General features: G+C 38.3%; 6 protein-coding genes across 21 annotated transcripts; 4 read left to right on the top strand and 2 right to left on the bottom strand.

Moving 5' to 3' along the window:
* Window positions 1–1,969: 1,969 nt before the first annotated feature.
* On the bottom strand, window positions 1,970–2,588 carry LOC121725388 (probable small nuclear ribonucleoprotein Sm D1). Its single transcript, XM_042112298.1, has one exon. It carries the CDS (start codon window positions 2,506–2,508, stop codon window positions 2,131–2,133), a length of 378 nt encoding a protein of 125 aa, XP_041968232.1. The 5' UTR covers window positions 2,509–2,588; the 3' UTR covers window positions 1,970–2,130.
* A 7,285-nt stretch (window positions 2,589–9,873) lies between these two features.
* LOC121725386 (caltractin-like) lies at window positions 9,874–18,496 on the top strand. 4 transcript variants are annotated; one of them, XM_042112295.1, is made up of 6 exons: window positions 9,874–9,931; window positions 10,576–10,658; window positions 13,118–13,211; window positions 13,565–13,738; window positions 18,183–18,295; window positions 18,418–18,496. In XM_042112295.1, exons 2-6 carry the CDS (start codon window positions 10,590–10,592, stop codon window positions 18,475–18,477), a joined length of 510 nt encoding a protein of 169 aa, XP_041968229.1. In that variant the 5' UTR covers window positions 9,874–9,931; window positions 10,576–10,589; the 3' UTR covers window positions 18,478–18,496. The 4 variants fall into 4 exon arrangements, with proteins under 4 accessions (XP_041968229.1, XP_041968227.1, XP_041968226.1 ...); XM_042112293.1 differs by lacking the exon at window positions 9,874–9,931 and adding an exon at window positions 10,173–10,267 and having other exon boundaries at window positions 10,465–10,658; XM_042112292.1 differs by lacking the exon at window positions 9,874–9,931 and having other exon boundaries at window positions 10,277–10,658.
* A 5,884-nt stretch (window positions 18,497–24,380) lies between these two features.
* Window positions 24,381–25,877, top strand: LOC121725387. Its single transcript, XM_042112296.1, has 2 exons — window positions 24,381–24,512; window positions 25,471–25,877. Exons 1-2 carry the CDS (start codon window positions 24,509–24,511, stop codon window positions 25,857–25,859), a joined length of 393 nt encoding a protein of 130 aa, XP_041968230.1. The 5' UTR covers window positions 24,381–24,508; the 3' UTR covers window positions 25,860–25,877.
* Window positions 25,878–27,250: 1,373 nt separating this feature from the next.
* LOC121725354 (eukaryotic translation initiation factor eIF1) lies at window positions 27,251–28,144 on the top strand. The gene has a single exon (XM_042112244.1). It carries the CDS (start codon window positions 27,442–27,444, stop codon window positions 27,772–27,774), a length of 333 nt encoding a protein of 110 aa, XP_041968178.1. The 5' UTR covers window positions 27,251–27,441; the 3' UTR covers window positions 27,775–28,144.
* Window positions 28,145–31,519: 3,375 nt separating this feature from the next.
* Window positions 31,520–33,145, bottom strand: LOC121725319 (ejaculatory bulb-specific protein 3-like). The gene is made up of 3 exons (XM_042112210.1): window positions 32,975–33,145; window positions 32,506–32,683; window positions 31,520–31,979 (listed from the first exon to the last, which is right to left on the bottom strand). The coding sequence occupies exons 2-3, from the start codon at window positions 32,675–32,677 to the stop codon at window positions 31,654–31,656; spliced, it is 498 nt and encodes a 165-aa protein (XP_041968144.1). The 5' UTR covers window positions 32,678–32,683; window positions 32,975–33,145; the 3' UTR covers window positions 31,520–31,653.
* A 6,884-nt stretch (window positions 33,146–40,029) lies between these two features.
* Window positions 40,030–64,971, top strand: LOC121740496 (dynactin subunit 1). Of its 13 annotated transcripts, none has more exons than XM_042133198.1 (33): window positions 40,030–40,199; window positions 40,284–40,479; window positions 40,589–40,719; window positions 41,310–41,342; window positions 43,344–43,397; window positions 46,438–46,546; window positions 46,733–46,849; window positions 47,655–47,852; window positions 48,460–48,670; window positions 49,540–49,548; window positions 50,634–50,779; window positions 51,736–51,915; window positions 52,214–52,348; window positions 52,970–53,102; window positions 53,510–53,716; window positions 53,947–54,031; window positions 54,186–54,291; window positions 54,579–54,741; window positions 55,224–55,393; window positions 55,707–55,847; window positions 56,568–56,759; window positions 57,181–57,312; window positions 57,526–57,648; window positions 57,962–58,101; window positions 58,671–58,792; window positions 59,921–59,953; window positions 60,469–60,504; window positions 61,899–61,983; window positions 62,356–62,518; window positions 62,821–62,940; window positions 63,703–63,813; window positions 63,963–64,063; window positions 64,790–64,971. In XM_042133198.1, exons 2-33 carry the CDS (start codon window positions 40,303–40,305, stop codon window positions 64,872–64,874), a joined length of 3,948 nt encoding a protein of 1,315 aa, XP_041989132.1. In that variant the 5' UTR covers window positions 40,030–40,199; window positions 40,284–40,302; the 3' UTR covers window positions 64,875–64,971. The 13 variants fall into 13 exon arrangements, with proteins under 13 accessions (XP_041989132.1, XP_041989134.1, XP_041989131.1 ...); XM_042133200.1 differs by having other exon boundaries at window positions 40,030–40,203; window positions 50,649–50,779; XM_042133197.1 differs by having other exon boundaries at window positions 40,030–40,203.
* The last annotated feature ends 2,540 nt before the right edge of the window (window positions 64,972–67,511 follow it).

The following is a 67,511-nucleotide window of genomic DNA, read 5'->3' as shown; positions in this document are numbered from 1 at the left end:
TTGACACAAATTTTGTTGACATCGCGGGCTATAAACTGAAGTCCACGCGGACGAAGTCGCGGGCAACAGCTAGTGGTACAATAAAGTAAGAAATAAAACGCCATCTGTTGAATCGTATTAGAACTAAAATGTTCATTGCGTCGATATATTTCTGGATTTTTTATAATATTATACATAAAATATTTTTAAGATTTTTGAAATTTTATTTTAATACACATCCAAGACCCAGGAACATTGAAAACTTTTTGTTCCGCCTGCGGGACTCGAACCCAGGACCCCCGGGATGAGCGCTGGCCACACGCAATGCGAATTCATTTTCATCGATATTTTCATGGAAATAAGATATTTTCGCACATCAAAATGTAGCCTATGTCCTTTCTCAGACTCTAGAATAACTGTGTACAAAATTTCATTGCAATCGGTTCAGTAGTTTTGGCGTGAAAGCAAGACAGACAGACAGACAGACAGACAGAGATACTTTCGCATTTATAATATTAGTATGGATTAGTAGTACCAACAGAATTCCCACTCGTGAAACCCGTTTAAATAAATAACAACTCATGCTACGATACTATAAAGTTCAAATTCCGATCGCGCAGTGCTAGGTGCCTACAATAATTATATTTGCCTACATGTGCGCTCTCTTTCTATCGCGTAAGAGGTACCCTTTCTGACGAAATCAAGATTGTCACCTTTTAGAAAATAAAATTATCTTCTTTTGATTACTATAGCTACTAATCTAGTGATTATATTCTCTTTGCTACTAATAGCAAACTTTTTTATAGTAATAATCAAATTTTAGTAACCCAACATATATTTTATAATAGTTTTTATTCGAATATAGTGTAGGAGGTCAGGAATTTTTTACAACTTAAACATAGTTACTTGTGTTTATTTATGTGTAGTATGCGGTTCGTTTGTAACAAATTGTTTTATTGGCTATGTTTGTGTATGTTTTTTATCTTTTTTTGTATTTTAAAGTCTTAAATTACTTTATTGAAATATTTCTTTGACTTTTTTCAATTGTTCATAAATATCAGATTAATAACGATTATGTCACAGCGGTTAAATCAGTAGGTAGATATTATATGCGACGAAAAAATCTTGCGCGCGCGTCACCGCTCGCTTGTGAGTCCCTTGTGATCTGCCCCTTAAAAGGGGTACTTACAGTTCGATACTAAACGCGCGAGTGGGACAGGCCTGGCGGGGGGGACACACATTTTACCACTTTGGAAGTCGCTCTCGCAAACTATTCAGGTTAGAAAAAAATTATATTGAGGTTTCCTCAATATGATTTTTGAAGACCTATCCTTAGATACCCCACACGCATAGGTTAGACGAAAAAAAATAATATTTGTTTCAGTTGTACCTATGTGGACCCCTAAAATTTTTGATATTTTTTCCATTTTTGTATCAAAATCTTAATGCGGTTTACAGACTACATCTACTTACCAAGTTTCAATAGTATAGCTCTTATATTTTCGGAAAAAAGTGGCTGTGACATTCGGACAGACACAGAGACAGACATGACAAATCTATACTTAAACGTTCCGTTTTTTGCCATTTGGCTACAGAACCCTAAAAAGCTAAAGTTTGTGGCGATTACTGGGCAATTAAAGTAACCATAGAAATAAGAGTTTGGAGTTTCAAGAGCCGAATGTAGCTCAACACTATTTACACATTTCTATAAGCAGCAGCAGCAGCTCCCTCTTTCCATAATCTTATGTCAACAAATTTCTTGGTTCATCGGCAATTCATAATAATTATTTTGACACAAAAAAACAATGCTTAATATGGTATGTGCAGCTATAACGCTACTAATTTCAATGTAATGTACATGAACCATGCAATGAAGAAAATAATAGTTATAAGTTAGTGTTAACAACTCATGGTATATAAATGCTATATTATTATGCCTCTATGTTCATAATATTGTGGATTGTGGTATAAAAATAAAAGATTTTGCTTATTTTTACAAATGTATTAAGATATTATAATGTTACCTTAGATCTAACAAACTTACAGTTAACTTTGAAGATGGAATAGCTAGCGGTAGCTTACGAAAAAACACTCGGTTGACTGAGACGTATGAGTAATCACAAAATGCATTTCACGAAACTTTTCTCTCGTTTATCGACGGCCTCTTCCGCGGCCCCCGCGTCCTCCTCTGGGCCCACCGCGACCTCCACGGCCCCTTCCTCTGCCGCCCCTACTGCCACCCCTCGGGAAACCTTCCCGCTTGCCCTTGCCTTTAGGAGCATCGTCAATCAACAGGGTCTCTAAGGGCAAACTGTCGGGTAGCAAGTAATATCTTATGTTATTACCACGTATACTCAGAGTCTCCAACTGCAACTCCTCTTTGTTTTTGAGCGTCACTTTTACAGCTTTTAGATGCGTGTTCATCGCAACATCGACACCGGTAATCGTGCCGTGGACTACGCTACCGTTTTTCAATTCGATTGTCACAGTCTCATGACTTAGCTTCATCAAAAAGCGAACCAATTTCATTTTTATAATTTAGTTATAACACTTAATTTAAGTAAAAATAGTTGAAGCGTCTTTTCTATTTTTATAACCTACAATTTTTTGACAGTCGACAGATAATATGGCGGACATACACGGACATAATATGTCATATCAATGGCGGAATCTGACTTTGACATTACTGTCGTCTGTCAGTGCCTACGCTACTCTATTATCTATGGTGTTTATAAATACTGGCAACAAACAACGAAAACGTTTTCGTTCTATGAAATCCACGTACATTAAACCATAGACTTAATATATACTAAAAACTATATATAATTTTTATAAATAGAAATAAGCTATTAAGCTTGTCACACACAGCAGGTAATGTAAAGATGTATATTATAACACGATACATCTCAATACATCTTTCTATAGAAATCGTCAGGAAACCACACACAGCAGTTATAATGTATATTTTTACATCTTCGTATCTTAAGAGACCGAGCTATATTAAAATATACATTTATATTTTGATACATCTAAATACATCTCAATATATTTCTGTATATTACGATACATCTCTTCTCTTCATAGTCTGTTCAAAAATTTCTGTGATTATATTATATGTGTATGAATTATGATCACTGACCTCCATTATACAAGTACGCTGGACTGATGATACCCTTTGAAATGACAGCTATTTTTGTGCCTATTTGAAGCGGAATCAGCTCCCCCATTATTAGGGATAGAAACTAAATTTGATGTAAAAATGACGTTTGAAAGTCGCCATCATGTCGCTATATTGGCGCTGATAGCAGTAGTCGGAGTATTTGGAACTAATACTAGTGATGTACAACTGTCTTTTCTATTATCGATGAAATGTTTCCAGATTCAGATAATGTCGACCATTAGGACAAAAATATTAAATTGAATAATACAAACGCTACATATTTGTATTAAAGATTACAGACTTCCTCTCCGTAATTTAGATCCATACTAATTTTATAAATGCGAAAGTGTGTCTGTCTGTCTATCTGTCTGTCTGTTTGTTACTTCTTTACGCCCAAACCGCTGGAGCGATTTTGCTGAAATTTGGCATGAAAATACCTTGAGTCTCGGGAAAGGACATAGGATACTTTTTATCTGGGAAAAATATATGGTTCCCGCGCGATAAACGAATTTTGGCGCAACGAAGTTGCGGGCATCATCTAGTAGGCGTAATAAATTAACAACGATTTCATACGTAGGTAACGTGAAGTAGCAGTACCTATCTATAATCCATTTATTTTTACCAGTTAGCAGTTAGCACTACGAAAAACTAAAAACTAAACTGAAGATGAGCTTCTAACGAAAACTTTGTTGTATTGTATTTTCTAATATTATCAAAGCAGTGCTACAGTGTATCGTATTAAAGCTGAACAAAGCTGAATAAGTGTTCTGTGTGATAAGACCCTTACTAATCTCATCATATCCAATGTTCCACAGGCCCGGCCCCAGTGCCGATCCCTGTGGAACTCCGCAATCAACATCCTGCTCCTCCCAACCGTCTTGGGAACTGCACTGAGCGTTCCGAGAGGTAACTGCCTATGGTTTTGTGCAAATATCTCGGAACGCCGTGCCGCCTAAGTCCCTCCTTGATGACTTCCCAGGGAAGGGAATTAAAGGCATTGGAAATATCCAACGACACTGCCACTACTACCCCGCCCTGGGACACCTCCTCCTCCACTATATCGCGCAATTGCGCTACCGCGCCTATAGTAGATCGGCCTGAGCGGAAACCAAACTGATTTTCGCTCAGGTTGGGCCCGACGTTATCCAGGTGCTTAGTGAGGCGCGCCGCAATAATCCTTTTAAGCAACTTGCTTATTTCGTCGAGCAGTACTATAGGGCGGTACGCCGACGGCTGGTCTTCCGGTCTATTGGCCTTCCGCAGTAGGACCAGCTTTCCTGTTTTCCAGCGCCGCGGTACCCTACCCTGGACCAAGCAGTTGGTCAAAACGGTGAGTACGCGCGGCTCTAGCACCTTCATAGCAAGAGCCCGTGCGCGGCCCGGGATTCCATCTAGACCGGGTGCCGTGTTTTTGCTGCCCATCTTTTTGACCGCTACCGCCAGCTCTGCCGAGGTGACGTGCGGTATTTCCTCCTCACTATCCGGAGAGTCTTCTTCCCGTTGAGCCATCGTTGGTAGCGTCCACTCAGCCCCAGATGGAAAGAGGGCTGCGATGACTCTATTGCGAAGATCCGGGTCGATTGTCTGTGTCAGTGGTGGGGCAGCCGGGCGCAGTTTTTCTCTTACCCACTTGTACGGCTTGCCCCACGGGTCGTCTTCAAGTGTATGTATCCACTCCTTCCACGCATCGGCCTTCGCCTGTATTATGGCCTCGCGTAGAGTGGCACAAGCTGACAGGTACTCGTCGTACAAGCGATCCTCTTCTGGCTGGTGCCTTATGCGTCGCCTGCGGTATCACTTGTAACGGCGCCGTGCCGCAGTACATTCCCGCTTCAGTTGGTGTAGCTCGGGACGCCACCAATACGTTTGTCGCCGAGGTTTCCACGGGCCTGCTCGAGGCATCGAAACGTCGCACACGTTGCGCATCACTTCATTGAGCCATTCCGCGCCAGCCTCGACGTCATCCGACGGTAGTAACACCCAAGATGCCACCGCAGCAGCCTCCTTGAGAAGCTCACAGTCCATTCGTTTCAAGGCCCATCTAGGGCCGCCACTAGACGGAATTGTGCGGCCAAGCTCTGACGCGCGAGCTGAGATGTCGAAACGAATGTACTTGTGATCGGAAAGAGTCTCCGTGTCCTCCTCGACCCGCCAGTTGGTGATGTGGCGGGCTGCCCACGAACTGATCAGGGTCAAGTCCACGATGGACTCGCCCTGTCGGCGGACGCAAGTGCTTACTGCGCCTCGGTTTGCCAGCACAAGGTCAGTGGACGCCATCCATACCTGGACTGCTCGGCCTCTTGCACTTGTCGCCGGGGAGCCCCATAGCATTGACTTCGCATTGAAGTCCCCGGCAACGATCACAGGGCCGGCCGCTCCGCTAATAAAGCTGGTCAACCGTAGCAGGAAGGCTTCAAACTCTGCCAGCGGCCTGTTTGGGGGAAAATATACCCCAACCACTGTCAGGGACCCCAGTTTGACTACCGCGAAACCTTGACCTTAAGTCGTGTCTCTGGCGTTCGGTGGCACGATTTTAGGCCCTAATATCAACGCGACCAGCGAGTCGGTGTCCCCAATCCAGTAGTTTCTAGGGAGGACCCGATACGGCTCCGACACTAGCGCGATGTCTATCGACCACTGCGCCATGCACTGAACCAGTAAATCCTGCGCCCGGGCGCAGTGGTTCAGGTTACACTGTATTATTCGATGGGAAGCCGTTGTTGAGCTTGTATCGGGGCCTCTCCAGATCCAGGGTCCGCCGAAGGTGTGCTGGCGGGCTTCTGGGACGCTTTACTCTTTCTAGAGCCTTTCTTCTTCGGTGCCGGTTTTCCGCAGGACCTGCTGCCGACACTGTGGTCCGCCGGTTTGCCGCTCGCTTCGCAGAGTGCGCAGTGTGGTGCATTTTTGCACTGCGCAGCTGCGTGGTCCGGCAGACCACAGCGGAAGCAGAGTCTGCTGCGGTCGTTCTCGCTGGTACAGGTCGCGCGGGTGTGCCCGGTCTCCTGGCACTGGTAACAACGCATGGGACGCGTGTCAAGGAGCACCATGCGCACCACCGTCCAACCCACGTATACTCGCGTGTTAGGCGACGTCACCTTTTTGGCGGCCTCAACCGGGCATTTCACCCAGGCCGAGCCGCATAACGGATGCGGCTCGGCCTGGGTGAAATGCCCGGTTGCTTTCACAACGGATTTCTCCAACCTTAATGTCTGTCGCGGAGCAGTCACCATGTCTAGCGATGGCTTCGGCAATTTCCTGGGCTGTCGCCGTATCATCCAGCCCCTTGATGCGCAGTTCTGCGCATTTCTGGGGCCTGGAGATCCGTACGTCCAGGTCTCCGAGGACCACCCTCAGTTTGATGGCGAGGGCATCCGCCTTTTCTTTGCAGGCTGCGCCGGATATCTCGTACATGCGAGCACCGGTCACGCGGCCTCAACGGCGGCAGCGGTCTTCTTGACCTTCTTTTTCTTCCCTTGTGCCGGGCCGGGATTCAACGGTGGCATTAGCGTTGTCACCACTGGTTCCGGTTCCAGCATATCTATCTGGTGTGACGGTGCTGCGGATGGCGATGCAGGCACCTCCCGTCTCTTTTGTTTCAGGTCCGCTGCAAGTGGAGGGCGGAGATGCGGCGCCGGAAGCAGCCGAGCCTCCAGGCCTTCCAAATGCGCGTCCAGCCGGGCACTTGATAGGGCCACTGCCTCTCGGACTGCTCGCTCCAGCATTTCCTCCATGGTGTACGAGGAGACCGTGGTGGCGGCCTGTGGTCTCAAGTTATTGAGCTCCTGCTTGACAGCGGCGAGCCCTGACCGCATTTCTGCGAGCTCTCTGGTGAGGCGTTTACTCACCGCTTCCAGGGCCCGAGTTTCCGTGGAGGCTGACCTGTATATGAGCGCTGCGCACGCGCTGTTGATAGCGGCGACAGCATCCTTTAATGACTTCAAGTTTCCTCCTTTGAGGTTCTTCGAAGAGATGGTCGCTCCGAGTGCGGCTGAAGTCACCTCATTGTCATCTGCCATTGTCACGTCCGAGGAATGGTAGGATGCTTCCGACAGCCGGTGGGACCGTTACTCTGGTAACGGTCGCACCGGCTGTCGTAACTTTTTATACGTGGGAGAGCCATGCTTCGGCACGAATGGGCCGGCTCGACCGGAGAAATACCACGTTCTCACAGAAAACCGGCGTGAAACAGCGCTTGCGCTGTGTTTCGCCGAGTGAGTGAGTTTACCGGAGGCCCAATCCCCTACCCTATTCCCTTCCCTACCCTACCCTATTCCCTTCCCTACCCTCCCCTATTCCCTTCCCTTCCCATCCTTACCTTCCCCTATTACCCTGTTCCCTCTTAAAAGGCCGGCAACGCACTTGCAGCTCTTCTGATGCTGCGAGTGTCCATGGGCGACGGAAGTTGCTTTCCATCAGGTGACCCGTTAGCTCGTTTGCCCCCTTATTTCATAAAAAAAAAAAACCTCCTTGTGATCGCCTGGATTTGTTGCTTTGCATCTTCCTCCTGGGACTTCCGCTCAGTGGCGGCAAGATCCTTTCTGGTTTGATGCAGGCCCACGTATTGAACGGTGGTGGGCGGCCGTCCCCTTCCGCGCTTGTTGCACTTCGGTTTGGCGGCACCCTTTTCTTTGTCCGAGTCGTCGTTGTCGACTTCGCTCCCACGTCTCTTGCGGAAGCGACGACGCATTGCCTCTCTCTCGTTCACGTGACGTTGGGAGACGTTGGTCTCATTTCCGCTCTCAAAGTCATCCGAAGTTCCTTCCAAGCTGAAGAACTTGCTGTTCTCTTTCTACGGATACAGGTGTTTCACCCCATAATCCGTTTTCCACATTCGTCATCCTTTCCAGTTGCACAATCGGCTCCTGAGTCGTGTGCCTAGGGTCGTCGTTTTTAGGGGCAGGGGTGCCCCCGGTGATCGTCACTGCAATGTCCGCCACCGGCGCGGTTAGATGCGCTGGTTCCGAACATTCGCGCGAAGTCGCGCCACCATTTCCACTCGCCGCCACTGCAGCCTCCTTACCCTCCAACGCATTTTGTGACGGCCCCGTATACAACCGGCAGACCTCCTCTTTCGAGGAGGTGTGGGATTCTCCGGTGTCCACCGGACAACCAGAACCCACCCGGGGAGTACTTTTCAGAATGCGCTCTTCCATCATGTTGGTCCCCATTTAAGGCTGGGTCGACCCTGTGCCCTAACGGTCTGGACTCACCGAGTGACCATGCAGCCTATCGCCGGGCACAAAACTTAGGCTTCGGGGCCCACGGGCCCATCCATCATCAAACACAGACAGACTTATACGATACAGACATACAAATGTGTAGAGAAGGATATAAATACAAGGAGATAAATACAAGGAAAGACAGAGAAGAAAAGATGGCGAAAGACAGAATATATAACTAAAATATGATGTGCAAAACAAGAAAGCTAATATACAGAAAGTAAGATAGAAGAAATACCGGCGTTCAGCCAACCTGAGTACCTCACCCCATGTAGAGGGCGGAGTGGCGTACCCAGGCGCCCAGGGACACGAACGTGGACGGACCGGTATCGCCCCCCGACCGGTATCGCCCCCCGGCAACGCACCTGCAGCTCTTCTGATGCTGCGAGTGTCCATGGGTGACGGAAGTTGCTTTCCATCAGGTGACCCGTTTGCTCGTTTGCCCCCTTATTTCATAGAAAAAAAAAGTCTGTTTTCCAGAGCCACTGATCTCCATTATACAATGGAGGTCAGTGTCCAGAGCCTATATTTTCAATCAAATATTATCTTCACCACATCATTCTGTTTTTGGCACAATATGTAACAATACGCGCATCAAAATTACAATCCGAATCATCTTCTGATGAACTATCTAGTGAATCTAATAGCAAGTAACTCGGAAGGCCATAGTATTACAACATTAAAAATAAGAACAGCCTGCAGTATAACACTTTAGCAGCTGAAATGTGCGTCAAGCGGGGCGTTTAGCATTGAAATGTAGGGAAAGATACATTACATTACCTGTTGTGTGTGTGATACATTAATATAATGTAAAGATATACATCCCGGGATGTAATGTATATTAATATACATCACCTGCTCTGTCTGTGACAGCCTTTAGTGGACAGTGGCGCAAATACACATAGTTTTATATTTCAAACAAAATACTAAATTTTAGAGTAAGACGCCCATTTTGGGCGCTTGACAGACGAGCTAAACCGTAGTGATTATTTTCTCTCTCTCGAAATAATATTAATAATTATTAATAAATTTATTAATAAAAATATTTTAATAATTATTAAAAACAGAAAAGTTTCATTTGGTATACTGTAATGCTGGGGCCGCACATGCGTAGTGCTTCGTGCTTGAGACGATACTATTGGACAATCTGCGTGTATCGTCCAATGGTATCGTCTCATAGCACGTAGCTTCGTGCCCACAAAGTTCATGCCGATAGACGCAAGTGCGGCCGCGGCATAATAGTAGGCGGTTACATGCAGCCCCAGATTTATAAATAGAAAGAAAGAAAGAAAAATAAATTTACTTATATAGCATCTTACAAAAATAATTCTTAACTACAAATACTATCCCATGTAATACCAAATTGGTTCCCATTGAGCAATGTTGCGAACGGATCCGCAACGCTGATTTTCAATGGGCACCTTACTTTTACTTAAAAACAAAATTTATAAAAATCCTAAATTATAAATAGGCTGCGGCATAGAGGCGACAGCGTCCATAGAGGGCCGACAGGTTCCGTATTTCGTACAATGGGCGCAGCGGAAATAAAGCAAAAAATATAAATCCGGCACATGTAGGTAGACATCAAGTAGGTAGACGTAATTTTGTATTATTTATTTATTTATTTATTTATTGGCACATCAACAGTTTATAGGAACATTCATTTATATTTAAACTAATTACAATAAAATGTCACATTCTGTCCTACTTACTAATAATAGATGTGAAACATTATATTATAAAAGCGCAAAAAAGGCTTTGTCCTGAAAGTGGAATCATCGTAGAGCCTAAACCACTGATCGTATCTGGACTTGAAACTTGGGGGGGGAGTGTTCTCCTTATGACAACGTAGCTTACACGATCAGTTTTTCATCAATCTGATCCACCAAACTGAAACGGAAAACTGATGGTTAGTTATTAAAAAAATGTCCATCAATCCGTGGGTTGACGATCAGTTTTCCGTCAATATTTACCAGATTGATGGATCCAAGATGGATCAGATTAATAAACAACTGATCGTGTAACCTACGTCAACGGGCCAAAATTTTGACCATGGTCAAATATAAAAATAAATGAAAAATATTGACAAATTGGTGAATTGCAAAGAGGAAAGTGCACGTTTCTATACGATTATAAGATTTATTATTTGTTGTGGAATATTCGTGATTTTTGAAAGTGTAGTTACAATGATAACTGATATTTCCATAAATTTACCAGATGTTTCAGCATCAATGCTTGAAACGGATTCAACCGAGAAAGAAAAAAACGTTGTTGCCCGACTGACTCTTACAAAGGAACAAGTATGTATAAAATATGTAAATTATGATAACAGTTTGTATAATAATATGCAGTATTCACGGACGTAAAAAAAGTACGGACGTAACCTTCTCTAATCACGAGTGAAGCCTAGTTATGGCCGCCCGTGTAGGACGTGTGCGTGATATGAGGGTTGCCATATAAATCATAAATTTCCCTACTTTTTAAATTTTGTAAACTCAGACAAGTTAAATGTATTTTTTATACTTAAACATATTTTTATGTTTTTTTCGCTTTAGAAATGTAAGCGGTTGTTAAAGATGTCATAATGAAAATATTATTTTTATGACACTATAGATAGAAAAAAAACACATATTACGTACAGAGAAGTATATTATTTACATAACATTATTAGTAATAATGATTATGTACAAACATTTACAATAATAAAATTATTACTAGCTATTTGACCGAGCTTTGCTCGGTATTCGATAAAACACGAATAAAATGACATTTTCTAAAAATAATTCCTAGCTAGACAGATTCATCGCCCCCGAAACCTATATAAGAAACCTGTATACGAAAAGATATAAGATACTTAAGTCCCGTAACCCGTTTCATCAAACAATCAAGTAATGTAAAATAAATAATGGCTTGTTAAATCAGTTAACGGCCTGTTAGAGCTATCGAGAGTTCTACCATGCGCTAACGTCAAATCAAATCACCTAACATGGTGTTAAATTTATTCCTGGTCTAGAGGTCCATTCAATATTTTCATTCCTACTAGGTCTCAATGACGCTCGGGTGACTACACCAATAGCACCTTCCCTCCCCTACTACTGAAGGAAATCTAAGACAACAATTTTATCTATGGACGCTTCACACCACGTCAGTCTGACCCCGTGCTAAGTACCTGAAGGACTTGTGTTACGGGTACCAGACAACGGAAATATATTTAATACTGTTATACTATACATATATTTAAGATTTTTATTATATGATACACATATTTAATACACACCCATGACCCAGGAACTTTGAAAACTTTTTGTTCCGTCGGCAGGATTCGAACCCGCGACCCCCGGCTTGAGCTACCGACAGCCCACCCACTGAGCCACAGAGGTCGTCAAACAACAATTATATCCACTTTTGTAAATTAAGAAATTAATAGGGGTGTAGACTATTTTTAGGAAATATATTTATTTTACAGATGTACCAGCAAGGAATTTATGTACCAGGAAGGATTCCTATGCAATTTACAGACCAACGTTATTTGGTCGAATACTTATGTCAATTCAATGTTAATTGTGATCTGTCGGCTGGGTTTGACGTAACGCAACCAAACTACTTAGGTCCCCGATTTGCATAGGAATCAACTTCTCTGATAGTACATAAGTATTTTGTTACACCTAAAAATATGTATAAAAAATAAATACACTCTTATTTCAATTTAAAAAATCACTTATTAAATATAAAAAAATATTATAAAGTTATTAAGTAAAATATGTCCATTTTCGGTAATTCTATAATACAAACTCTCAAAAAAACAATAATTTGTATTAGATTTCGTTTACTGTCTACACCCCTATTATTGTATTCCTGCCTAATTACTGGTCAATAGTATGCTAAATACTTACATGACACTAATAAAAGACAATAAAATTAATTATTTGATTATTTAAAAATAATTTAAAATTTTCCCCGGTTTGGGGAAAATTTCCCCACTTTGTTATGGACATTACTGACCTGTTGAAGTTGAATTAATATTTACATTATTTTATCAAAATACTTTAAAAATATGTTATCTTACCTATGAAATATTATTCCTTGATGTTTTTTGTGTAAGGTTGTATTGTTCTTGGACCATTTTACAACACAAGATGGCATATTTATTTTTATTTATGAATGACAAAGACGTGTCACCGCGATGCAGTCTATTTGCGTAATGGCGGTACGATCGGCTTATTACAGTGCGAGTGCGTGTGCAAGATGTGTACGTATGATCGCCTGGGCTTATTAAGATTTAAGGGTGCTTCACTCATTTCTTAATGGCGATCCGTCCGTATTTTTTTTACGTCCGTGGCAGTATTATATTGCTCTATGATACATGATTGTTGTCTTACTGCTAAGCTACGCTTGTGACCCCACCTATCAACCAATATTATTTGGTCGATATTATATTGATGTTACGAGGCAACTTCGAGAATTGGTTAAACTGCACAATGGCAAATAAGAAAGGCTTAAAAAATGAGAGCAATTTAAGTATCAAAGATTCATTTCATGCCCATTTCAATTTAGCTGATCACCAGGTACGGAAGATCAGCTAAATTGAAATGGGCTATACCACCTAAACCCATTCCTTAATTTAAAATATGAGGTGAGGGATGCCTGAAAACTATGGCATTGTCCAACAAATGTTAAAATTATAACATTGCCCAATAAATTTTATATTATAATTTAGATGTTTCATGTTTGACTGAATTCTCATGTTATTTATTTTCAGAAAAGCGAACTTCGTAAAGCTTTCAACTTGCTCGACTTTGCCGGCGAGGGAAAAATCAAAGCGGAAGATTTTCGAGTGGCTGTAAAAGCTCTAGGTGAACCTTTATTTTCTAATTTACTTTATTTATTGCCTTTCTTACTAGTTTTATCTACGAATAATAAAAACTATGTATACAGTATATAGTAACTATTCGCTGTACCTCCTTGAACGAATTTGACTAATAGCCTAGTAAACGAATGCCCTAAATGGGAGTCTGCTTGGAAAAGTCGAAAGCAGAAATTTTAGCTCACCTCGGAGGGGTCAGGAATTTTTGTATGTTTATCTCCTAACTAGTCTAAACAACTAGTTTTATTCCAATTACCCCGGTATTACTAGAGTCAATTTATATTCTCACTTTTTGCCATCAGATTCTGGTAGACATATAATTTATTGTATCGCGTTTTACAGGTTATGAACCAACCAAAGAAGAATTATTATCAATGATTAATTCCGTTGATAAAGGCAAAACAGGCGCACTAAGTTACGAAAACTTCGAAACAGCCATCATGCGCAAGATAATGTCTTTAGACAGTGACGACGATATTATGAAAAGTTTTCACCTTTTCGATACCGATAATACAGGTTATTCTAAGTTATTCCTTGCAGATTATTATTAATTACTATAGGGATTAAGGGGGCGACCTATGACAGAAAAAAATCGGTTTTCACCCGCGCACTTCATACCCCTCGTACTCGCCCAACGCATTCAAAATGTCACCGCGGCTATAAATTTGTGTAATTATTATTCTCGTAACCACTTTTTGTACGAACGTAGTATAAACAAATATATCAGATAAAATATTGAGAAGTTCGAGTCACATTTTCCATCTGTACTTTGAGAATCAAATTAATACTTTTTGCCTTATACACTAGTATTACTTTATGATAATATGTTTATTTATCGAAATCGAATAGGCTCTGACACTACTGGATCGATTCTGCTGTAGTTGTTACAAAAATATTATAATTTTATTTAATATAATCCACTAGCCATTAGCCATGTCTTTGTCCACGTCCGAATTTGGTTAGTTTTTGTGTGTATTTGCGTAAAATATTGTCTGATCTGACATTTGTCAGATTAAAATATACAAAATTCTTATGTCACAATGTTTGTAAGCGAACTGCTCAACCGATTCAATGAAATTTTGCATACATACATTCGTTAGGCTTGAGGATAATTTTTTATCTGCTTTTTGACATATATTTATATTATTTATACTAGAAATAATTTATTTGGCAAACTACCGTTTGCCGGGTCTTCTAGTCAAATATCCAGAAGAATCCATACACTGCCACTGTGTTGGCAAAGGTGCATTGATTGCACGGATTGCACTTTGAATAACAGAAATAAGTAAGTTCGAAATAATCAGCCAAGTGTGAGTCAGACTCGCGCACAAAGGGTTCTGTACCGTTATAGAGCTAAAAATAGCCCAAAAATTGTAATTTTTGAATGGGAGCTCTCTTCAATATTAATTTTACTATCCATTATTAAAGTACAAATATAATTAAGGATTTTGTAAAAATTTCAAGTGCCTAGCAATAGTAATTATCGATATCAAGCAAAAAATAGCAAAAAATCAGGTTTGTTGTATTGCCCCCCTTAAATATTTATTTTATTTTGTTTTTAGTATTTGTTACAGATATACATATTCAGTGAAAATTTCAGAAGTCTAGCTATAGCCGTTCTTGAGATACAGCCTGGAGACAGACAGACATTGAAGTCTTAGTAATAGAGTCCCGTTTTTACCCTTTGGTTACTAAAAAGAACATTTAAAAAAAAAACGGCAATATCATAGGTATAAAAGACCTTATAATATATTATGTACTCTTCTAAATCCTTACATAAATGTGCCGTCACTTTTGTTCATACTCTTATTATTATTTATTATCAAGCGAATGGTCGAAGTAGTGAATTTTGCATATAATATTATAATCAATGAGTTTCTAAAATACTAGAGTAGCAATGTCTTACAAAAGATTCTCAGAAATGCGTAACCACTTTTTTGTTCAAAAGACAATGTCAAGTCATATATTCGTTATGTCATTATGTATGTGAGATATGCCTGCAGGCATCTTCGAAGTGGCAACGCGTTGCTACCGTAAACTTCCAATCTAGTTACGTTAGTAACATAGAATATCATTGATTATAATGTTATCACTGTTTGACAATTTAATCTTATCATTCAAGACCGTAGCATTGTTCCGAAGAAATTTATTCGATATTTCCTTAGTATCGACAGAGTAGACAGAATGATAGAGTATGCCGACTTAGAACTGATGTTGAAATTTTTAAATTTGACGTAATATAACGAAAATCGTCGCTAGGGTTGTTAACTTGTTACCTACGAATTTAAAAATATGACAATATATTCGATGGATCCTCTTTGTTCGTATTGTTGTTTGTGTTTTGGCACATGCGATTAAAATTGGCAGAATCCAATTTTGAAATATTTAAAAATAAATTATATCAGCCAGCGCGAGGGACACTTCATTCATAATCCTAGTGAAACCCGACGAATTTGACAGATATTGAAACCTGTCCGTTTCTTTGCAGTCGAACTACTGGTAGTTATGTCTATTGTGGTATCGAGTACGACATTCATTGAAACCAAATCGATTTTCAAATCGCTGTCATACACTACTTTTTGTCAAAACTATATCGATTTAAAGCTGATTTATTTTTTCAATCTCTATTGCCGCGGGCGCTGATTCGTCTATCGTCACGAAGCTTCGTGCTATGAGACGATACCATTGGACGACACACGCAGATCGTCCAATGGTATCATCTCAAGCACGAAGCACTACGCATGTGCGGCCGCAACATATGGGTTTGACAAATTATTTGTCATGATAATATTATCTTTGTAAACAAATAGACATATTTTATATAAAATTAAAAATCCTTCTACAATAGGCATGATGACTATTTTGTTTCTTATCGGTAATTGAAAGACACTTAAAAAATAGTAACATCGCTGAAAGAATGACTCTGATAGCTTAAAAATTCACCAAGATATGACAACAAAAAACTGCCCGAAACGCTCCATACAAAGTGCTACGAAAGTATGACGTCAGTCTTTCGTAGTTTGTACGCATTGGAAGACAACTTTGTTCGACAGGTAATTAAATATTGCGTTTATGAAAGTGGTTTCATAACAAAAGTTGCTTTTAATTGCATAAGTTATCGAATTGTATACAAATATCTATTAATAAATTTAATTGAAAAAAAATCGACTTGAATATCCAACTTTGAAGGCGCATAACAAATGCTATCAAGCTGAAATTTTGGGAACACTTATTTTTTACCGTGATTTCTTTATTTTATTAACAAAATTCGCTAAATTTGACCTTGTCATCATCCCTATTGTTCATCGGCTCCAGTTTTCTCCTGTAAAGGTTGCTCTTAGTGTGTTTATTTAATTTTTGTTTGTTTCCCATGGTTTCGATTAAATATTTTCTCAATCCGAAGTACATCCTCTCCTCAGGCGCGCGCGAACGCGACTGTTGGCGACTGAGAGGTGAGACAAATTTAGCGGTGAAGCTCCAAAGTGGTTTTAAAAAATATAAAGAATATTCAAAATCCGCTAGGTCGAACCCTCGGTGAAAGAATTTTATATGATGTGTAAAAATATTAACTCAGTTTAATGCATGGTTTTGGAAATATATGAAAAAAATCGTCAAAGTTAGATGCATTTCTGTGATTTTTTTTCTATCGAGAAAATTTTACGATATCGTGTTTTCGCTCAGATCGAATTCTTGGAAATATAATGTAGTATCTATGTTTAGAAAATTAAACAATTCGGGGCTTATTATCAAGTACAAAAATGATTTATAAAATCGACAATTTTGGATTAGTCGGCTTCTTAATAGGCAGCCGATTCCATGATACTCCAAATGAAATCAAAATCGTTTGGATTTTTTAAGAGTTGGCTTCTTTATTTTTCCGCCCCTATGTAGTAACTGCGCCGCTATCCTAGGACGCTGCCGCCCGCTCTAGGACGCCATAGGACACTGCCTCCCATAGGCCATAACCTATACGGTATCCCTACTGCCTATACATAAATCCAGAGCTGATATCCATACTAATACTATGAATGCGAAAGTGTGTCTGTCGGTTACCTCTTTTGCCTAAGCCGCTATAATTTGTTATGGAGATACTTGTCCTGGGAATGGACGTGTGATACTTTTTATCCCGGAAAAATATACGGTTTTCGCGCGAAAAACTAATAGGCTACTTGACCTATATTCAATTTCATTGAACAAATGCATATTTCTAGTAGAACTTGGCCTAGGAAACCGTATTTCACCCTTATCATCAAATAAAAGCTTATGATTGATAAATAAAGTCGATTTGAAAATATGATTTTATGAAAATAGGATTTGTACTGACGAAAACGCTTTTGCGGTAGGTACTTCCGATTTGGATGTGACGTCATCATACTCCTAATTTAATATCTTTTATTTATCGCGCTCGTTATATTTAAGTTGATTTGTACATAAATAATAAGAATAAGCCTAGAAAGATTTCTAAAATATATTTTCTTGAATAATTCAAATAAAACATCAGTTTTATATATTATCTCCATTTATTGTAGACGGGAAATGAAATGGCCAAAACTTTTATCCAAAAGTTTTCAATATTACAAATGATTTCTAATTTCTTATTTAATTATTTTATAATTTTTGGGCACTTATAGACTCTTACATTTAGCACATAAAAAAATTATCAATAAAAAGAGTTTAAAATACAAAACGTATGACGTCACACTATGGCGGACGGTGTTTTCGGCGCCATAATATATAAGGCATATTTTTCAATCAACATTTTAATGGCTTTCTACTGTGTAAAATATTAAAATATTAGTTTTTTTGTGAAAATGAATGATTAAGAACCTAATTTTTTTCTTCATGCTAATGCATGAAGAAAAAAATTAGGTCAAGTAGCCTATTTTGGCGCAACCTGGGAGCGACTTGTTGGCGTCATTTAGTTGGACATATTTTGGAAAACTCAAATGGTATGTTTTAGGTATGATAAGTTTTGAAAATTTGAAGAAAGTAACCGAAATTCTGGGTGTTGATTTGACTGATGAAGAAATTGAAGAAATGATAGAAGATGCTGATAAAGATTTTGATGGTTTGGTAAGTATAAATATATCGAATCATACACTACCAACAGTGAAAACTTTTTTAAATTTCATTTTCAGACTTTTATCTCACAAATGTTCTGTTTAAAATGAATAATGTGATTAACTTTTTTTCAGATATCTGAACAAGAATTTAAGAAAATTATTAAAAACGCCGTCTACATTGCAACTCCTTAAACTGAATAAAACTCTTATAAATAAAGATAATGTATTATTAAAAGCACATATTTTTGTACATAATAAAATTATTAAATTATTTAAAAGTAGATGTCCCACGCGGCTTCGCCCGCGTATATTAGGAATTGTACAGAAACCGTACATTTTCCCATAAAAAATAGCTATGTATACTCCCTTCACGTGGTCGTCTCTATATCTGTGTCAAATATTGCTATAAAAATTGCTCCAGTAGTTCGTGAGATAAACCCTTTCTAATATTTCCCCCCATTTTCCCACATTTTCCTAAGTTTCTTCGGTCGTATTAGTCTTAACGTAATAATATATAGCCTATAGCCTTAATCACCTCGATAAATGAGCTATCTAACACTGAAATAAGTTTTTAAATTGGGCCTGTAGTTCCTGAGATTAGCGCGTTCAGCAAACATACTCTTCAGGTTTATAATATTAAGTATAGATTTTTTAAATTACTTATCGCTTGACAAACTCGAGCCTCGATCTAAAAGACTATGAAAAGTACCAATAACAGGGTCATAATAGGCTCATAATCATGGGACGATGCATAGTAGTGATGATGATGATGATGAATGTAATTTGCATAGTAGCATATGCTTTCCGTTCTTAAAACAACGCCAAAACTCCCAAACTTGTATTTATAAAGAATCAAGAGTTCTCTCAGCACCTTCCGAACCACGGTTGGTATACCAGGTATACCTCGGTGCAAAATCTTACTTGTTGGTAGCATATGCTTAGAATACTTCTCACGAAACCGAAGTCACCACATGTTTCCTTGTAAATTTTTAGGAGTTCCATCGATTACTTATGGATCCTTCATCAGATCACCACTTTTGTGAATATAATACCAAATTGGGATGATACACCCAAAGAAAAATTTTGAAATCGATTTACAAACGGCGGAGTAATCGTTGAACATAAAAAAACGAACATAACAGCTCCCCCATTTTGAAAGTCGGTTAAAATTGTAGCCTATGTGTTATTCTGATGTATAAGCTATGTTATAGTAAAGTTTCATTAAAATCAGTTCAGTAGTTTTTGCGTGAAAGAGTAACAAACATCCATACACCCATAAATTCAAACAAACATTCGCCTTTATATTATTAGTAGTATACTAGGAAGTAGGATAGGATAGTAGGAAGCAGGATCTTTATAACATCTTTATAACGACAAAGATGTTTTATTGATCCCATTAAGGCCGTATACAACGAGAATTAGTGAAATTTCATGTTTTTATTTTCACTAGAACTTTGACCAGAAGTAAAGCCGGCGCCAGACATGGGCTTCAAAGTTTGAGCAAACTTTGCACAAATAGGAAAATGCTAGCAATTAATTTGCACAAAATATAGGCAAATGTCAGAGCCACACTTGGCGAATTTGCGTATTTGATCACATGTCTGGCGCCCGCATAAGCATTTAAACATTTTTTGTAGCTTTGTTCATAGAATTAGAACGTTAGAAAAGGCATTCCATACTTGAATCGTCAGCGCTAAAATGTGTCACCCTCGAAATGAGTGAGCTCACTCATCTGAGAGCAGTGTGCCTTAGGACGCGGTAAAACGTAGTGATTATATTCTCTTTGGTAACAGCCGGACGTGTTTAATTCATTAATTACCACGTTGTTTTTCGCTACATTTCACTCTAGAATGCCGTCATGTGCCTTCCGACAGTGCAGTAACAAAACGAGGAATACTAATAAAGCCAAAGGTGTAATATTTCACACGTAATTACTAAGATTTTATTAATATTTAAATTATTGTTTTCCATTTTAAGAGAAAAATCAAAGCGAAGCGTAAAATGAGCGAAAGAGAAAATAGTATATGATATTACTGTAAGACAGAAAAGGACGACAATATTTTCTCGATTCGATTAAAGCGTAAAATGAGCGAAAGAGAAAGTAGTATATGCTATTACTGTAAGACAAAAAAGGACGACAATATTTTCTCGATACGCATTTTGCATGCAAAAACATTGCTACAGTTTTGACGGCATACGTCGTATCTAAGTATTTTGATATCGTTGGCTTTGTTACGTTCCTTACCAAGGTTCCTAACAGCTTAGAATTTTGATTTAAATCCATTTACTACTAAAAAAAAGTAATGAAGAATGATACTTTCAAAATTTTATTTCGACTAGAATTCAGCGAAAATAAATGCAGGAAAAAATATTTTTACACAAAAATGTTTAAATTATGATTTCGAAGGTTCTGGTCAGCTTCGTTTTTGATAAATAATAATTTGAATTTGCCACTTTAATTCCACAGGCGCTTTGATGGATAAAAATTGAATGACATAAGTCAAATCTGTGTGTCAGAGGCTGATTGTCTATCATAGAGTATACAGTTCACAAATATATACCGTGCAGAGCGATGACACTGCCACTAGTGACAGTGTCATCGCTCTGCACGGAAAATTTTATTGTCAAGCTTTAGTCAAGCTACGGAATTTCTTGAGAAATTTGAGTATTTTCAAGAATTTAAATGCATTGTTGTATTCCCGGATGTTCTCATACATACAAGATAAATAAAAGCAAATCGAACGATGTAAAATTTTACAATTTTCTTGCCAAAATTATTCACATGCCATGACTTATTGAAAAACGAAATAAATGGATAAAAGCCGATAAAAACATACGTAAGTATTCAAAAAGTTCCGTGAATGTTATGTGTAGACTCGTAAAAACACTTTTTTGTATCTATTATAACAGTAAATTCATTTTTTATGAACACAATATGAACATAACCGTTGCTTCTTTCAAGTTTCAGTAAACATCAAAACTGGCTTGAGGCTTCCATCTTAATTTTACATACTTATGCACCACTTATTTAATTGGCCAAGATCGGAAAATCCTGTACACTACCTACAATGTGTTTTATTTTATAATAGAATATCATAGCCTACCTACAATTCTTCCTGTCCGAGAAGAAAATCAAAAAAACTCTTTTAAAAAAATAAAAAATTAAAGATTTCAAATACATCATCTAGAATGCAACAAGTTGCATCAAAAGTAAGGATAATTTGGAGGAGTCCTGCCAGGAGTTCAACACTGAGGCACAGAATATAATGTAATAGTACTCCGTAATAGTGTTAAACTTGAACCATCTTGTCAAAGTATTGGTTCTCAAAAGGATGATCCTTCAAGTAGGAAAAATATTAAATATTAGTGCAGTCTTTGTGTGTTATTTAAAAAATACGTAAATAATGTTTGCAATTATGAGGTCCAGACTGAAATTAGTTAAAAATAGTGACAAACAAAAGTTGTGAAGATGGAATCGATCGAATCGCAAAATGTTGATGAAATAAAAGCATTTATTTTAGTGAACTTGTTTTATTTGATTAATCCACAAGCATATTCTGTAATCATAAGTATTTTTTGCATCTTCAAAAAAATATATTTTTTGAACGATAATCGCGACGACATTTAAAAGTAAAGTACCTGGATGACCGAGCTTTGCTCGGTATAGCAAACACTCATTGACTTCGTGTTACTTAATAACGCCATCTGCTGGTCGTTAAAACAATTAGTTGCTAACAAAATAGTATTATTATTCGCCAATAGATGTCAGGAAGAGTCATATTTTTCAGTAAATAAAAAAAAATAATGTTTTATTTCTGAGTAGATTTTAAGAAAATACTTTCAGAATGTTAATAATAGCTACGGTGCCTACCACCGGTTCGGGAACTATCCCGGCGAGAAGAACCGGCGTAAGAAACTCGCACGGGGCCCACTTTTTTTACCAAAAAAAAGTGAGGTAAAAAAATTAATCTTTTAAAATAAAATTTACAATGCTGTAACTTAAAATTATACAATGTCAACATACATACATAGTAAGTCATGTACAATAATGTAGAAGTAGCCTTGTAAGCAGCCATCCTACTCCCAAGATGTGCCATCATTTATGAAATCATTGACCTTATAATAGGCTTTGGCACACAAACGCTCTTTGACTACTTTCTTAAATTTATTAATTGAAAGATTTTGAAAGTTTTCTGGGATTTTATTGAAAAGGCGTATACATTGACCTTTAAAAGATTTACTGACTTTACTAAGTCTGATCACTGGCAAATCTAGCTTGTACTTATTTCTGGTGTTTCTACAATGAATGTCACCTTCGGCTTTAAATTTACATATATTTTTTCTAACATGTATTACATTATCCAAAATGTATTGAGAAGCTACTGTCAGAATACCAATTTCTTTAAACTTTTCTCTCAAAGATTCAAATGTAGACATTTTGTTAATCGAACGTATAGCTCGCTTCTGCAGCACAAAGATAGTATTAATATCGGCAGCTTTTCCCCATAAAAGGATACCATATGACATTCTACTGTGAAAATAGCTATAGTATACTAATCGTGCAGTGTCTTCGTCAGAAATTTCCCTAATCTTTCTGACTGCAGAACTGAGTCTATCTGCGAGTTTAGCAGTATGAGGACCCCACTGTAATTTACTATCGAGTGTAATACCTAAAAATACAGTGGTGTCCACCAAATTCATTTTCTCATCATTCAATAGTACATTGGTTTGAACTTGCCGTACATTGAGCAAAGTAAACTTTAAACATTTAGTTTTCGTAGAATTCAAAAGTAAATTATTAACATTAAACCAATGTACTATTTTTGAAAGAGTACAGTTTACCTCGTCGTAATTAGACTGTTGTCTCTTCACTTTAAAAATAAGTGAAGTGTCATCAGCAAAAAGTACTATTTCATTATCATTATCCTTAACTAGATAAGGTAGGTCATTTATGTAGACGAGTAAAAGAAATGGGCCCAAAATAGATCCCTGTGGGACACCTAATTCTATTTTGGTTCCATTTGATCTCTTATTATTGATTTCAACCCTTTGAGTCCTATTTTTGAGGTAAGATGTCAAAAGATTGAGTGCTGAGTCCCTTATGCCATAGTGGTGTAATTTCCTAATCAATGTAGCATGCTCGACACAGTCGAAGGCCTTAGAGAGGTCACAGAAGACACCTAAGGCATCCTGCGATCCCTCCCAAGCTTCAAATATACTACATAGAAGACCTATACCAGCATCCGTTGTGAACGACCCTTAGTAAAACCGTATTGATTTTCGTGTAATAAATTATTTGAATTAAAGTGAACCAATGGCTGTTTTAAAATTATTTTTTCAAATAGTTTGCTAAGAGTCGGTAAAATTGATATAGGTCTGTTCGGATCAGACTTAATTCCCGCTTTAAATAAATGTATAACCAGTTTATCGATTATCAATAAAACACGAATAAAAAGACATTTTCTGAAAATGATTCCTAGCTAGATCGATTTATATATATATATATATATATACAAGAATTGCTCGTTTTTTTTAAGTTTGTGAGTACTGAGTACAGAACAAACATCATATTTAAATACCTAATACATCATTTTATTATAATACAAAATTCATTAAAGATTTCGTTTATATCAAGTGGTGAACATGGTCTCTCTGCTAATCCTTACTCTGTACCTATGTCGAGTTTACCACGTGATCACACTATTTCTGAAAATATTAAAATCGACGATGGCTTGCTATGTAGATATGTACCTTTCGAGCGCCATCTATTGAGCTAGTTTGCCTCAAATTCTAAAACGTCAGTGGCCTATAATCCCACCCAAAAGGCCTACTGCCTACTGCCTAGGGATAAAAATTGAGCTGTTCAAAATTCGATTTACGCGGGCCGCTGACAAAGTCCCGGCGCGGCGGGCTACATGCGGCCCGCGGGTCCTAGGTTGAGTGTAGCTGGCAGATGGTACATCGGAGTCCAGCTGCTGGCCAAATTATTACCATAGACAAGAAGATTTTATGACTTGTTATCTGTAGACTGTACGGGTTAGCGTCAAAAATGTGTCATATTTTGACAATTCACCTTTGTCAGTTTTAAATCTAAAATTTAAATTTACAAACTATTTACAAACAAAACATTGAAGCCGTTACACAGAACGGACGAGTTACACAAATATTTTTATAAAGTCTTAAGAAATAATAGACCTTTAGATAGTCCTGTTAAAAATTCACAATGGGTAAGTAAGGTTGAGCCATGGAATTAATATATACTGTTGGTAGTACATATTAATTCCATGGATTGAGCCTAGTTAATGACTAGTTCTAGTGATGTTGTTTTGCTTTTGATAAAATAAATCTTGTTTTAATAATTTATGATAATAATACTGTCTTATGCTAAGTACTCACATACGGTTTTTCTCGATAGTTTTACGCGGTCCACACGGTGATTATTGCTCGATTTGGAGTAAAACTGTCGGGCAAAACCGTATGTCAGTACTTAGCATAATATGTCGTTTCCTTCGATTCGGAGTAAACTATCGAGCAAAACAGTATGTGAGTACTTAGCATAACGTCGTTTTCTATACAAACCGCGATAGACAACGATGTGACAGATGTTTCTTGTTTAAGGGCTTTATCTCAGAGCTTGTTATTGATACCAAAATCACACTAAAAATAACTTTGACGATATTTTAACGTTATAAATTACGATATTTTTTTAATATCTAGGTAGGTACCAAAGCATTGTTGCCACTTCATGCGCCTGAGCATTGTCGCGAAGCGATACACGGCGACTCCGTGGTCAATTAATAGTATTAACAATACTTTTTACCATTAACACCTACATTGTGGGTATCGCAGAATAGATTTTCAATAATTGTTATTGTATTTGGGGATTGATGGGTTAATATGATAGTTAATGTTACCTGAGTATACCAGTAAATGATCAGAAAAATAATGTTACCCAGCATAATATTATCTTTGCTGATAACGTTAAGTCAGTTTGTCATTATTAACGTTACCCATTTTCGTTTGTTTAACATCTTAACAGTGTTTGATACACTCAATGCGAACTACTGTTAGTTTACATTGAGTATATCAAGTTTAAGTTTATAATTTCTTTTTCAAATAAAATATTTACTATCCAATGTGTCCAGATAGGTACCATAAGTTATAATTTAATTTAATCTGTCTCAGATGAAGAAGAAATGGCTTTAGAAGAAAAATGTGAACATCTCATGAATATTGTAGTTGAATCAAGAAAACGATTTGGAAAGATGTGTACAGAATATGAGCAAAAGACATCATTAGTTGAAAACAAAATGCTTAATCTTCAAATAGAAACGATTGCAAATTACCGGTTCAAGTCAAAAGTACAACTTCCCCAACAAAATACAGAAGAGATTTTAAAAGAACTGGAGCAGTTTGCTGAAGAAATTCAACACAAACAACGGAGAATGGAGAAATTGGATAGAGATGTAAAAAACACACAAAATGTTGTGTTACAATTGAAAGCAGATAGAATTGGCAAGAAATTAAAGGCTCCTCTTACTACTGAGGAAATGTTGGCATCAGCTAGAAATTAAATAAAATATTTTTAAATACTTAAAAGTAATTTTCATTCTTTTAATAATGTGTGAAATCTCTTCTACTTGATACTAAAATATTATGTAATTTTTCTTGGTACAAGACATCATGGCTATTAAACTTAATTTATATTATATTTAATTTATAGAAATTTTTGTCTTTGATTTAGTTAAGTAATCAAATGTAGTTTTGGTAAGGAAATTTTTCATTCTAATATTATTATTATGCATAAATAGTATTTAGGTTTATGGTTTATTAACAAAATATGGGTTCAAACAGCCAGAAATAAACGTATTTTATATTATTTTGTTAAATAGCCCCATCATAATATTATTAATTTATTATTATGCTTAAGTGGGCTTGATTCGTGCTCATTTAGAGAATAAAAATGCTACTAATATGAGATGCATAAAATTAGTTTAACTCTAAGCTTCTACAAGATTATGTAAAACAATACTATCTCATATATAAAAATGGATTTCCAAATGTGTTAGTCTTGCTAAAAGTCGAAAACGGCTGAACGGATTGAGCTGATTTTAGTCTTAAATATTCGTAGAAGTCCAGGGAAGGTTTTAAAGTGACACGAAGTTCACCGGGACAGTTAGTATACTAATAATAATAAATACTACAATATCCGTACATTTGGGTAAAAATAATGTATTTCGTAAAGCTGTATAAAGTACACTCTAAAGTCAAGTATTTTAAAACGTATAAAAAGATTATATGTCATAGACAAGATACACGGAGGCGTGTAGGGTTACCTACTAAGGGGGCTTGCCCAAAATTTAGGGAAAGAAATCGAATATCTTTTTTTTTTTAGGAATTTTCAAAGATTTTTGTAGCTTATAAAATTATAAATGTCAAGTTTTAATATTTTATGTACGGGCCACACTAACGTCAAATGCCGTTAATTATCGCGTTGTTGGACGTTAGCTGTAGGTGTAGCTACAATTTAACGCGATAATTTTCAACGGCGTTTACAATGCCGTTTGCCGTTTGGCGATAGCTCTAGTGGCGGTACATCAAAGAGATTAACGCGAGAATTAATACGATGAAGCGGCCACACTACGTATCGTCACTTCTCGAGTAGAGTTCGACAAGGCTGTTTATGAACGTGGCGAGAAAAGGAACTAACGCTTCCATCATACAAAAACGTCATTTTTGACAGTTCTCCTTTACGAGCAGCGCACATTGACTGACATTGACACATTCAATTAAAGCCTTGTCAAACTGTATCCAACTCAGTTCACTCATAAGAAGTAAGTGTAATAATTATTTAAAGCAAAATAATTTTGGTGAAAAATATTTATTCCTAAATATTTTTAGGAGTTGGTAACACTGGCTCTGTGTTTTGTCTATGGAAAAATCGATAATTATTTCCGCCTCCGCGTGACATTCTCATTTTTTGCTTCTGTCGCCATATTATCCGCCATTACATTTTGGAGTTTGCGTAAATTAGTCGTTTGACGACTGTGTTCTATAGCCACAGTGCAATCAGTGACAGTTGAAACTTGGTTGAAACGTGTACTTGCGTCATATCGCAGATTTTTATTAGAACAAAGAGTAGAGACGTTCAATCGTATGTCCATCCAGAATCTCAACACATTCGACCCATTCGCCGATGCTATCAAAAGCTCGGAAGACGACGTACAAGATGGACTAGTCCACGTCCGAATTCAGCAGCGGAACGGGCGTAAGACGCTGACTACAATTCAAGGCCTCTCGTCGGAATATGACTTGAAAAAGATCGTGCGGGCATGCAAGAAGGAGTTCGCGTGCAACGGAACCGTCGTGGAGCACCCGGAGTACGGCGAGGTGCTGCAGCTGCAGGGCGACCAGCGCGAGAACATTTGTCAGTGGCTCACTAAGTCGGGACTGGTGAAACCCGAGCAACTCAAAGTGCACGGTTTCTAGGCCGCCTCATACACCCGACACGTAACATGTCCATCGTCGTGACATCATAGTTTTTTAATATCATGAGAGCGTGCGCGTTATAAACCTATCGAATAATAATTATGTATTTAGAAAGCACCGACGTTTACAGAGAGCAGAGAACCGAGGCCACCTGGCCCCCGCGCCCCGTGCCTTGCTGTCTCCCATCATTGTAATTACTATATTAGTGTATTTTTAATAAACTACGCCGTCTCCTCCATCTCGGACAGCTTCAGTTGCTATAAACGCGAAACGAAATAGTCAATAATCACTTTGTTTTTGTACGACATACAAATTGCTGTAATTTTATTATAAATATGATGTCTCAATTATTAAAAAACATGTTTTTGTATGTGCTCGTTTTATTTCACGCCTCAGTGGTAGGTAAATGTCCTATAACGGGATGTAGTGAAAGTTTCTGGCCTGTTTCGTGAGTCGTTTGCGATTTGCGAATAATGATACATGCCATGTATATAGATTTCTCTTCAGTGTACAGATAACACCGTCCTGCGCCTTGTCAATGTTGGTATAACCTCCAAAGGACGAAGGTTATAAGGTACCTTTTAGGTCAAGAAACTATTCCGCCTGAGCCAATAGGAATGTATGAATCGAAGCGTCTAGTCGTAATACAAGGAAGTTCAATGATTTCACCTAGAAGGCTAAAGGCATGACTCATGAGTAGTCATGAGTAATGCTTTTGTTAGGTACCAATTCATTTTGGAGGTCATCATCTGTCATTAGTGATTACTTACGAATCTCTGAATGACAAAATATGTAATCTTAGACATTTTTAACTCATAGATCGAAATGTTATTAGTTTTTCCAGCCATGTCATAAGATGCATCATGCAAGTTTTATATTAATGAAAAAAATTAAATAAATTGCTAAGATTGTTTCGCAACGAACATTGGTCATTGACATCAAAAAATGATTAATGTTAAAATGACATCAGTCATCATCCTAATCTGTGGAAATCAGTCAACCGGATGTATAAGCGTCAAAAGCGTGTAATGTTATGTCCTACTTACTAGGACATAACAAAGGAGTCGGTCTGCATGTTTCATGTAATAAAAGTGTAAAGGTTTTTAGTGAACATTTCATGCTAGATATTATTGAGTTTTGTGGTTCCGCTAAATAAATCAAAAGAATGGTCAAAGAATGCCTCAAACACGTGGATTTAACATTAAATACGTAAGTTTTGAACAACGTTTTTTGGGCTTTTCAATCGGTATTTTTGTAATCTAAAAAGATAATTTATAAGTTTATTAATCCCTTATTCGTGCTATATGAGATATTAGTGCTTAAAAATGTCACATCAATGATTAATTTGGCTATAAAAATTGCATAGCTTTTTACGTGTGTTTACGGATTCTCATCACTTGAACTATAGTTAATCGATATCATAAACTAATTGACTTTCTTTTCTGTATCATAATGTGCTTCGAAATAGTCGACAAATAGAAACTATCCAAGAAAACAAACGCACACTACTTGTATGAAAATAAGCACAAAATGGCCACGCGATGACGGGATAAGACTACATCTATATTTACTTTATCTATGGTCACATTGCAGAGCACCGTGCAGAGCGATGACACTGCTACTAGTGACGAGTAGCCGAAACTTTTACGAAAATTATATTATATACTAGTAATCTGTGATTATATTGTCAAGCTTCAGTCAAGAAATCCTTTAAAGTACAAGGATTTAAATGCATTATTGTATTCCCGGATTCCGGTTCTAATACATACAAGAAAAATAAAGGCAAATCGAACGATGTAAAATTTTACTATTTTTCTGCCAAAAGTATTCACATGCCTTGGCTTATTGAAAAACGAAAGAAATGGATAAAAGCCGGTAAAAACATACGTAAGTATTTAAAACGTACCATGAATGTTATGTGTAGACTCGTAAAAACACTGGATTTTGTAGATTATAAACGTAAATTTATTTTTGATGAACACAATATGAACCTAACCTATAACCGTTACTTCTTTCAGTAAACATCCAAACTGGCTTCCATCTAAATTGATATACATATTAACACCGCTCATTTAATTGGCATAAATTTGCATCAAAAGTAAGGATAATTTGGAGAAATCCTGCCAGGAATTCAACGCTGAGGATAGTATTGAACTTGAACCATCTTGTCAAAGTGTTGGTTCTCAAAAGGATGATTCTTCAAGTAGGAAAAAGATGAATAGTGTAGTCTTTGTGTGTTATTTAAAGAATACTTATAGTATGTTGTTTGCACTGATGAGGTCCAGACTGAAATTAGTTAAAAATAGTGACATACAAAAGTTGTGAAGTATCGAGCGAATCGCAGATGGTTGATGAAATAAAAGCATTTATTTTAGTGAACTTGTTTTATTTTATTAATCCACAAGCATTTTCAGTACCTAATCATTATAAGTATTTTAGCATCTTCATTATTTTATTGCAATATATTTTATCAAGTTTTTACTTTCTATGCTGATGGATGCTACTGATTACTTTTCAGATATTTTCTTAGATAACTAGATAAGCTTTATACATTTTTATTCACGCTTTCGTTCTTTGTTACGGTTAGAAACTCATCCATACTCAATATTATAAATGCGAAAGTGTGTGTCTGTTAGCACTTCACGCCCAAAACCAATGAACCAATTTTGCTGAAATTTGGTATGGATTTACCTACTTTGAGCCCCGGGAAAGGACATAGGATACTTTTTATCCCGGGAAAATGCACGGTTCTCGCGCTATAAATGATTTTTGGCGCAACGGAGTTGCGGGCGTCATCTAGTCTTTTACTTTTAATCATTTTATAGTCTAAAACATAAAAAAATCACTTATAAACTAGCCGGGGTTAAAGAGAATGCGAAGCCAAAGTCACTCACAAGTTACTTCTTTTACTCGCGTCGTGTCGCTGCTGTCGAATTACGACGCCCTCTATAGTTTCTGCACGGTCCCTATACTTTACCCATAGACATAATATACGACAGTATATATTATGTCTATGACTTTACCTATAAACCGTCATATCCGTTCTGTGTTGACAGATTATACTCGGCGCGGCGAACCTTGATCCCTATGACACTGACAGTTAATAACATTGTAGTGGCGTCAGCATTAATTTAGGGTCATATTGGAGGCGTCTAAAAATGCCATTTATAAATTGTACGTAGCTTTATGCCATTACAATGATATTCCGTTGGAACTTTTAACAATTCTTAACATTTACAAGAAATTATCTCAATCTGAATTTACGTGTACGTCCTGCAAAACTTACATAATCGTTAAATGTCACACGACGTAAGTTTTGCAAGACGTAAACGTACATTCAGATTGAGATAATTTCTTGTGAATGTTAAGAATTGTTAAAAATTCTAACGGAATATCATTGTTATAGCATACACTTACGTAAAATTTATAAATGTTATTTTTAGACGCCTCCAATATGATCCTAATTTAATGGTGACGCCACTACAATGTTATTAACTGTCAGTGTCATAGGGATCAAAGTTCGCCGCGCCGAGTATAAACGATTAAAAATGAAGTTAATGTTTCTACTCATCGCTAGATGGCACTTAATTTCAGCTTTGGAGTTTGGCCACTGAGTTGTTTTATTAAACGTTTTATTCTTTTTAAATAAAAGTCAATCTTTTATGCTTTTTACTTGTTACGAGCCGAATTAAAGATGTTTAACACACACAAAGCGTAATAAAATGTACAAAATTTACTGTTCAAACATTCTGTATTATAACATAATCTTTTATTGGCCAATGGGAAAACTAACGTGTCGAAACTGCAGCTATAGGGGAGTGGGTACCAACGCGACCGGTCGACCGCACAGACTGTGTAAGGCGTTTCGTGGGTGATTCACTATTCGGATAACGGATTCGGAAACTTTACCGTGCGGTCATTGGTGCCTAGCGCTGCGGGCATATTAAATGCCCGCAGCGCTATTGGATGTCGCGCAATGAAGTTTCCGAAACCAAGTAGAACTGCGCATCGTGAACGTCGAACTAGTACGACCAAGGCGTCTTCGAACTTGGAGAAGTACTTCCCCTGGGGGTCGTATTTGGCGCGGTACTCCTTGTAGTCCTGAGGATACTTGTCTTTGAGGGCGCTGGTGAGCACGTGCGCGTAGTGCCGCTGCCGAAGGTCGCACTCCCGGCATCCGTCCAGGATCAACTCCTTGAGATGATCTGAAATAGGTTCTCTTAAAAGTTTGAGGTTTTGGATATTGGAAAATTCATTAAACCGAGATTCGCCGTGCTGAGCGATATAATATGTCCTCGCAACACATCTATGTTGGCTTCGCATTGTCTTTGACCCCGGATAGTTTATAAGTGATTTTTTTATGTTTAGGACTTTAGAATGATTTCTCAATAAGTGTAACAGATATTTGTTGAAAAGCCCAGAAAGATTCATAATTTCGAACAATATAACTATCGAGTCAAAATAAGTGAATCGTGTTTTCCGTTTAGCAAATATCAGATAAATATACGATGATTAAATAAATCTTAATTTCGTCTTCCGGGATCGTAATACTTATTAGAAAATACGGCAAAATTTGATAGCCCGTTGCAAAATGGTTTATCTGCCTTTCTGTCTGTTTGTTGCATGTCTGAACCGATTTTGATGAAATTTGGTATAAAAGTCTGGCGTTTACGTCGCCTTATTCTCGAACGTCTTTAATACACGCCGTCAATTTAGCACTCTATCACTTACTCTTGATATGAGATGTGGTCTCCGTACAAGGGTTCTTGTCGAGGAAACAGCCAAAGAAGTCGTGCAGCTTGGTCTTGTCTTTTAATACTTCATCGAAGTTGTAAGAGGCGGGTATGTCTTGATATGCAAAGGCCCCAGCGACCAGCAGACAGAACGCAGCACTCTTCATCATGATAGTCTGAAATGATATGAATTAGTTTATCAGGCGTAATAGGCGTTAATACTACTAATAGGTAATAGTTGTGTAGTCAAAAATGATAGTTGATAAATTATTATGAAAATTGATCCAGAAAGACGTTAGAAACTTCGTTTTCTTAACGTACCTACTATAAGCAGATTACAATTTACATCGGTTGGCGTCTTTAGAGTGAGACCTTAAACTCAATTGCAAGCTATATCTGTAGGTAATATGAAATATACAAAATAAGAACTCAAATGTATATCGTAACATTATTTTCAATATACTTACTTGTATGTTGTGTATTCTTACTTCTTGAACCTCACCGTGCCCTAAACAGATAGAGAAGATTCACTTCTTCCAGCTGCATCTTTAGATTCTCCCTTTATATAATATTGCCGTCGTCGGAATAAAAGTCACAAAATATTGTTATTTCTTAATTAATTTAAAGGTAATGGTTTATTAATAAGATGGCCATGAGACAAAAAACATCAACTTGGTTTTTGAATTTTTTTATAAATGCTTAGTACTTAAATAGAAAAACTGTAGCATTTTGGAAACTCAAATAATAATTGTGTAAGTAGGTACTAGTAACAATTTATTGCGTTGAGCCGATTTTGATAACGTCCATATAATATTATAAGTAATTAAGTCATAAGTTATAACTGTTATAACTACCCTTGTTAGTTGTTAAAGTAGGTATCGCCCATACCCATAGGTTTGAAAATTGTATGACCCGATAGTCTAGCCCGCATGACCCACTAAGGTCACTTTCCCCTTTTAACAAAAAAATAATTCATAATTCAACAAGTTAGTCCTTTTTCATCAGATTTTACCTATGTAGTATCTATAAAAATGCATATTATTAGCATACGTACAAATTAATTAAAAACATAATAATTATGATACAATGAATACGACATAGCTCATAAAAACTGCTCATTAAGTTGCAATAAAAGTTAAAGATAAACATGATATATTATGTGATATTATTATGATCAATATTTTGATTTAATAGCTGTTGCCCGCGACTTTGTCTGCGTGGACTTCAGTTTATAGCGCGCGATGTCAACAAAATTGGTGTCAAAAGCTTTTATAAAAAAAACCCTAGTATTATTAACCCTGGTACCCCTTAAATCAAAACAGCTGTGCAGTGTGCACACATTAAGTACCTATTTCATTTTTTTATATTAAACTTTATATTTTATGCCAAATTTTAAAGCTTATTTAGCGCCCCAATTATACAACTTTACCCATAAACTATTTATCATTGATAGGTTTAAGGTTATGTCACTGTGTAGATAAAGTAATGAGTTATTTAATAACGTAGAATAGATATAATAATCGCAAAAATCGAAACTTGAACGTAAGATGATACCACCTCTTGTATAAAGACTTTTGAGCAAGCGTCAGCGTGATGTAGGAGACGCACGGCGCCATCTATTATGATTTTTGGAACTAACTTAATTTGAACAAATTTACGAATTTTCACCCCCTTACAACCCTTTTTTCCAGTAAAAAAGTAGCCTATGTCCTTTCTCAGGCTTTAGGCTATCTGTATACAAAATTTCATTAGAATCGATTCGGTAGTTTTGGCGTTTGGCATGAAAGCGAGACAAACAGACAGACAGATAGACAGAGATACTTTTGCATTTATAATATTAGCATAGATTATGTGCACACTGTACCGCTATTTTTGGGTATTTTGATTAATTAAGGGCCGCGCTCACGCCGCGCTACTCGCACTCGAACTCCTTTATTTTAGAGCGCCTTCTGTTGTCAACTTGTCACATAATTAGAAATGCAGTAGGAATTCTATAAGATAAGATAGATTGATCATTATTATACCAAGTGACAATATTATTAAACATAATATTCTAACGTATTAAAAACTATGAACAAAAACATAATAAGTATGATTAGTTCTATGTTACAATGAAGTAAAAAATAAAACGCCATCTGTTGTCATATATCAGAACTAAAATGTTCATTGCATCAATATATTTCTGGATTTTTTATAATATTATACATAAAATATATTTAACATTTTTTGAAATATTATTTTGATACAATATATAATATAATATTTAATACACATCCAAGACCCAGGAACATTGAAAACTTTTTGTTCCGCCTGCGGGACTCGAACCCAGGACCCCCAGGATGAGCGCTGACTACGCGCTTAGCCAACTGAGCTACGGAGCCATCGGCAATAAAAACGACATCTGCTGTCACATGTAAGAACTACAATGCGAATTAATTTTCATCGATATTTTCATGGAAATAAGATATTTTCCCACATCAAAATGTAGCCTATGTCCTTTCTCAGGCTCTAGAATAGCTGTGTACAAAATTTCATTGCAATCGGTTCAGTAGTTTTGGCGCGAAAGCGAGACAGACAGACAGACAGAGATACTTTCGCATTTATAATATTAGTATGGATTTTTACAGGGGACGTGCACGTGGCAGGACAAAACGCTGTAACCTGTAACACGTCAACTTGCAAAAAATGAGTTTTTAAACTTTTTAGCTCAAAGCACGTCTTATGGGACAGCAAAATGTAATATGGAATTGTATGGAATATTTTGGTCAACAACTTGTCCTGAAGTTTGTGGGTTCATTCAATACAAAGCTTACATCAAGTAGATTGATTTAGATTTTATTATTACAAAACGATGTAACCCGGGTTGCATTGTTTTGTCGTAACAGGACCGCACGGTGCAAGAAGTCACTTGCATAAAATTATTAAGTACTAGATGTCCCGCGCGGCTTTGCCCGCGTAAATTAGGAATTTTACGGAAACCGTACAATTTCCCATAAAAAATAGCTTATGTCCCTAGTCCCTTCACTTGGTCTACTGTATCTGTATGTATACTGTATCTGTGACAAATATTTCCATAAAAATTGCTCCTGTAGTTCGTAATTTCTAGTATTTCCCCCGTTTTTCCCACATTTTCCTGAGTTTCTTCGGTCGTATTATCTAACACTGAGATAAGTTTTTAAATTGGACCTGCCCCCCGATGCACGATCGTCGGAAAGATACGTGAAAAGATCTCATTATTCTGTCAGTATGTGGTAACAATGTGCGGCCGATTTTTGCTCTCTCTTTCAATCAGTCAGTCGTTAGGTCGTTATAGCTTACATTGTCTGTGTAATATGTCAATTCACAACACCACTACTAGGTTTAAAACTTGTTTAAAACTTTAAAACCATAGATAAAGTATTTACACTACTAACAACATCATCTCAGTTACGATCAAAGGAATTTGAACGAAAAGTTCCTTTAAGCCCGCCACAGACTTAGCTATAATATATATTTCTATGACGTCACCAAGCGATACCGTAATATATATTATTACATATTACTATATATTATGGTATAGCAAGTCATATTCCGACATATATGTACAGCGTGTTCCGATCCCCGCACACCTTACCGCTTTGCCTTTTCTTCTGAACAACCGTTTAGCTGGTAGAAGTGGGGAACACTGGACTCTAACGATTTTTCCACTTTCAAACTTAATATTTCATGGATCCCTAAATCGGAAAATGATCTATGAATACTCATAAATCATAATATTAAAAAAAAACCTATCCAACGACACCCCACACGGTGGGGTGGACGCAAAAAAAAAAAACATCCCAGCTTGATGTGTACGGGAGGTACTATAAAAAACATATATTTTTAAGGTTTTATGTTTTATATAACATTTTGTCGGCATCATTAATATGTGCATTCATGCCGAATAACAGCTTTGTAGGTCCTTTAGTCTCTGAGCAAAACCGTAGGCAGACATACGGACAGACAGACGGACAGACAGATGAACAGACGGACGGACAGACTGAAACTATAAGGGTCGCCCTTGTTGACTACGGAACCCTAAAAATGATCATGTTAAAAATGATGTCACTTACGTGGCTTTACTCTTCATATGGGTATACCTTCCTAAAAATATACATTTTATTCTTGTTGAGCCCTATATAGTCTGTCAAGAAAGTGAAGAAATTAAAAAGTGGCAACATCGTAGTGTCATCCCTTTTTTCTTAGATTGATTTGAAAGGGATGACACTACGATGTTGCCACTTTTTAATTTCTTCACTTTTTTGACTGGCTTAACCAGAGCCCATACATTTTTTCCCATCATCATTTCAAAGATTCAAAAACTTTATATACAAACAATATAATATACAAACAATTTTCATCTGAGTTATCAAAACTACCGTCTTTGTACGAATGAGGCATTTTCATTTATATTTTTTAATTTTATTTTTAATAATCTAAACTAGATGGCGTAAGGATAGACACTTCTAGATTTTATATTGGTTCCTCACCGATCTGAAAATATCTGCAGGTTGGCATCACTAACTACGTAATATGGGTTGTGTTTCCAACATAAAGTTGATATACCTAGCGGAATAGAGAAACAAAGGCCTGAGCAAGAGAGATATCACTATCAGTAATACTGCGTGGTAAAAAGAGACGCGTGATACATGACAGCAGTACTCTTTTTTTGACGTCCAGTCGGCACGTGCCGCACGTTGACAATTTAATCTCATAGAAATTATGTTCAATCATGCTTGTGTAAGTGTATACGTACACATATTTTTACACACAGATGAAACCAATTTCGGTTACGTTTGACAGCTCGAGATTGTTGCTCTATTCCGCTAGGTATATTAACTTTATGGTTTCCAAAAAATATCAGTGACTGTCAAGTGTGACATTTAAATCAAAATATCTTAAACCTAGTTTTCGTTAGTATTATATTAACATAAAGCTGTATGTATTTACTATTTATACATTCTTATATATTACTATGTTTTTATGCTTCGTCCCTCTAGTTTAAGTTTCACGAAAAGCATACTCCTAAGCGTTCATTGGCCTAAGCGATTAGGCCAGTATACTGGTAACAGTTTAGGAACACGCTAATATAATATAATACCTACTTGTCAAACTGAAAACTGACAACTGAAAGAGTTTTGGCGGGCATGTCACTTTCATACTAAGTAGGTATGAAAGTGAAAAACCACACCAACAATAAAAAGTAGAAGTCTTCTACTTTTTATTGTTGGTGTGATTTTATAATTTTTTCCCAAATTGTGTTATTTAGATTTTTGATGTTCATTATTGGTAAAGTATTAGCTATTAATATCTGTTAACTTGCACTTGCAAGATGTTCTCAAAACCAAAATGTATAATTCCTGTGACATTTGGTGTGAATATCGGAAAATAGGGCTATTTCTTTCGTGAGTTTTAGCTAAAACATCGTTAAAATAACTTTATTATCCTATTCATTGGAATTTTACATTATTTTGCCCAGTTTTGTAGTAATTATCGATGGTATTCCCTGCCTACCTAGCATACGCCAACGAGATATCTCACTCTCCAGCGTAGCTAGCACGGGGTTTCCCAGTCGATTCTTCGGAAGAAAGTAATGGCAGTTTCTTTCCCATGTCTACATATCTTATTCCCGAGCATGGCACCACCCATCGACTTGAGTTTCAGTGGACAAAGACAAGAAACTCTTTCCATAGCAACCATTAAAGCAACGGCAATTTTTTTTTTGACATTTAGTTTCTTGGTTCTTTTTTTTTAATTATGGCACCTCGGCTATAAAACCATGGCCAGTGTCGAGTAAATGGCGGCTAATTAAAAAAATCGACGTGTACCAACCTTGTCTATAGCCGGAATTATAGTTTTGATCTACGAAATACGAATAATAAAAACTAAGGAACTTTATTATTCGTAGTTTGTAGATCAAAACTATAATTCCGGCTATAGACAGGGTTGCTATTCATCGATTTTTTTAATTTACCGCCATTTACTCGACACTGGCAATGGTTTTATAGCCAAGTGCCATAATAAAAATAAAAACAGAATCAAGAAACTAAATGTCAAAAGCGGATCGTCATGCTTGACATATAGATTTTCAAATGCGAAAGATATCGAGATACGAAAGAAACTTTTACTCCAATGTTTTTCCGGTAAAACTGTCAAAATTTAGTTTCTTTCGTTTGTCTACGTGCTTGTGCTAGCTATGCAGATAATTAAATTTTGACATTATCTCGACCAAACTCTATAAAATGTGTTATTTCGATGATAGATCTACGCGAGAAAAAATGTTTGTCATGCTAGGGTGAATAGAGATGAAGAGACAAACCATCAAACGTCGAGAAAACATGTAGAGTGTTATATCTCGTTGGCGTATGCTAGGTAGGCTGGTATTACCGATAGTTGTCTACCAATGAATAAAGAAACAGATGGAAGCGACATAACTACAAAAAAGTGTGGCCGGCGCCATATTGCCAAGAACTAAACATGGCGGTCTATAGTGATGGGACACTCGGTTGATATTTGTCGAGGATATTGATAAACTAAGATGTTATAAGTGAGCGTCCTGCTATATTATATATTATATATTTTAATATCAAAAATGTTTTTTTTAATATTATATAAAAAAAATCATTTTTGCCTATTTTGCCTATTGATATTATAGGCAAATATGGTTTTTTTTATATAGGAGCCTCCTTAATTTTAATAGAACTATTTAATTTATTTTAAGTTTATTAATTATTATTTAAGTTGCCATTATTGATATCGGGCAAAACTTACCAAAAAATCGGACAAATACTAGTTGTACTCGCGCACGACATGTTTACAGTTTATTTTAATTTCTACCATCAATTATTATTATTATTATTAAAGTATGTATACAACTGAGTATTTTGTAAACATTTCAAGTGCCTATTTTTCCGATATTGATATTTTTTCAAATATCGATATATCGATATTTTCTTTCAATTTCGACATCCCTTTAATACGACACTTTGTACCTCGGAGAACCGGAACATAAAATGGCGGACCGGTCACAGTATTTTGATTTGGTAGAGACCATTATGCCGAGTCCACTTATAAAGGTCAATGTTGTCTACCCATACCACAGAATATATATTAGTAGTACCAACCCATACGCCATCTAGTTACTAAAATGGAAACTGTTTGACAATCAAATTAAAAAAAAATAGGAAAATGATTAATTAGTTTTCATTCTTGTAACGACAATGTCAAGAGTTCAGACAATGCCAGGCTGCCTCTTCACTCTTGTGCCTTTGTTCACGAGTCGCACTTGGCCGTTTTTTAAGAAGATCGGCGTGAAATGGATTGTCCGGTGATATCATTTCCGTGACATTGACATGTTCTATAGATGTGTTCTTAATTATACCAGTGTATTAGCTCAGTAATGACTATCGTTTGTCGAGATTTGATTGGTCGCTTAGACGTCAGATTGCACTCATTAGCATACTATTACTAGTAAAGGAACGCCCCCTGGGCATAGATTTGTCAAATTTTGGCCAAATCAAAAACCAAAATAATTCTTCGATATTATTTCTCATATTCATAAGCTATTAATATAGCGAAAAACAAATTAAATATCTTTGATTGTTAGGTATAATGGATTACAATACATATTTATAACTCTTCCGTAATTGGTTATATGTCGCAGTAATAACTAGGGTAGGTAAGTAAAAAAATTAATTAGAGAAGTTGAAATACTTTCTGTCAAGAGATGAGATGAGAGATGTTTGTTATAAATTCTAGTAAAATTGAGTAATTGAAGATGTCGGACAAGGGCATATCTATTGGGCAAAGAGTGATCGTAACAGGCAAAGATGTTAAGGGCACCGTGGCTTACTTAGGCCATCCTACTTTTGCCACTGGAAAATGGATTGGTGTTATCCTGGATGAACCTAAGGGCAAAAACAATGGCACAGTTCGTGGTCACGCCTATTTTAGCGTAAGTAGTACATTCTATATATAATGCAAACACACTCTCTAACAGTAAAAATTGAATGATGAAACAATTCTTAAAATAATGTGTTTAAAGTGAGACTTGTAATTTTCAGTGCGATGACAACTACGGTGTGTTCGTGCGCCAGACGCAAATACAGCTTCTGGATAAGGATGACAACCCCAAAGAGATGACAACATCTTCGGAGGAGCCCAAGTCTTCAGCATCCAACAGGCGGCTCAGTAGGTAAGACACAACTCATTTTAATTATAGTGGGCTGTTGATTTTTAAGGTTCAGTTCACACCAAATTAGAAAAGTCTACCTAAGACAGGTTGACACAGTGTCACACAATTTGCAGTTTTAAAATTGTATTTATTTTATGCATTGCCAAATCACCTTGTAATGTCCCAGTTTTGTGTGAGCTGATCCTAATGAGGCTATTATATTTAAACATTTATCTTAAAAATTATTATTAATAATGGTAATAATAACTAATTAAACTAAACAGTAATTAAATTTTAACAGTTCCAAAAATAAAATTTGTACAATACGTTATAAGCATAAATGAATTTAAAAAGTAGTTTTTTTAATATATAATATAAGACTTATAATTTTCTAATTATAGTCTAGTTTGGTATTTAAGGTGTTGTCACTTGTATTGTGTTCATAATTAGAATTAAGATACCAATCTATTACATACTTTCATTATTAGTGCTAGTTATAGAACCATATCATTTAATATCACATCATTTTTGGTAAAATAACAAAACTAGCTGACATCATAGTAAACAAATCACTTAGTTCTTTCTAACCGATAGTGTTTTTTTCTTGCTAGTATAACTGTGGCCCAGAGATCTAGACCAACTACGTAAGTACTAGATTATTGTAGAGTGCACCATTATAAAAGCTTTACACAGATGCTTTATGAATAATTTACAGTATTTTATTTACTCTGTACCTGAATATGCTAATTAAGGGTGGGTTGCACCAACTTACTTTAACTATAACTTTAACCATAACAAAATGTCAAATGAACTGTCAAATCCCTAGTAAAAGTCCTTAATGGATGCCATATTTGACAATAATCTTAACCTTAACTATAACTACACTTCTGGTGTAACCCACCCTTAATCAATATTATATAGCCATTATGTTTTGATTCACTCTGAGTCAATCAGCAAGAAGTATTTATGTACAGCAAAAAAAAAAAACTATATTATTGGAAGATTATCTACCAGGATCGAGCTACTGGTCTAATTTTAAGTCTAAATGTAAACAAAAAAATATGAAATACAATATTGTACATTTTGTATGGTTTGGTATGCATTTTTCATGCTGAGCAAATGAGTGATATATCTGGGGGCTATTTAAGGTTTTCTTATTCTTTTATTTACATTTAGATTAAGCTGGATCTGACCAGAGCATACTAAGATTCCGCAAGCAAAATTTAAACTTTTTTACTTATAAAAATATTTACACAGAGTATAAATATAAAAGTATTTGGCTGGCACCATTAAAGAAATTAATACCTCGATCATGGCAATAGCAGACACAATAGATTTTCAATTGTTATGCGGCAGCCGGGTGCCGCTTGGAAATTGATGGGTTGCATATATATATATATATATACATATATGCAAGAATTGCTCGTTTAAAGATATAAGATATTATAAACACTACTAGCTGTTGTAACTTACAGTGTCCCAATGGAAGTTGAAACACACTAGGTCAAAAAGTAGCCCTTTTAATATTGTATGTTTGGGCTCAGTAGTCAGTTCAGAGAATTGAGAACTACCAAACTCACTCACTTTCTCCCCTTATCTTCACTCTCTCAAAAATTGTTATAATATTAGTATAATCAGAACTTATTACGGTCCTATTCTTAGCACATAACAATAATAACTAAACATGTTTATATAAACTGAGTACTGAGTATGTTGCAACTGTAACGTCCATACTTATTACTTTAATTTAACGCATTACTGCACGTACAACAGGCTAGAAAGTAATCATTTATAAACTGTTTTTGTTCATTGCTTTATAATGTCTTGTATTTGTTAAAGTAAGTACTAGTGTCCTTGTGTCAAAAGTTATTATTAGTTCTATGGTACTAATACAATTTTATAATGTACATTTAGCCGCGTAATCTTTTATTAATATAAAATAATTATGCAACTGATGCACTATGGTAAGTCCTTATGTATCTAGCGCCTTTAACTATGTAACCGACAAGGACAAAGCAATTGCTTGTGCATTGTTAAATATTTTGGTTTCAAAGGGGAGTTAATATCTAACTTTGTTGCAGAAATTATTGAATGCAATTTGACTAAGTGTACTGTTAAAAGCCAAAATTGACTGTAGTTGCAATTAACACCATGTATAACATAACTGAAAACTGACCAGTGACCATATTGCTGGAGTCTTAGTAAATGACATTCAGTGCCGTAAATAGCCTTTATTGCGACCTGTGCGAGCTTATATAACTGCACCCTTGTTTTTTAACTGACTTCCAAAAAGGAGAAGGTTATATTATGTTGTTGTTGGCTGTTGATATTTTTTTTTTTGGAAAACATCTCTGGGGCGCAGCGGGAAGTACTCATCGGAAGCAATTCGAAAAAATAAGAGTCTGCCTGGTCTGGCCATTCTGGCCATTCTTGCGCCCTGTGAAAGTAGCAGCGCTGAAAGACCAAAATTTTTTTTCACATTTGTATGGGAAAACTCGTGACGCTCAGGCCCTTGCCCATACAAAAGTGAAAAAAATTTAAGTAACATTAGTAATATAACTTATAAGTAAGCCCAACATGTTGCGGGTAGCAACTAAGTACTAATAATATAACTTTGTGTGTTTGTCTCTAACCTAACTCACAAGGGTCCGGCGTAAGACATCGCCTGCGCAGACGAAAGGAACCCTGTCCATGTCGAGGTAAACAAAACGAGCATTGTATATTTTTGCACTCTAGCATTAGTCATTACGCATATTCAAGCTATAGACTATAGTCTGGTCGCCGAATATACGCAGAAATTTCACTGATTCATTGACACCTGCATTGTATATTGTTGTACTCTAGCATTTTTCCTATTGCACCTATGGTCTGGTCCCGGAGTACGCAGAAAGAGTAATTCATCGGTACTCGTGACACCTGCACTGTATAATATTGTTGCACTCTCTAGCATTACACCTACTCATGTTATATACGTATAGTTCGGTCGCGCAACGCGAAGAAAGTTTACTGACTCGTCGAAACTCGTGACACCTGCACTGTATATTGTTGCACTCTAGCATTATACCTCTTGTACCTATAGTCCGGTCGCGGAGTGCGTAGAAAGTTCAGTGACTCATCGTAAGGGTCAAATCACACCGAAAATCGTAATGGTAGCGCAGCGGCGAGCATTTTCAGTGTCATATGATTTTAAACTTTATCTTCATTATTGTAATACATAGTATCCCTTGAGAATTCGCGGCCTCGGGCGGCCGCGAGACTTTCCAAGTTTCTCAAGTTATACTATGTATTACAACAATGAAAATAAAGTTTAAAATCATGACACTAAAATGCTCGCCGCTGCGCTGCCGTTTCGGTGTGAATTGACCCTTACTCGTGAACTGCGCACTGTATAATATTGGTGCACATTCTAAGCATCATGCCTGTTTATTTTGTAGCTATAGGCTGGTCGCGGAGTGTGTAGAAAGTCCCCTTAAACTTATAAACCTAGTAACTCGTTACACCTAATAACTCGCACTTGTGGAAACGAGATAGCGAATGCGAGTGAAAGAGACGAGCAGATGTAGGTGTATTGCGACTTCTTGCTCCGCGACCTACTTATGCTATACCACTGACCACAGCATTGAATTTAAAAGCCAGTCCTCCCTTACTCTGTCTATATTGCGAAGCTATTAGTACCATCGAGGAAATTGATTCCTAGGCAGTTGACAAACCAACGTCATTTGGTCGGATCATCTCAATTCAATGTTCATTGTGATCTGTCGGCTGGGTTTGACGTAAAGCGACCAAACTAGTACCTAACTACGTCGGTCCCCCATCTGCCTAGGAATCAACTTCTCTGATAGTACAATAGAAAATATGTTTGCTAGTAAGAGGAATAAAAGTCATTCTTTACTCTGTCTAAACTAGTACAAAAGCTTCGGAATAGAGAGAGTAACAAAAAGGACTGACTTTTATTCATCTTTTTTACAAAAATATTTGTTTCACTCTGACAATCCATGTCCATGCTGTCTTTATCTATCGAGTTAAATATTTTTTTTAATAAGTACCTAAGTAAAATGTATTAAACATGCATTTTATTATCGTATGAACTTTGTATTTTTTTATTATTATACATTTTATTATTGTATGTTCTGTTTATTGCGAGGTTATATTTTGTTAGAATTTTCTTAGGGCGAGACCGCACAATAAGCGACACAAGACGTGAAATGTCACGTAGTGCGATCTCACCCTTAAGCAATAATTTCTTAGCATCTAGGTGTACCTAGATAGGTACACTTATTATTTCTATATACTAATGTTATGGTATTTTGCTAGTTGTGTATATAGTATTATTTCGCCTGTCCATGTTTTTCTTTTGTATGTGTTGGTTTGGTACTTGGTCAATCTCTATTGACATAAGTTCCGTTTCATGCATATGACATTTTTCAAATGTTTTAGTAACAATAATTTTATACTCCTATTTCACAGGTAATATTTATAATTTTATATTAATAAGTTAGCATTTAGCAACTTCTCATTTTTATTCATTTACAATTATAGGAAACATTTGTTTTTGTAGATGGAATATAATTTATTGCATTTTGATTTTTTTTTGTTTTCTTGTAAAAAAACCCGTAGCAAGGAATATGAAAACTGTCACCCATATCATCTTAAAGCGCACAAACTATAGTAGTAGTTTTTCAAATTTTGTTCTAGTTGACATATAGTTTAAATTATCAATATTTTATTTGTTGCTTGGGATAATGTTTTAGAATTTACCATTATGCCGAAGTATATCTATTGTCCTATATTAATTAAAGGCATAGACATACAATATTAATTCAGATACTTAATACATAAGTAATTAAGCAGCATAAGTTTGCAAATTCTGCTCTGTTCTTTTTTATTATGTTTAAAATTTTGTGCTAATCTCTATTATATTGCATAACTATACTGTTTTACAGCTACAATTATATACAGCACCCATCTTACTATAGGTATTATGATAAAGCTAAGAGCCGTTAACGCGGTTGTATTTTGTGTAAAATATACAGTTACCATTATGCTTGTTTATATAGGCACCTGCAAAATGTGCTAAAATGCTTGAGGAGTCGTTGTCGTTTGCCTTAGCATATCCTTCTGAGTTCTGACTCAGTGCAAAAACAGTCTCAGGGAGTCCTGAGACTGTTTTTGCACCATAGGTTTTTAAACATGCCACACCGTGAGAAAACGAGTGACAGATCTTTTGTCTTACAAGCCTAAAGCTATGTTATGCTGCATCTCACTCTCTCGCGGTTTGCAGCTACGGCGCGCATAACGTTCCCGGTCCACCAACTGCAGGGGATGATGCGACAGTGCCTCACAGTCACAATGCCGAAGTGTTCTAATGCTTAATTGGAACAAGAATTCATTTGAAAGTGCTTGATTGTGCGCCGCATTGCTGTAGCTGAAAAATTCAATTTTAAGCGTAATGGCTCATAGTGCGCTTTACTGCTGCATTGGTCAACCGGGAGTATCGAATAATGCTGTCTGGTGCTGCAATTGGGAAACAGCAATTACACATACGGGGTGTATTTCGCAAAGGCGAGACCGCACTAAAGCGACGTTACGCTACAGCGACGCTACACTTCACGTTCTATAAAACGGTATATACGGCTTCGCTTATACGATTTCATAAAATATTTGGTCGTTACGTGTCGCGTCGCATCGCTGCCGCTTAGTGTCGCTTAGCGCTGTCTCACCTTAAATGCGTGCTGTCAGTTCCAGGACGTCGCTGGCTAGCAGCCGGCAGTCGCTGACGTCGTACGTGTCGCCGACTGCCGAGCGCGCCGCCTCACCAGACCTCGCCAAGCGCGCCTCCTTCGTTGAGGTATGTAATTTGGTAACGGTTGGCGCTGGTTTTTGACAGACAATGTATGGAAACGAAGATTTGAGTTGTAAATAGTTAAACTACTGCAGCTGTCATTATCGAAAAATATGTAAGCCATAGTTGATTACATCTAACTTATTGTAGAGTTTCTTATTGTCAACTATAATGATTTATTTCTATGCTTAGACCGGGTTCGTGGAGACGCTGACGCCGCAGTATACGCCGGGCCAGAGCCTGACGTCGCCGCAGCCCAGCGCCGCCGCCGTCGAGGACCGGCTGGCCAACATGCAAGCGCAGCAAGAGGTGAGACAGAGTTAAATAGTTGTTCCTCTCTTACGCCGGGCCACAGCTTGACGTCGCCGCTGCCCAGGACCGGCTGGCCAACATGTAAGCGCAGCAAGAGTTAAGACAGAGCTATATAGTTGTTCCTCTTTTACGCCGGGCTACAGCCTGACGTCGCCGCAGCCCAACGCCGCCGTCGTCGAGGACAGGCTGGCCAACATGCAAGCGTAGCAAGAGGTGAGACAGAGCTATATAGTTGTTCCTCTCTTACGCCGGGCCACAGCCTGACGTCGCCGCAGCCCGGCGCCGCTGCCGTCGAGGACAGGCTGGCCAACATGCAGGCGCAGCAGGAGGTGAGACAGAGCTATATAGTTGTCCCTCTCTTACGCCGGGCCAGAGCCTGACGTCGCCGCAGCCCAGCGCCGCCGCCGTCGAGGACAGGCTTGCCAACATGCAGGCGCAGCAGGAGGTGAGACAGAGCTATATAGTTGTCCCTTTCTCAACACTTGTTTTCTCTCATGTGCAGTCATCCACCAAGATAGGTGGATCCGTGGTGTCGTGGTTGTGTATCCCGTGAATCCTGTGGCCCTGCCTAAAGCGGAAAGTAGGAACACTCGTTGGGGTTTAGTTGGTGTGCCCGGGCGCGGCCTTTATCGCCCTGGGGAGTCTCACGTACCCCGGTGGCCATCCCCAGACCGCCGAGGATGAGTAATTGCATTTTCCCAACGATAAAAAAAGATAGGATTTCGTGGTGGATGGATCATAAAAGAATCAACTGATATTCTACGCAGAATATACAATTAATAATTCCAAAAACGTTTAACAGATCGCCCAACTGAAGGCGGACAACGAGGACCTGCGGGAGAAGCTGGAGACGCTGAAGATCCGGCGCGCCGAGGACCGCGACAAGATCCGCGAGCTGGAGCGCCTGCGCCTGCAGCTGGACCAGGCCAACGAGTTCAAGGCCAAGATCATGGAGTCCCAGGCGCAGCTGCAGAGAGACCTGGAGCGGGCTAAGAAGGAGGTGAGTGATTAGTGATTACCGACGTTATAGTGTGTCAAAAGTGTTGCTTAGCAAATAATGTACACCCTAGTCCAGGGGTGGCGAACGTTTTCGTAACAACATGACCTTCTCTAAAGAAATCTTTCTAAAGAAGTCATTAACGTGCCATTCAATTTTTTTTTTGATTCTGTGCGTATTTCAAAATTTGTCTAATTTGCTCATAATGCATTCCTTAATTGTTGGTAAAATAATTTCGATTAGTTTTGGTGACCAGTAACGTGCTCCGATGTCGCGTGCCATTGGTTCGCCATTCCTGCCCTGTCCTGCCTGTCAATGGGGGCATGCCTAAGTAGTATCGGATGAAGGGAGCAGAATAGGGCTGAAATGTTTAGGTATATTTTCGTTACGGTATTTCTCGATTCTCAATAGCTTAATACTGGTTATTTGTTGGGCTAATAACTACAACGGATAATAAATTGGGATAAAAAAAGAAGCGAGCATATTCTCTCAAAATGCCGGCAACGCACCTGCAGCTCTTCATATGCTGCGAGTGTCCATGGGTGACGGTAGTCCATCAGGTGACCCATTTGCTCGTTTGCCACCTTATTTTATAAAAAAATGTCTCCAGGTGCGGGAGGCTCAAGAGGCTTTGGAAGTCCACTCGGACGAGACCGCCGAGCTGGCCGAGGCGGCGGAGATGGCGGCGCTGGACAAGGAGATGGCGGAGGAGCGGGCGGAGGCGCTGCAGCTCGAGCTGGAGCAGTGCCGGGAGAAGCTGGAGGAGGCGACCCTGGACCTGCAGCTCATGCGCGCCGAGATGGAGGCCGGCGGGAACATACGTGAGTGTGATCCTATAAGTGGTGGAGGCACAGAGAGCATTCAAGTATGGCCACCCCCCCCCCCCCCCTCCAAACAAAGTAAGCCAAAAATGATACATAACATTTTTGTGTTACTTTATTTGGGCAGTATTTTTTTGTAGAAGAACGCGTTACGTAAAACGAAGCTCGAACATGAGTTGTAACATTTAATAGGTCCCTCTACTTGCCTTTTACGTAATATGTAATACTTAAAGGCTCTTACAGGCTCCTACGATGAGTCGAAATCAGATGACTGTGGTTTTGGTGATTAATTCGAGCTTGTCAAATGTACTGTTTAAGTAATGTTTTACTCAAAATCTATATTGTTTAAAGAAGTACAACTGTTTAAAACCATTAGAGACGTGATCGCATCACGCATTGAGTACGTAATTTACGATTTCTTTATTGTATAACTATATAATGTTTATCTAAAGCTCAAATCAATCTCCAAATAGATTATAGAACATGGGGTTGTATTGTGCTGGATACACTTGATCTTATAAATAATTTCCCACTTGCGTCAGTTAGGCGTAAATATGCTTTAGCGGGCCTTTAGACGAGCAATTTTATTGTGCAATATCACGTGTTGCGTAATATCATTGACCGTCTAGGGTTGATATTGACATCGCGCGCCTTCAATCTAATTGTAAAATATACTGTTCAATAAAATTGATGCGTGATATTGCACAATACATTTGATCGTCTAGGGACCGGCTTAGAATAATTAAAGGACAGCTTATATTATGTCAGTCATACAAAATATTTATATTAGAACACATATTTATGACCATAAGACAGCACCTTATATTGTTTTGGCATAATTCTCATTGCAATATTTTTCTTTTCAAAAGCATTCCAAGGTCTGGCTGGATTTTTTATTTTTATCGTAGACAGGTACACTAGGGCAGTAGATAATTATTATTTTCCGATCAAAATGATCCAATATTTTGCTGAATGGATTCTGTTATCAGAGTTTTCGAGCTATTTTATTATTTCTCTGTAGCTAGTATTCATATTCAGTAATATGATTATCAAACTTATTATTTTTTGCCCTTTTTACATTAACACTTTTTTTAGTAGTTACCATTTGGTACAATTAAAAAATCTCATTATGGTAGATGTCAAACAACACAATACAAAACATACTACCTCAGAATGATACAATAGTAATAAAATTATTTCACATTATAGAGAATATTTTAAAGAAATTTAAACATGTACGTACTATTTCTTTATTTATTGTAATTAACATTATTTTTTATAGTTCTCGTACATATTAATTTCACGCATACATTGTGTAAATTCATGTTATATTGGTCTGTCTGTTTGCTATCAATGGCATTTTTTTATTAAAAAGATGTCTTTAAAGTACAACTAGAAAGAGAGCTACATATAGTTATCTCGCGTTCTTTCGTAAGTGTTTCAAAACGAAGACAGATCAATGGTTTCTCTCTCATGTTACATTATAATAATAGTGTTTGAAATGTATGTGTGAAGTTGTGTGATTAAAGCATGCTGCGTGTATGTGTTTGTGTCGGCCCAACTGACTTATACTTACCACACTGACGACTGAAATATTGACTACATCCGACTATTACATTGAACATTGAATAAGCCTCTTAGTAGAAGCCAACAATTTGGGATTAACATATTGCGACAAGTATCAACACAATGCAAAATGGTCCAATCTTGGAACCAAATATTTCCAATAAGTAGGTACCTGCGAATTCGTATAATTGAGTACAGAACCCCAATTCTTTTTTATGTCAATATCTACAACTATAATAAGTTACTGTCACTAACTGACTGACTGATTTAACACTCTTTTTGAACGTTGAGTCCACAATGACTGGCCTAACATTTGACTGACTGACCGACTGAGTGACTCACGTACCGAGTGACTGACACACACGCGGGCCATGCATGTACCGGGGTGGTATCATAGAGCACCCGTACGCAGCGGGCGGCGAGGGCGCGACGGGCTACGAGGTCCGCCAGCTGCAGCAGCAGAACGTCCGCCTGCGGGACACGCTCGTCCGCCTGCGGGACCTCTCCGCCCACGACAAGCACGCCATGCAGAAGATGCAGAAGGTAATATACATACTAATATAAATGCGAAAGTATGTCAGTCTGTCTGTCACCTCTTCACCGCTAAACCGATTTTGCTGAAATTTGGTATCCCATTTTATACTGGGAAAATGCACGGTTCCCGCGCGATAAACGAATGTTGGCGTAGCGGAGTAGCGGGAATTATCTATAGTTATCTTATATACCTTTTTCCCGTAGTCGCGGCATCGTATGCAACAGCTCGACTGATTTTAATGAAATTTAGTGCAGATGTAAAGTAAAAGACAGGATTATTTTCATAACATCACATAGATTTCGGTGTTGACTTGTGGCTGGTTAGTGGATTGACAACAAGCGAGCTACGCAGGAGTTACTAAAAGTTCCGAAGTGTGGGTTAAGTATACAAGAACAGTCTACAGGGTGTAACAAAAATAAGTGATAATACTTTAGGGTGCGTACGTGTTCCTTGTAGAGAGTTCACTGTGAAAGTAGCAGCGCTGAAAGACAAAAAAATTTTTTCACTTTTGTATGGGCAAGTTATAAAGTAAAATATTATCACTTATTTTTGTTACACACTGTATATTACTCTACAACGACTTACCCACAACGGTTAACGCGATCGACGTGAAGCGTCTTTTTACATGCCAATTTTAAGGCCAAACTTTAAAAACTACACCTCACAGGAGTCTAACTGCCACACTGAAAACGAGTATTAATGATTACTTAACTTTAATTAAATGAAGATCTTCACATAAGTCCCACACATTATCTGTCAAACCCTACATTAATTCATCAAGCCCCATACGCTCACCGGTGAACGAGACACAATAGAATATCTATTGTGTCTCGTTTTCCCACGATCAACGGGTTAAATTACGGATAAGTGATTAATATTCGTCTCTGAGTGTGGCAGCAAGACCGTTTAGTGTTAGCTGTAAGTATGTATCTGTAACTTTAATTTATACTCAATTTATACGTAGGACCTGGAGCAGTACAAGTCTGAGATAGCTGAGCTGAGCCGCACCAAGGAGAAGCTGTCGTCGCGCGTGGAGGAGCTGGAGGCGCAGGTGGCGGACCTGCGCGAGCAGGTGGACGCCGCCCTCGGCGCCGAGGAGATGGTCGAACAGCTGGCCGAGAAAAAGATGGCGCTGGAGGACCAGGTGAGGAGCAGCAGGCTGAAAACAACGATCTGAAGTATATTCTTCAAAGAAATATGCACTATTTTTCTTTAAAAAAAACTATTTTTGTATAGAAACAGAAGTGAAAGCAAGAATTTTTCAGTTCACCATGCTTCGATATGATATTCCAGCAGATTCTTTCGATTCTTATGATAGCTCAGTCTAGCGCCCAGTTCGAAATAAGTATTTGTCTTGGGGACCCAATTAATGACTTTATAACTAATTAAACTTCCAGGATATTTAACAAAACAACCACTTATAATATTGTTGTGTGGTCCAGGTGGAGCAGCTGAAGCAGGACGTTCAGGAGCTGGAGGCGCTGCAGGAGGTGCACGAGCAGCTGGTGGAGTCCAATCGTGACCTGGAGATGGACCTGCGAGAGGAGCTGGAGATGGCGCACGCTGCTACACGGGAGGTCAGTACAACAGTTAAAATTATGATAATATATGCGTGACCTTAGAGGGGACCCCCCAAATCTACTATGGAAGTCTTCTATACAGTGTGTAACAAAAAAAAGTGATAATACTTTAGGGTGTGTACGTGTTCCTTGTAGAGAGTTCACTGTGAAAGTAGCAGCTCTGAAAGATGATTTTTTTTTTTCACTTTTGTATGGGCAAGGGCCCGAGCGTCACGAGTTTCCCCATACAAAAGTGAAAAAAAAATTTGGTCTTTCAGCGCTGCTACTTTCACAGTGAACTCTCTACAAGGAACATGTACACACCCTAAAGTATCATCACTTATTTTTGTTACATTCTGTATAAGTCTAAATTAAATTAATGAAATTGGTATCCCCCTCATTTTTGCCGAGCGATCTAAAAGTTGTGTGTGATCAGTTGTAAATTGTAGGTTGTCTGGAAGAAACTGCTGCAATTAGTTAGACTGTAATATGTATTGTGTTTTTCACTAAGTGTGCAAATAGTAAAAAAATCCTATTATTTTCTACGTCCGATTTGTTTGGATTTTATTCTGCTCAAGCTCATTAAACATTGAGTCTTTCTAGGTCATTGAAATGTTATAGTATTGTTTTGTCATGTAGGCTGTGCGCGAGCGCGAGGCGGCGCTGGAGACGATAATGGACCGCGACGCGACCATCGTCAAGTTCCGCGAGCTCGTGCAGAAGATGACCGAGCAGCACGCCGACCTGCGCGCACAGTTAGACTCCATACAAGGTAACAGCACTAGTTTGTATGGTTAGAACTTCCAAAAACATCAAACAAATCCTATTTACGAATATGCGACAGAAGAAAACTTAATTTACCCCCTTCTAACTTACTAAAAGTAAGTTGAAATGCAGGGTAGATATGCCTATTTCTTCGTTTGTATCGAGATGACGCCCGCAATTTTGTTGCCCCGAAATACCTTTTCTGTGCGGAAACCGTACATATTTTTGAATCAAAAACAATCCTAATAAATAATAGATTTCGTTTTAAATATCTCATATATATCATACTAAATTTATATATATAGCTGACAGACATTTCGCATTTAAAATATATTAGTACGAATTTTAAATTGGCTTTACATTCGGCCTTGAAATTGTCTTTCTTACAATACTAACATTGAATATGTCCTACAGCGGGCGGGGCACGCGCGGAGGAGGCGACGGTGACGTCAGCGGAGGGGCGGGGCTCGCCGGCCGCGGAGCTGGGCTCGCTGGTGGCGGCGTCGCGCGCGTCCACACGCAGCATCGACCTGCAGCTGCGGGCGCTGGAGCTGACGCAGGCGCGCGCGCGGGCCGACTACCTGGCCGCCTGCCTGCCTGACCACTTCATGGCATCCGGAGGTAACTGATGAAACTATAGATTTTTTTAAATAATTATTTTTCAATGTTTTTCAACATAATAACATAAACTCGACGTAATAAACGATACCAATATAATATACATACCAATTTAAATAAAAATATAAAACTTCTTACTTAACTCAGGTACATTTGATAACTTTTGTTAAAAATGGCGTGATTGAGATTTTTTTTTTAAGTTAAGAGGTGCTAATAAAGATTTTTACACTCAGGTGACCACGACGCGATAATGTTTATCCTGCTGCTGCAGAGACTCCACACGAAGTCCGAGATCATACTGGGCCAGATCAGAGAGAGGTGAGCTATTCTATGTACTTTGATTCCTTGGCAGTTGACGGACCTAAGTCATGTCAATTCAATGTTAGCTGTGATCGGTCGGATGGGTTTGACTTAACGACAGATTGGCTCTAATTTTTTTCTCTATAATAATAATACTGTGATACGTTCCCAGGTTCCCGGCGGTAAACGTGTGGGACCGCGAGGTGATCACCAAGACTCACACCGCCGTGCAGTACAGCTTCCGCTGCCAGCTCGAGTACCAGCTGCAGATGATACAGGTGACGACTACAGTCGTAGAATGCCTTGGCACTTTTCTACGTGTCTCTTGGGATGAATAGATTGCTCCCACGTTTTTTTTACGTTTGTGTTTTTGAAAAGACAAATGGCAATAGCCAGTTTTAAAGATGTACTCATTTCTACGTATGAACCGCGATCGTAATTCGATCAATCGATTGTTACGACATCAATATCAAAACTCACCAAAGGCAAACTACTAATATAGTTAAAAGAAAGGTTACATTTTTATTTCGTGTTGTAGCCTAAAGATTGATTTTCATTCACACAGTGCATGGTGTCGATGTGGAGCGGCGCGCTGGAAACGTGCTCGCCGGAGCGGCTGCTGCGCGCGGCGTCGGCGCTGCCAGACGCGCTGACGCAGGAGCGCGCGCTCGACGCCGCCGCGCACCTGCTCAAGGGCAACGAGCTCGACGAGAACTGCTCGCTGGAGGGTACGTACTGCCGCCTACTAGACGCCAGCTGTTGACTTGACTCTAAATCATGCTGAAACGAGACCAGACGAGGTGCGATATGATGCATTAAGGTGATCGCACATGCGTCACCACTGCACGCGCCGTACGCCCCGCATTTTAGAATTCGTTGTATGAAATGACGTCACGAAATGCGGCGCGTGCGGTGCGGACAAATGTGCGATCAGCTTTATAGCGATACGATACGGCTATTTGAATTTACATTTTCAGTGACATCGTAAAACCGCACGAAAGCCACACAACGCTGCAGCCGAGCGACGCGACCTGACGCGAACTGATGTTTTGCAAACTATTATATTGATGATTTGTCTATTATATTGATTATTTGAACGTGAAGTGTCGCTTCTGTGCGAATTATCAAAATAGGTTCATAAACAATTAAGTTATCCTCCTCCTTTTTTGAAGTCGCTTAAAAAAACTCTTATTGATGTTACATGCCACAGGTATCGAGCGTTGCTGGACGTATCTTGCGGCGATGTGGGCGGCGCTGGGCATGAGCGGTGTGGAGGGGGCGGCGTGCTCGCGCGACGTCGTGCTGCACGCGTGCGGCGCGCTCGACGCCCTGGCGCGCGCGCTATACGCCGACAGCAACGCGCTGCATCATGTGCTGCAGGTATACAGCTGTTGGGGGGAAAAAATAGTAACACATGCGTTTCTATGAAAGTATCAAACGAGAAAAAACATTGTATAGCGCACTATACAATGTTTTTTCTCGTTTGATACATTGTACAAAATTTATACTATAAATGATTTACTCAGATGATTTATTTGCTCTGAGATGGGTCAAAGTTAACACTGGTTAAAAGGTAAAAAGTTAATACCACATTTTTACCGACTTCCAAATAGGAGGAGGTTATATGTTTGGCTGTGGATATTTCTTTTTCTTTCATAAAACATTAATAACAAAATATTCCGCGTCTCCGCAGTCATCAGACCACCAGCTGGAGCTGGGTCAGCTGCACGCGGCGATCCAAGAGAGCTGCGCGGCGCTGCAGCAGCAGCTCAAGAACGTGCGCCGCCGTCTGCCGCCCGGCGTCCGCCTGCACGACCTCAATATTGACCAGCAGGTACCGTTTAGCGTGGCTTAGGTCCTGTTTCGCCACTTCCTGATAATCTGAATCTTATCTGACAGATGGAGTAGAGTATTCTGTCTGATAAGTTGTGGATAGCCTATCCGGCACTTATCAGGAAGTGGTGAAACAGGCCCTTAGTGCGCATTAAGCGCGTATTTCTTTACTGCGCACTTTTTGTATGGCGTTGACATGGACACGATCGAAGGTGTACAAAATGCAATAGCTACAATATTATGTTATGCTTACGATAAACCAACGAGTCCAACGACAAACGCGTGTAGCGTTCTGACTTCTGATTGGTCAAAACTCTAAAATTAGTCGTATGGTGTTTGTTTCATGTAAGAATACTATTTTATTCCAAAAGGTCTGAGTGAGTCAAAATGCATTGGCTAGTTTCGACATCTAGTATCAAAATGTATGGGATTTGACATCTAACCTCGCTGCCGAAACTAGCAAATTCATTTTCACTAAGCACTGACTGAATGAAAGTCTTATTTATGTTTACTTAAGACTTAAATCCTTAAGTAGTATATAAGGTCAAATACCGTACTACATCCAATTAAATTATGAAAGTACTAAATATGTAAAAAATTGGACACCCAGACACTTATTATTAATTATAATGATTTTTATAATAGATTTTTAATTAAAACGTTATCACACATTTTTACTACAGACAATTTATAAGTAATTATTATCATTCATTATCATCAGCTGGTGGAGCGCCTCCGCGGTTCAAGCGCGAGCGCGCTGTGGAAGTGCGCGCGGGCTGTGAGCCTGGCGGCGCGCGCGGGGCTGGCGCTGGCAGCGACGGCAGGCCCGCGCGGGGACGCCGCCCCCCTCCCGCACTCCGCCCTCGCCGCGCTCTGGCCGGCCGCCATCGACCGCGCCTACCACCAGGTTGAGGTACGCATTAAATGATGCGTACACCATTTTAATACGCACACTTACGATTAATATGAAAGTCAGGTAATTAAAGGTCGATACAAGCTGTTTACGAAACTAAACGCTTGTAGGCATCCAGTTTAGAGAACGATCGATTCCCGCGTCCTACTTTACAACGTAATTTCACGTTTCTTAGAGTAGGAAGCTATACAATGGTCCTCCATTGTATAGCTTATGAACTCTTTAAAGACAAGGATCTCTCTTAAAACTCTTTAAAGACAAGGATGTCTGTTTCATTGGAAATGATGCTTTATAGACAAGAATGAAACATTGCGTAATCGCTTACCATTGTGTAAAGTGACCCTTTTGTGCCCAAAATCATAATATCAACGAAAATAAAATCCTTTTGGCCTAGTCGAGTAATTTATACCGTCATCCCCAGGAGGAGCAGGGTCCGGTGAAGACGATCCGCGCTGCGCTGGCGCTGGTGACGGCGGACGTGGCGCAGCTCGCCACCTTCGCCCAGGACAAGGAGTACGACGCCATGGCGCTCACCAATGTCCCCGTTGAGAAGGTACCACTAATTTTAGGGTCACACGTGCTGTACCCGACCACTACAAACGCTGCCACGAGAAGCTAGAAGCAGCTTTAAATGTATCAAAAGCGCCCAACGACGATGGTCGTTATCGCTAGATCAGTGATCAAACGGGTTATTATTACTAGATCGCGATCATCGTATTCGAATATTATAAATATTCGCATAATATAACGACTGATAACGTTTCAGCCGACCCCACCCATAGTTGTGCGAGCGCAGCACGTGAAGAAGCAGCTGGAGGAGACAAAGACGCTCACCATCCGCCTCGAGAATAAGGAGGCTGACATCAAGGAGCTCAGGAAGGCCTTAAAGGTAACATATTATTATAGGAAAACTATAGAAATTTTGCAATTTAATGAGATGTTGTTAAGGAACAAAAATCGAGTTAGGCAGCTCAGCAACTTAGCTATCTGTTTAAGCTGGCTTCAACAGGTTAAATATGTCTTTGCCCGGCGGCACATTATCCGAATTTCTGATCACACAAATTCGGACGCCCGGCCTGATCATACATTTTGACACTTCAGAATTCTGATAGTATGCAAGGTCGGTCTATCTGAATGTCAATAGACCTCTAGAGGTCTATTGACATTCAGATCAGAATATAGTTGTGGTTGTGTTTGTCCAGGCGAAGCAGGAGGAGGTGTCGGAGATGCAGATCCGGCGGGAGTTGGGCGAGCGCAAGCTGTCGGCGGCCGCGCGCGACGCCGAGCTGCGCGCCGAGCAGCTGCAGCGCCGCCTCGACGACGCGCACAACCAGCTCAAGAGGTTTGTGGATACTCTGTTAAGGGTGGGATGGAAAATTATGGCGCGATGAGCTGGAGGCATACCAGCCAAGCTGGTCAACGGTGCAGGAGCGAGCACAATAGAAGACCTTGGGGGAGGCCTTTGCCCAGCAGTGGGACAACATAGGCTAGAAAAAAAAGGGTACTGTTATCTGATGTTAATCGTCAATTGGTGGAGAAGAAACGAAGGAAGGATGTTGCGCTCTGATTGGCTAATACTGTTGTTGCTGTGCAGCCATTGGTGTGAACTATTTATTTATCGCGATATATAAGTAGCCGCAGCGTCGACGCAACGTAGATTTACAATACATCGGAGCAATATGACCTCGCTCTAAATACAGTCACTGCGCGGGTGACCTGTCGCCGTATTCACTAGACAGTTTGTCCAGGAGTACTAATAGCAAACCGGGCAAATAGTGCTTGCCCTGCTCGCCGTTGGCACTTTAGTGTAGTTTGTCAGTCGACTTTTGTCTACTGTCAGAGCCATTAAAACATAAGCTCGCGCATTGCAATTAAGCACATATTTATAACGTTATCCTAAAATATCGACAGGAAAGAGAAGGAGTTCGAGGAGACGATGGACCACCTGCAGCAGGACATCGACTCGCTGGAGAGCGAGCGCGGCGCGCTGCGGGACAAACTCAAGCTGTACGCCAAGCGCGGCGCTCACCACGGTACGTACATGATTCTCGTACTTCGAAACTCGATGCGTCAGATTCTAGGTACGAGCGTTGGGATAGTCCGTTAGTTAGACTATATTCTTTGATGTAGAGACGAAAGCTAGAGGGAAGCCTGGCCTACAAAATATATAAGTGGTGAGTGAAGCTGGTAGATTATAATATAATATATATATCCATATCAAGGATGGAGTTCGTATCCATATTATGGACAGATAGCTGATAGCTGATAGATAGAGCTCCACAACACAGCAAGACATCGACAGTATACAAAGGATTCTACACATGTCATAACATTCAGTGATGATGGATGTAAGTGTGTGTGCTCGAGATTTATTTTAGAAGTCTGGTAATGCAGCTAGTCTAGAAATGATGAATGTTGTGTACTAAATTTTGTCAATACCTTAGGGTGTGTACGTGTTCCTTGTAAAGAGTTCACCGTGAAAGTAGCAGCGCTGAAAGACCAAATTTTTTTTCACTTTTGTATGGGCAAGCGCCCAGCGTCACGAGTTTCCCCATACAAAAGTGAAAATTTTTTTTGGTCTTTCAGCCCTGCTCTTTCACAGTGAACTCTCTACAAGGTACACTTATGCTAAATACTCACATACGGTTTAGCTCGATAGTTTTACTCGAAATCGAGCAAAAACCAGCGTGTGGACCGCAAAACTCACAGCTCGATCGCATCGAGCCAGTTTGAGGGCTCGAATCGAGCTGGCTTGACTTTTTGACACAGTTACACTTCCTTAGTTTTTATTAGTCGTAGCTAATTTCCTTCGAAATGGAGTAAAACTATCGAGCAATACTGAATGTGTGGACGAAAGCCCGAGCCGTGGTTTTTACTTTACGTGCTCTCGCGAAAGTATTATCAATTAGTTTTGTTACACCTTGTATTATGTCATGAATTTGGATCATCATTTTCTCTTTTACTTGTGAGCACTTGGGCAGATTAATATCTCTAAATTAGTGCCCAGCACGAGTGAATAAGAAAATAGGATTACGAAGCGTGCTCTGTTACCAGACTATATAATAAGTGGGCTAGTGTATATCATTATACTGTGTACTTGTATTATCTATATTCTATATCGTGTATATTATCCACAATCTAACGTGCCCGTGTGTACGCAGCGGTGACGCCGCCGGCCGCGCGGGACTTCTCACGTAAGCGCCAAGATGTCTGCATGTATCTGAACACTATTAAACTTATTAACGACCCAGTTGAACTGATTTCGTTCGATATTACTTAAACAGATTCGAAATTGCTACAAATACTATAACAGTGAACTGTGTACAAATTCAGAAATTGTGGAGAAAAAAGCTAACCATATTTAAAGAAAAAAATGTAAATTGTATAATACATTTTCGTAGATTTAAGCTGTGAGAATAATAGGAAATCACTGTTGCTTATATTCCTCGAAATTCAGAAAATAAGGTATACTTTGAACTTGTAGAGTCATTCGCTCGTGTATATGATAACGTGTACGTACACGTAAGCTACGTGCAAAATGACAAGTCACGTGTTTTATAACTATCTCACCTTTCAGTTAGAGGTTGTTTCTACCTTCTAATGTTGCCCTCTCCAAAAGTACTATTCTAAACTGACAAAAATAAAACAATCTCGAACGAAATTTGTCGGCTGGCCCTCCGCTTGATATTAAACCGACGACGCTTTCTAGCGGTGGTGACGACGCCAGCGCCCGCGCCGCTGCCGCGTAAGGATGGATGTTATATAATCAGCATGTCGATGTTTTTATTTGCGATGTTACATATCTACAAGGCAGCTTTGGTCCTATGAAACGCCGCCATATTGTAAAATGTCAATTGACACAGCCGTTTCTCTCATCTTGTCAATGTAATTAAAGTGTCATTTTACTTTTTTATCCTCTTGAAAATGTCATCCATCGGCCAAAGCATCCTCGTAGATTCAGCTTTTTAATAACAGTCTGTGAAATGAAAAATGACGTCCGTAAATATGTTTGTAGGTAAGTATTTTCGGGTTCAATCCACAGACTGAGATTGTAATCAGTGTATTTAATAATTTTTCTAATGCCCTTTTCATCTAGCTTAGGGTCTCCAACTCTCCACACACACAGGCTTCTTATTTCGCCTTGTTTCTCTACTTCAAAAGGCGAACTTCAATTTTACGTATAGTTTCATTTGCAAAAAATTCTATAAATGTGTTAAAATTACCTATAACATGAACCTCTCTATATAATATATATATTCCTAGATTGTTAAGTTGCCAACATTTTGTTATGAATGAACCTCAGTATATAAAAATGTGTCCAAGTTTTTATCTGCATGAAGAAATTTAATGTGTAACTTTTAAATGTTTATTTAGTATTCATACCAATATTTGTAAAGTCTTAGATAGAAGTTTGTACTATAAATGTAAATTCAAGCATTATAAATACCTACGTAAAGTACTTTCAAATAAGTTTATCCTTTTTTCTTAATTTTAAACAGCTTGATCACGCCTCACTTGTGTCTAAAATACAAAATAACTCTATAAACTAAATAAAAAAATAGCTAAAACTAATAAAACATAATTTTTAAAACTTTTAAAATCCAGCTTTTTCAGTCATGTTCTAGCTTGCTTTTAATGTTCTTGTCAATTACATTGGTCAATGTATATTCGTGCAAAACCATTTCCTCTAAAACATATCGCTTGCGACTCTGTAAGATTTTCTTTCTTTATTTCAAATTAGATATTATCCGCTAGGACAACGTAAAAAAGGTGTCTTTCCCCGGGACTCTTAAGTAATATCCAGTGCTGAATTAATATTTTTTATGAGAGTAGACAACTTTATTTCCGCTGCCCCATTGTTCGTAATCTATGGACGGTGCCGCCCCTAGGCCGCGGCCTATACGACCTATTTATAAACCCGGGGCTGGTAATATTTCTACTCCAGATTTCATCAAAAGCAGACAGATAGATAGACCCACTTTCGCATTTAAATAAGTACTATTAATATATTCTTTTCAATAGTAATTCGATGACTATTATTTCTACATGTTATTACGGAGTCGCTAGCGAACACTCGTCACTGCTTTGACTTCAAACTTATCGTGTAAAACGTTAAGAGAATCTCGTGGACTGTTACAGAGGAGCAGCCGGTGAAGGTGACAGCCGGCGTCGCGGCCGGCGAGGTCAACGAGGCCATGCAGCACCAACTCAAGGTGCTCAGCTGGTGAGTTGGAGTCACAGCTCTATTATATACTATGTGGTATAAGAGTGCCTTTTGAGCAGTGAATAAATAATAAGACTGTCGATGTAACTTGTACTTAACAAAATGAGAAGTAGTAGTAGCAGCGGTACCCACAATTCGCCTAACAACCCTGCATCGCGTTATCGAAGTTTAGGAGAACGGTAAGATATATACGTATATATATAGAACGTCTGAAATGACGTCGGTGGGCTTCGGCCCTTTGCGGCCGCCACGCACATCGTTAAATAGCTAGTCGCCTATCCTGTTATTCTGAGAAGATGATTGTGGTCTTACAATGATAAAAGCAACAGCAATCTGCTTACAACATAAAATTATTTATCATTATGTTTGCAGGCGTGTGGAGCGCGAGCGTGCGGCGCGTCTAGAGGCGCAGGCGCGGGAGTCGCGTGCGGCGCTGCGGCGACTCCGCCCCCTGGCCGCGCCCGCCGCCCCCGCCGCGCGGGCCCGTCGCGCCGCCGCCGCACAGCTAGAGAAGGACCTCGCTAAACTGCAAACGGTAATATTGAATAACTATAAAATTAAAAATTATACAAAAAAAGTTAGCGCAACGCATTTATACTAACGTCACTTTATTTAACACATGTTAACGCAAAGTATTAAAGTATTTTGTATGCTCAGTACATTCATCTCTCATGCCGTAAGATCATCAATTTCAGTCACATTATACAGCTTATAAGCGTCGCGCTCGCCACGCGCACGCAGCGCTCTTTCGCTCACACGCCCGAGGAACACGCACGCCTAATGTGGGGGACGCCTTAATCATGTGTTTTCATTTATATACTAATATTTCTCTGTCAGGAGTGGACGCTGTTCGTGGCGCGGTCCGGCCTGGTGAAGTTCCCCGCGGAGCCGGGCAAGTACGCGCGCGCGCTACAGCAGCACCGCGACCGACAGCGCGAGATGCGACGACAGCTGGAGGTGAGCCTGATGATGATGATAGGGTTATAATATGCATGTCCTAGCCTAGCTTGACAGAGGCGAGGGCAAATAGGGTGATGATTTATTGACTTAAATATTGTCAGCTGTGAGTTATGAGGTCATATATTATTAACTAGTTGTCTTTAGTGTTGCGAATTGGAAAATAATACTAATGAAATCTTCGGTGTTTTTATTTTGTGGACTTCAAATAGCTATAAGCTGCGTAAATATTTTAAGAGTCCGTATACGAAATTTTGCCGATTTCGCTTATTTTACAGACGTGATTTAACAGTTAAAATACAGTATTTCTATAAGTTTTAATGCACAACATGTAAGATCATTTCAATTATAATCTAATGTTGCAGCTAGATTTTTTTTAAGTATCTTTAAATAATACAACTCAAACCCGCGACAGTTTTGTGATTTTTGCTGTAAAAAGTTTAGAATATCACCTGTTTATGGATTGTATTGACGTCTTAACGGTATGAAAAAAATACAATGTACTGTTGAGAAAGTCGTCTATACAATGTTGGAATTACTTTTTACCACTTTCATATAAAAACCCTTTAAAAACCAGAAAACCTATAACTGCCCGCTAACTTGGCGATCGTCCTTTTTCACCCGGCATATGAAAGACGGGCGTGAGTGTGAAGAGAGCAGTAGAAAAGAGAGTACGGGCTCTTAATTAGTGAGTGAGAAACCTTATTTCTGTGCAATGGCAATTTTAAAAATAGTTGACAATGTAACTCGCAATCGTTTCAGGAGCGTCTGGTGGCGCTGCAGGGCGAGGTGCGGGCGCTGGTGGCGTTGCACCGGCCGTGGCGCTGCGTCGAGGCCGACCTCGCCGACTTCCCCGCGCCGGAGCTCACCAAGGTACAAAACTATCTCCTTATTTGCCAATATAAGGTTTTGTTGAAAAGGTCCGCCCATACCTTTGCTTTCTTTTCAGTTACATAAAACTTAGAGCAGACTGTAAGACTTAAGATAGTGAAAATAACTTTACCTATCAAATGACATTGCAGGCTCTTAACCCGCCGACGGTGGACATCGGCACGCTGAGGTACCCGGCGAGCGGCGCCGCGCTCGCACACACCGTCTACGTCACGCCCACACAGCTCGCCAGGTTAGAATTTAGTGTACAGGGTTAAATTAACCGGGCCAGGAGTTGAACGAAACTAAAACTCAATTCAGCAACTGGGCAAGCTCTTTAGGTTAACCCATGTTATAGAACCGCCGTGCCCAAACGAGGACACTTTTAAAATGACTTAATTTTTTTGTCATTCAAGTTTATACTTATTTTTATTCTAATTGTCAGTTTACTAAAAGTGTAGTTTCATATTCTTAGAAGGTACAGATAATATAAATATAGTTCACATCAGTGTTTTATAGTGATTTTTCTGAAGCTGTTTCTAACATCCGAAATGATGCCAAGTTATTATTTTTTTATTTCTAAGTTTTTCTTTTAGGCATAATATATATTTTTTTATTTGAAAGAGCTCATTAGTCATTACACTATAACCTATAAAAATATACATATTAGTGTGAAAAGCTTAACTCTTTATAAGATTAGGAGTAGTTTTATACAAGTGTCCCTATTTGGGGCCAATGGGCACATTGCAATTTGCATGTAAATTATTCCAATTTTTGTCCACCGATCAATATCGTTTTATCAATGAACTGAATGGTAATCTGCTATGATTTCAGGAAATTGCCATGATTGATGATGACAGTGGAAAGATATATTTAGTCGTATTTCCTTCGCAACCATGTGTCTCTTTACCAGTTTTTCATTTGTCGTGTCGCATATTGTGGAAGGCGTTATTTTGTTTTACCTTATACAACGTTTCAGACTGCGCGAGATCGTGTCGGAGCTGCAGTCGGACGAGGTGGAGTTGGACCTCAAGCCGCTCGACCACACCGTCTGCGCTGCCTGAGCGACCAAGGTCACGTGTAAACCCGGCGCGCCCGTACACTTGTATATGACGAGTAGAAACCACTTAATAACCACATTATATTACACGCTTTATAAGATGAAAAATATTTAGCTATTATTGTTATTTATAACTGTCTCTAAAACGACTATAGACGGAATAGTGTACTTTTAAATGTATTCCATTGTGCTGTATCATAAGAAAGCTTAAAGACAAAAAGTTTTTTATACGCACCAACTCAAATGCTTGTCCAATTGTAAATTTGACGGGAAGAATATCAAGTTTGTGATGAGAGTACGAGTATGTGGATTGTAGAATTCTTATTATTTTTTATGAGTTAAATTTTAAATCCTTAAATTCTATATTAAAACTCATTGCATAGTAAAGGGAGCCATGGGCTTGTACTAGTGTAAGAACAAAGGAGTAATATTTAAGTATTATTTATATTAAGGAATATGTGTATATAAGCAAGCTTATAAAGTCAAGTTTAATAATTACTAACATGCTATTATAAACTTCTTTTTTTCAAACATTAACCAACTCAAAATAAGTACTAAACACGACCCATCTTAACTGAGTTTATCAATATAAAAATTGTTGAATTGATACAAGCATGTTTAATAAATATACGCCCTTTGAGCCATTTTAATAGGAATATTGTAGCTAATATTTAACTTTGTGTCTCATCATTTTTTTATAGTTATAAGGATATAAAATTTCAATAGTCAACTAGAATTTCTTGTGATATACAATTTTCTTAATAGAATTCATTGTTGTGGCGTCAAGAATTTGTTGGGTTATGAATGTGAAAGTAAGATATTATTTATTTGCGATATTTTTGCTATAACGAATTCCAGTATTTACGATCGAAGAATAGTTATTATGAGATTTCAAATTACATTACATCATACATCGTACACGCCACTTTAGCTGAACGCTAAAGAAAGTATCGCGCTGGTTGTACTAAAGAAACAACACAAAAAATCACAAGGCTAGAACACTTTTCCTACCTCGTTAACCTAAAGCAACAATAGTTCAGACCACTGTAAAAAATGGTCTTAGAATATAATTTCCGAATTATAGAACGAAATATAGATGGCTTAGAATTTTTCTATGGCCATAAATCATGGTTATATTTTATTCAAGGCCACAAAATAAGCTATCATTCTTCCCTTTACTGTCTTCAAAAATTCCTGATAGATTTTTTATATTTTTTAGATATTTCATACAATACAGATATCCCTAGACATTGTTGATATTATATTATATCTGTGTCTAAACCACGTCCAAACACACAGCCGAAGTTCGGCATGATTACGTCAGCAATGTCAAACGCATGCAATATAACGCGACGGATTTCGGCATGGTGTGTGATTGCCCATCGGTAATTTAAATACATTGCAGGCGGAATCAAGCCGAACCTCCGCCGCGGAAATTCGGCATAGTGTGTTTAGACAGTATTATAGGTCTGTGTTCTAGCCTTACTTACAAATACGCTATTGTTCGTTCAAATAAAGAAGTTTATAGTGAATAAAACAAAACAGTTTACTAGCAAATCAAATATTATTAAATTTGAAATTGGGAACTGTCTATAACTTAAAAGAGGTCAGAGCTATTATATCTCTTACGGCCCGGCCGCACCTGCGTCTGTCGTCCGAAGCTTTGTCTATGAGACGATACTATTACGGCCGTTCCCAATATTTGATCTATCTCTGGTTTTGCCCTACTAGAGATAGGAATAGCTTACAATTGACATAAAATATATGTCTCTAATGTCTAATCTGAGCTATTCCTATCTCTAGTAGGGCAAAACCAGAGAATAGATCAAATATTGGGAACGGCCGTTAGACGATACACGCAGATCGTCCAATAGTATCGGTTTTAGCGCGATACACTACGCATATGCGGCCGCGGCATTACAGAAACTTTTATGCTAGAACATAAGAATTGCTCCACATTAAATCTTGAGAAAATTTCTCAAAACTGACTTTATTATGTAAACACTCTAAAATAACACTCATTATTATAATTTTGTACTTATGAATTAATTGATTATAATTATTTAATAAAATATATTTATTGGATGAACATTTATTATTATTTTTACCACAATCTTTATTTAAAGTTACACCCTCTTGTAAAGATATGGTCTATGTTTGTTATTTCTTCACGCAAAAAGTACTCCACTGATAATTGTAATGTAAGATAACATTATTATAGATTAATTTATTTAGTTCTAATAGTACGGTAGTGTTTCTCTTCACTTTTCATTATTCACGGGGCGAAGTTAGAATGTTAATAAAAAAAAAACATTTCAATATATTTATTTGTATAAAATATAATCAACCCATATAAAATTAAACACTTTCATCATATTTGTAATGTTTCGTTCACTTTCGTGGTAACATTTCATTTTATAGTATATCACAAGTACTAAGTACTAAATATAAACATTTACTAGAACCTAGAAGGAGCTAACATCCTTACAGATCTGAGGTTTCAAAGGTTTCAATATCTATTTCATAACTCATAACCCTAAGATAATAAATAAATATAAACTTATTTGCAAGTTTTTTTCTCTTATTGAAACTGATATATAATAGAAAATCTATTTATGAATACCAAAAACTCATCTATTAA

The sequence above is a fragment of the Aricia agestis genome, chromosome 3 (assembly GCF_905147365.1).
Source record: "Aricia agestis chromosome 3, ilAriAges1.1, whole genome shotgun sequence".
In the NCBI taxonomy this organism is placed as follows: Eukaryota; Metazoa; Arthropoda; class Insecta; order Lepidoptera; family Lycaenidae; genus Aricia; species Aricia agestis.
This window is presented reverse-complemented; position numbering and strand designations above follow the sequence as displayed.

Excerpts from the sequence above, each read along its gene's own strand:
- LOC121725386 (XM_042112292.1), top strand. The coding sequence starts at position 10,431 with ATGAAAAATATTGACAAATTGGTGAATTGCAAAGAGGAAAGTGCACGT. Across the intron at positions 10,659-13,117 it reads TGACTCTTACAAAGGAACAA|AAAAGCGAACTTCGTAAAGC; the intron begins GTATGTATAAAA and ends ATTTATTTTCAG. Across the intron at positions 18,296-18,417 it reads ATAAAGATTTTGATGGTTTG|ATATCTGAACAAGAATTTAA; the intron begins GTAAGTATAAAT and ends ACTTTTTTTCAG.
- LOC121740496 (XM_042133198.1), top strand. The coding sequence starts at position 40,303 with ATGTCGGACAAGGGCATATCTATTGGGCAAAGAGTGATCGTAACAGGC. Across the intron at positions 54,742-55,223 it reads CGAGAACTGCTCGCTGGAGG|GTATCGAGCGTTGCTGGACG; the intron begins GTACGTACTGCC and ends TACATGCCACAG. Across the intron at positions 58,793-59,920 it reads CAAGCGCGGCGCTCACCACG|CGGTGACGCCGCCGGCCGCG; the intron begins GTACGTACATGA and ends GTGTGTACGCAG.
- LOC121725319 (XM_042112210.1), bottom strand. The coding sequence starts at position 32,677 with ATGATGAAGAGTGCTGCGTTCTGTCTGCTGGTCGCTGGGGCCTTTGCA. Across the intron at positions 31,980-32,505 it reads GACCACATCTCATATCAAGA|ATCATCTCAAGGAGTTGATC; the intron begins GTAAGTGATAGA and ends AACCTATTTCAG.
- LOC121725354 (XM_042112244.1), top strand. The coding sequence starts at position 27,442 with ATGTCCATCCAGAATCTCAACACATTCGACCCATTCGCCGATGCTATC.
- LOC121725388 (XM_042112298.1), bottom strand. The coding sequence starts at position 2,508 with ATGAAATTGGTTCGCTTTTTGATGAAGCTAAGTCATGAGACTGTGACA.